The sequence below is a fragment of the Labeo rohita genome, chromosome 6 (assembly GCF_022985175.1).
Source record: "Labeo rohita strain BAU-BD-2019 chromosome 6, IGBB_LRoh.1.0, whole genome shotgun sequence".
Taxonomy (NCBI): domain Eukaryota; kingdom Metazoa; phylum Chordata; class Actinopteri; order Cypriniformes; family Cyprinidae; genus Labeo; species Labeo rohita.
The window spans coordinates 30,335,958-30,396,905 of record NC_066874.1 but is presented as its reverse complement, the minus strand read 5'-3'; the positions used below and the strand labels follow the sequence as shown (position 1 = coordinate 30,396,905).

The window sequence follows — 60,948 nt, the reverse complement described above, 5'->3', positions numbered from 1 at the left end:
ACTTCTATACATTTTTCAAGCAGATTTGCACCATCTTACATTATCATTTTTAAAAGTAAATAACAAGCCTACATTAGTGTACGCTTCTGGCTGCTATAAAAAGGTTAACTTTGAAAATAGTCACTAGAATGGGAAAGTATTAACTGTAGTGTTTAAAATGGACTAAATGAACTTGTTTGGAATGTTATCATCTTGCAGGTGGTAGATGGTTTGCATCATCAAACACTAAGTTTCCAGATTCTGCTTATTTCATATATTTTGTAATACTTCATGTCAGAAGTCACTACTTATTAATGGGAAATCAATTCCTGTTATGACACCAAGTGTTTATGATCTTTAAACCAAACAAAAGAAGCTATTTTTTTTAAACATATTAATGTCAGCATCAGCAGTTCAAACCACAGACATCAGAGAAGTGTTATACAGTACACATAATAAATTTGGGGTTGAAATTTAAAACGTTTATATAGTAAAAGTCTTTAGTTTTACACTTCCTAATGCAATCTGCTGATGTTAAACATGAAGTTAGACAGTATTGAGTGTACAGGCAAAGGCAACCCATTAATGTCATTTAGATTTTCAGCTTCTATTTAGAGCCTAAATTAGTTTCAATCATCTAAGCATTTTTTTTGAACATTATTAAAAATGAAAAACAGGGATATCTAAAGTCAAGGTCTGCAACAGGAATAAAATTATTTTCAACTTAAGATTTAGGGTTGTTTCTACACATTCTTAGCCACAATATTATCGTTATTATTATTATTATTATTATTAGGTTTGTTGTAACTTATAACTGATAAGGACCTACACATATCTTGAGTTCATTACACATTTCTATATGACAGAAGGTTGTTGTTGGTTTTTTTTTTTTTTTTTCAAAGAATATTTTAGATTTAGTCATTGGACATCTATTTATTTTTTCATTAAGTTTTGTTATTTAAAAGCACACTCCTTATTGTAGGATGCTTTTATTCAGTGTTTGTCACTCTGACCTCCCCATGAACCGCAGGGACACCTACTGGACTGGATGTATTTCTCAATACACTCACATTGAGCCCCATCTGCTGGACAGAAATCGACTACATCTGCTGTATGAGGAACTGCACACATAAAAGTTAACCGTTTTCTTTAAAATGTCAAAAACATTTAATAAGAAATATTATACAAACCTTTTAAATCCAATTTAATTAATATCTTATGCTGAGCGCATACCATTTTATTGAATGTTTTTAGTATTCAATATAGATTGCAACATCAATATTAAATATACAGAGTGTGTACAACATCTGGATCTAAACTTGACTTTTGGATAAAGTTGCTATTGATTTGTGTGAACAGTATGATTTCAAACAGCGCTGCTCAAAATGGCTCTTCTGACAGTTTAGGAGTTTACAGCACTCCCATTGGGCGGCACACGTTTCTAGCAAATAACTTTTTCTTATGGGATACAACGCTGTTTTCCTCCAGAGGGCGCTTGACGGCCCAGCAGGCAAAATCCTGCATTGGGTCACATGGAGGATTTTTGTATGTCGTCCTAAAGACATTTAAATAGGTAAGTATAATCAATTTATATTACTTGAAATCTGCCCCAGCAATCTCTCTCTACTCTCTATATATAAGCATAAATAATTTAACCAGCAAAAAAAACCCGACCTTGATTGGTACAGACGAACAGCGCTGAAAAAAGTATCACATATCACGTGACAAAGCCTGTCTACACACAGATTTGTCTTTTTACAGTAATTCAATATTGTTCGACATTGTATTAAAATACACATTTAAGAATAAAACAAGATTGTTATTTATATTTATAATAATTGTAGTCACAGTCAGCTACACATTATCTCAGTGTGTAGTTCCCGCCAGTCCAGAAGGAAGCGCTCTATTTCGTTTTCAAATGACGTATTATACGCGCGCCGTTCGGTGTTCACATACGTATTTTGTAAACAGTCGCTTCTCTGGATTAAAGAAATCATTTTTCTTAATGGACGAAGAATACTACGGCAATGCTGGAGAATGGGAGGCACAAGACGGCAACATGGTAGCTCACTGAAATCACACCACAGACACCAAGACCATGAAATTAATCTGATTTACTAGCTACAAATTTGAAATCAGAGGTTGCTTTGGTTTTCATATACACTTACCTACTGTCGTGGTGCCAAACTCGTAAACCGTATTATTTATATGGACCTCCAAGGTAGTTAAAATAATAACATGAAACATGCGCAAAATCCATGGACATGTCTAAAAAACTGAGCTAGTGCTGTTGTAGATGTCCATAACACACGGCGGTGTTCCAGATGATTAATTATCATAGTTTAATAACAAGAGTTAATGTGTGGGATGGAAATATTCACAGAAACGATCTTGCTCTGCCTTTGATTCGCCACTAAAAGATTGCTCCACCGTCTCCCTACTTTCTGTCGCTCCAGGAGGATGGATACGCGGATGCTGAAGCTGATGGAAAAGTTCAGGAGGAGTGTCTGCAGAAATTTTCCAGCAGAGACTATATCATGGAGCCCACCGTGTTTAACACCCTGAAAACGTAAGACACCCAAATGGATAGAGGGTGATTTCTATAGATAAAAAAGGGACGATGATTCCCAGCAACTGTCTCCGTGTCTCCACAGGTATTTCCAGGCAGGAGGTTCACCTGAGCATGTCATCCAGTTGCTCTCAGAGAACTACTCCGCTGTCGCACAGACGGTCAATCTACTGGCGGAATGGCTCATTCAGATGGGTCCGTGAATATGTTGCCCAAAAATCGTATATAAACGCGTTTATACTTGAATTTGTGCAAGTTTCATGACCTCATTCACACATTAGCAGAATACGGTGGGTTGTCCAACCGGTATTTGTGACCCTGGACCACAAAACCAGTCTTAAGTAGCTGGGGTTTATTTGTAGCAATAGCCAAAAATACACTGTATGGGTCAAAATTATTGATTTTTTTTAACGGCAAAAATCATTAGTAAATTAAGTAAAGATCATGTTCCATAAAGATATTTGGTAAAATTCCTACTGTAAATGTATGAAAACCTAAGTCATATACATTGTCAAGAACATTATTTAAAGAACTATTTAAATTATTTAAAGGCAGTTTTCTCAATATTTTGATTTTTTTTGCACCTCCAGATTCCTGATTTTTAAATAGTTGTATCTCGGCCAAATATTGTCCTATCCTAACAAACCATACATTTATGATTTATTCAGCTTTCATATGATGTATAAATCTCAATTTTGAAAAAATTACCCTTATGACTGGTTTTGTGATCCAGGGTCACATTTGAGTTCGTAATAATGCGGTTGTCACTTTCGTAACCGAAATGTGTGTGAACGTTACCGTAACTCCCACACACATTTCGGTTACAAAAGTGACAACCGCATTTGATAGCCGTACGTTATACGGACTCCCAGACGAATTGTCGTAAACAGGAACGTACCGGACAACTAAGTTAATATGAATAACTAGTTGTACTAGTTGTTTGTCATGCCACACAGTGCGAAAGAGCGGCGAGTGTGTCTTGTCGTGTGTTTCGTGTTTTCATGTGTGTGTTTGGTAACTTACAGGGATGTAGATATCAGCTGTGTGTCATCTGAAGAGTTGAAATCCAGTCACTTTTGTCCTCCGGAGCCGCTTTCGTCAGTTTTGTCGTCTTCACACGACTTACATAACGTTACTCAAATACAAAAAATGAAAGCTGCTGTAGATTATTTAACGGACGAACTCGCATTCTAATTGGACGCGTCAGTGTGACCATGGTTACAGATGTGCTACTGACCGTTAAGGCGCGAAAAAAAATAAATAAATAAAAACTAAAAGTGTGTATAAAACTGTATATATAAACGTGAACGGGACAGTTTTAGAGTCACACCTGTTTTAAAATTGGTGTCAGTTTGAAACACTGACTTTTGTGTGTTTCTCCTTTGCAGGTGTGGAGCCCGCTCAGGTGCAGGAGCGTGTGGAGAATCATTTAAAGAGTCTCTTGATTAAACACTTTGACCCTCAGAAAGCAGATTCTATTTTCACTGTTGAGGGAGAGGTGAGGGTTTTTTAATATAAAGATGAATTACATATACACTGGCGTTCAAAAGTTGTTTTTTTTAAAGATGTTTTAAATTGTTATGCTCTTCAAGGCTGTATCTATTTGATCAAAATACAGAAAATTTAAAAAAATATATTTTTGCAATTTAAAATAACAGTTTTCTATTTTAATATACTTTAAAATATAATTTATTTTTGTGATGCAAAGCTGAATTTTCAGCATCATTACTCCAGTCTTCAGTGTCACAGGATCCTTCAGAAATCATTCATACATGCTGATTTATAATCAGGGTTGGAAACAGCTGTGCTGCTTAATATTTTTTATGACCTGTGATACTTTCTTCAGGATTCTTTCGTAAATAAAATCTAAAAAGAACAGTGTCTATTTAAAATAGAATTTTTGTGTTGCAGTATACTCTACTATTCAAAAGTTTGAGTACATGTTTTCTGTCTTTTTTTTTTTTTTTAAGGAAATTAATACTTTTATTCAGCAAGGATGTGTTTAATGAATGAAAAGTGATAATAAAGACTTATGTTGTTAGAAAAGATTTCTATTTTGAGTGAATGCTGTTGTTTTTAACTTTTTATACATCAAAGAATCAAAGAAAAGTATCACAGCTTCCAATAAAAAATACTGTTTTTAACATTGATAATAAATCAACATATTAGAACAACTTCTGACGGATCATGTGACACTGAAGACTGGAGTAATGGCTGGTGAAAATTTAGCGCTGCCTAACAGAAGTAAATTATACTTTCAAGTGAATTAAAATAGGAAACCAATATTAGAAATTGCAATAATATTTCACAGTATGACTGTTTTTCCGTATAAATACAGACTCCACTAAAAAACATTACAAATCTTACTGATCCCAAACTTTTGAATGGCAGCATATATTTAGTTTTATTTCAATAAATTATAAAGTTTCTATAAAGTTAAGTATTTTGCTAGTATTATCTGCTATTTTTTCATAATGTGTTGGAATATTAATTTTTTCCTTTTTAAGATTTAGTTGCATTTTTTTATTTTTGTTTATAAAGATTCTATATGTGTTGCATTAATATTGAAGACTGTAGACTGTTATAGCCTGTTAGTTTTTGTCTAAAAATAGTCAGAAGTAGTCATTTTCACAATGTATATTTATCTGTTTTGTAAATGCATGTATAGTGAATGATTTGTCTGTGTGTTTACTTTTATAAAATACAGGTTTATACATTTTATAATTTTTTTGAATCTTTAACATTTTTAAACTGCCTTCATTTTTGCATCTCAGATTCCAAGATCAGTTAATTTTAGTTAATTGCATTACACTTAGATGTATGTTACAGAAGAAAAGATATTTTGCTACTTATGGTTCGACTTATCAGGCTAATGAGCTAAATGTTCATCTCTGTTCAGACACCAGCATGGCTGGAGCAGATGATAGCACACACAACATGGAGAGATCTGTTCTACAAACTGGCTGAGGCTCATCCAGACTGCCTGATGCTCAACTTCACTGTTAAGGTAAAAAAAAAAAAAAAAAAAAAAAGAACGAAATGGGCTGAATTGAATTAAAGATACTCATATTGCTGAAAAGAGTTTATGTAGTGCTAAAACATGTTTCTTGATAGCGTATGTTGTCTGTAGTTGATTTCAGATGCAGGATACCAAGGAGAGATCACAAGCGTGTCCACAGCCTGTCAACAGTTGGAGGTTTTCTCCAGAGTCCTGCGAACCTCTCTCGCCACGCTGCTGGATGGAGGAGAACAGAACCTGGAGAAAAATCTCCCAGAGTTTGCCGTGAGCATCGCAGATACTTTTTAAGGCCGCTGTATTTATGTCTATGGTTGCATTTTTGTCATCAGATCCTTGTGTGTGTTTTGAGCAGAAGATGGTGTGTCACGGTGAGCACACGTACTTGTTCGCCCAGGCCATGATGTCCATCCTCGCTCAGGAGGAGCAGGGCGGCTCAGCAATGCGGCGAATTGGACAGGAAGTACAGAAATACGCCCACGAGAGGTGCTTTTGTGTTACACTCTCAGTTGTTTGATCTGCCATATTGATCTGATGGTTAATAATAATCATGTTATTATTTGCGGCGTTTAGGGGACATGATGCCAGTCAGATCACATTAGCGCTGGGCACAGCTGCTGCATATCCGCGCGCATGCCAGGCTCTTGGTGCTATGCTGTCCAAAGGGGCTCTGAACCCAGCAGACATCACAGTCCTTTTTAAGATGTTCAGTAGCATGGATCCACCTCCTGTAGAGCTGGTCAGAATGTAAAATTTGTACATATTTGCATTTAGCCAACAATTTAAAGGGATAGTTCACCCAAAAATAAAAATTCTGTCATTGATTCCTCACCCTTATGTCCTTCCAAACCTGTAAGACCTTTGTTTATCTTCAGAACACAAATTAAGATACTTTTGATAAAATCCGAAATTAAAACAAAAACATTTTGTTCTTAAGATAAACAAAGGTCTTACAGGTTTGGAACGACATGAGGGTGAGGAATTAATGACAGAAATTTCATTTTTGGGTGAACTATCCCTTTAATCCAAAGCATAAGCAATTTGTCACAAAATTGTTTGCCGCCAATAATATTTGTAGTATACAACTGCATTTTTTTTTTTTTTTTTAGAAAAGCTACACTACCAAACGTTTTGAACAGTACGATTTTTAATGTTTTTTTTTTTTTTAAAGAAGTCTCTTTTGCTCACCAAGCCTGCATTTATTTGATCCAAAATACAGCAAAAACAGTAAAAAAAAAAAAAAAACTTCTTTTTCTATTTGAATATATTTTAAAATGTGATTTATTCCTATGATTTTGAAGCTGAATTTTTAGCATCAATTTAGCATCATAGAAAAAAATGTATTCAACTTATTTATATATTGATGATGATAATAATAATAATAATAATAATAATACATGTTTCTTGACTTGCAAATCAGCATATTTGAATGATTTCTGAAGGATCATGTGACAATGAAGACTCGAGTAATGATGCTAAAAATTTAGCTTTGATCACAGGAATAAATTACATTTTAGAGTATATTACAATAGAAAGCAGTTATTTTAAATATTAAAAATATTTCTCAATAGTACTGCTTTTGCTGTATTTTTTTAAAAATATTACTGTTCAAATACTTTTGACAGGTAGTGTATATAAGGAAAGAAGCCAATGCAAAGTGAGATGTAGAGAAGAAATACTATATTGTATATTTACATTTAAGTTATGAAAAAACTTGTGTTTCTAGCTTAAAAAAAATTAGTTCACCCAAAATGAATCTCTGCTGAAGATTTACTCACCTTCGGGCCTTCCAAGATATAGATGAGTTCATTTGGAACAGATTTGGAGAAATTTAGCGTTAAATCATTTGCTCACCTACGGATCCTGTGCAGTGAATGGGTGCCATCAGAATGAGAGTCCAGACAGCTAATAAAAACATCACAATAATCCACAAGTAATCCAAAACACTTTAGTCCATCATTTAATGTCTTGTGAAATGAAAATTTGCATGTTTGTAAGAAACTAAATTTCAACATTTCTCCAAATCTGTTCTAAAAAGAAACAAACTCATTTACATCTTGTATCATCTGAGAACAGTATTTTTTTTCCCATTTTTGGGTGAACTGTTCCTTTAACAAATGCCTATAGAAAACTATATTGACTAAACTGATGTTAACCAAACTGCTCTTCTCTCTGCGTAGATCCGAGTTCCTGCCTTTTTGGATCTGTTCATGCAGTCGCTATTTAAACCCGGAGCTAAAATCAACCAGGACCACAAGCACAAATACATCCACATCTTAGCGTATGCTGCTAGTGTTGTGGAAACATGGAAAAAGGTGTGTATTAAAACATGCATCTTTCATATACTGTATAGTAATATACATATTTCTCAGAAATCATTACATTAAATATTACTTGTTTCTAGAACAAGCGTGTGAATATAAATAAGGATGAGCTGAAGTCAACCTCAAAGGCCATTGAGACGGTTCATAATCTCTGCTGCAATGAAAACAAGGGAGCTACTGAACTAGTAGCAGAACTCAGCACATTATACCAGTGCATAAGGTAAGAATCAATTTGATCAATTTGATGCATCCTTGCTGAATATACAGGTATTCGTTTTTAAAAACCTTCCTGACCTTTTGAATGGTAGTATCTCGTAAGATTATACATTTCTGGATTTGTGTTGCAGGTTTCCAGTGGTAGCGATGGGAGTGCTGAAGTGGGTCGACTGGACGGTGTCTGAGCCTCGTTACTTCCAGCTACAGACGGACCACACTCCTGTCCATCTAGCGCTTCTGGATGAGGTAAACCTAACCTCCAAAAGAGTACGAAGTGGTCACTAGCCAAACCATTATACATAAAGATACTGGTTCACCATAATTTAAGACTATACATTTTTCTTTATTTCTCAGATCAGCACATGCCATCAGCTTCTCCATCCGCAGGTGTTACAGTTGCTTATCAAACTGTTCGAGACAGAGCACTCGCAGCTCGATGTCATGGAGCAGGTTTGTAAAACTGCGAAATCAGTGCGCTTTTAGCTGCGCCTCCAGGTTTCAGATTTATAGCTAAATTCTGACTATTACTTCTCTCTTCTTTTTTCAGCTGGAGCTCAAGAAGACCTTACTGGACCGTATGGTTCATCTACTGAGTCGAGGTTATGTTCTTCCAGTGGTCGGCTATATCCGCAAATGTCTTGAGAAGCTCAACACAGATATTTCACTCATCAGATACTTTGTTACAGAGGTAAGGCTCATGTCTTTGTTTCAACTGAGTGACAGTTCTTCACAGATGACGTCAGTATCATTATTGAGTCTGTGGTTGGTTTTCTCATCCCCGTTTTATTTCGGACAGGTTCTAGATGTGATAACACCTCCGTATACCTCAGACTTCGTCCAGCTGTTTTTGCCCATTTTAGAAAACGACAGCATAGCAGGAACAATCCGTACTGAGGGAGAACATGATCCTGTAGCCGAGTTCATTGGTGAGTCATTTTTAAAATTAAAACATGCTTGAAGAGATTTGAGTGAAACATACAGTTGAAGGCAGAAGTGTACATACACCTTGCAGAGTTTTCAAAATGTTGTTTTCGGGATCATACAAAATGCATGTTATTTTTTATTTAGTACTGACCTGAATAAGATATTTCACATAAAAGACGTTTACATATAGTCCACGAGAAAATACTACTTGAATTTATAAAAATGACCCTGTTCAAACATTTACATGCACTTGATTCTTAATACATTGGTGTTTACTGAATGATCCACATCTGTGTTTTTTGTGTTTAGTGATAGTTAGTCCCTTGTTTGTCCTGAACAGTTAAACTGCCCACTGTTATTCAGAAAAATCCTTCAGATCCCACAAATTCAATGTTTTTTGTATATTTGAATCCTTTCCCACATTGACTGTATGATTTTGAGATTCATCTTTTCACACTGAGGACAACTAAGGGACTCACATGCACCTATTACAGAAGGTTCAAATGCCAGGGGAGTAAAAACGTTTTAAATTTGAAGATCAGGGTAAATTATTATTAAATTGTTTTGTCTTCTGTGGAACATGTGAGTATCTTCTTTAGCTTCTGAAGGGCAGTACTAAATGAAAAAACATGATATTTAGACAAAATAAGAAAAATTTACATTCTTTTCAAAAGTTTTCACCCCCCGGCTCTTAATGCATTGTTTCCTTCTGGAGTATCAGTGAGTGTTTGAACCTTCTGTAATAGTTGCATATGAGTCCCTCAGTTGTCCTCAGTGTGAAAAGATGAATCTCAAAATCATACAGTCATTGTGGGAAAGGATCCCACTTATTTTGATAAAATAAACATTTTACAGATTCTGCAAGGTGTATGTAAACCTGTGACTTCAACTGTACATGTTTTTTCTCTATCATCTCTAAAGGGGGCATAATTTTATCTAGAGTAACCATGACTTATGGGGGCATACAAATCCAATTCAGAATGATGTAGATTTATACTTGTAGTACTTTGTTAATAATCTTGAATTTTACATTGCAGCTCACTGCAAATCCAACTTCATTATGATGAACTAACCTTCAAAATTAGTGGGACGTTTGATCAACTCGTAGGACCGGAGCACTCTACATGGACGGACAGCCAATTCCAGTGTACATAACTGTTGTGTCGACCTTTTCAAAGACAACACTGACATGAATGCTGAACTATGAAAGTGTGTTTTTGAGGTTGTATCTTGTAGAGCTTCTATTTTGCTTTGAAACTATTTGTGATGTTGGTTTTCCTTTTTGTACACTGTAGTCATTTTTATTAAACATGATTGTACTAAGTCTATAGTGTCATCATTCACAAAGTGACAATTTCTATAGTGTCATCAAGTTCACAATGTACACTATCAGTCAAAAGTTTTTGGACAGTCAGATTTTTAATGTGTTTTTCTGCTACAAAACCTATATTTATTTGACCCAAAGTACAGCAAAATTAGTAAAATATTTTTATATTTAAAATAACTGTTTTCTATTTGAATATATTTAAAAATGTAATTTTATTCCTGTGATTTCAAAGCCATTTTTAGCATCATTACTCCAGTCACATGATCCTTCAGAAATCATTCTAATATTCTGATTTGCTGCTCAAAAAACATTTATTATTATTATGTTGAAAACAGCTAAGTAGAAGTTTTTCAGTTTTTTTTGATGAATAGAAAGTTCAGAAGAACAGCATTAATCTAAAACAGAAATCTTTTGTAATATTATAAATGTCTTTATCATCACTTTTGATCAATTTAAAGCATTCCTGGTAAATAAAAGTATTCATTTCTAGAATTTAGAAAATGTGACACTGAAGACTGGAGTAATGATCCTGAAAATTTAGCTTTGATCACAAGAATAAATTACATTTTAAAATATATTCAAATAGAAAGCAGTTATTTTAAATAGTAAAAATATTTTACAATATTAGTGCTTTTGCTGTATTTTGGATAAAATAAATGCAGGCTTGCTGAGCGGACTTCTTTAAAAAAACATTAAAAATCTTGGTAGTGTAAGTGGTATGATATACTGTTGATGTGTTTCTTTCAAGGTGTTAGTCTTTAGTAAATGTAGATGGCAATTTAATTTAATGCAAATGAATATTTTGCATTGAGAGCTTTACATATTTCTTGAAATGATTTCCAAAAATGACTAAGGACAAATGCAACTTGAGGATTTCATCTGATGAGGTCTTTAAATCAAAGATCCACAGCTAGAACTGAATACAAAGACACATTTTAGGATGCTGGTAATTAACTTTGACATACTGTTCCACTCATTTTAAAATAAATTCGAGCATTTGACCAAAAATACCCACAATAAAATGCCACAAAGTAGGACTTGATAAGACTTTTATTGAAGAATGTGATTAAAAACAGTACATTGATTAGACCGATCCATGGCTGCACGTGTTGACATGGTTTGACAGATGCATTAAAAGCAAAAATCAAAAAGAAACAAATGATGTACTTTTGCTTTTAATACAATATTGCAAATCCCAAAACCTTTTCAGCACACAAGGTCATTAGATGACCATTTGGCCCGAGTTCGGTTTATTTGAAACATCCTAAAAAGGCTAAATGTCCTATGTATAAAAAACAATGGTGGACTACTTTTCCCTTTTCGTTCTTTAAGTAGTGTAGAAAATCATCAAAAAGGAGGCCTACAAATGCAGGATTACAATACAAATTACTGATGGAACATTCCTGAGATTAAAAACGATTAAAACCAAACCTCTGCAATTAATCTTAGGTAGCATCAAAAATCATTTTTGGCAAATCTAAGACTGCGTTTTCTCTGTAAAGAGCATCAGAGCCATCTAACGGTAGTTTTTGGGTAGGATGGGGTCTCCATACATGCAGTCATCTTCGATGGCGAGGTTGTACTGGTTCCCAGTGCCGCCCTTGTATGCGCTGGTGACTATTCTGAGCCAGCCTTTTTCTCCCTAAACAAAAGAGGAAAACATACATTCAACACCTTAATTTGTACTCTCGTCTAACTTTTCAGGTTTTTCATGCTTACCCATGGCTCTCCCCAAGAATTACGGACGACCCAGTACTCTACTCCACTCTCGTCAACGCCCCAACCGGCTACAGATACGATGTGGTTTATATAGGGATCCTGTACGTACTCAGTGTACAAACCACCTGTGTACGCATCCAGCTTGTCTGTTGCCATGATGCCACAGCTAAAGGCAAAAGTGTCAGAGTTAAAATCTTGGTTCAACTACAAGACCTGATCTTTCAAATCCATAACCAAGCAGTCTGTACACCTGATGGGTCCTCCACTGTAGATCTCTGCTTTCATTTTGTCCAGGCCGCTGACTGAGCCGTAGTCTCCGACCTTCCAGAGAGTGAAGTTCTTTACTACATTACACACGCCAAAGGTCGTGCAGGTTCCACACTGATTGAAGAAGTTACAGTCTGAAAAAAAACAGAAATACAAACTAATGCAATACAAGTTTCCAGCCACGCAAACTACCAGATGCTCCACCAAACAACTTTCTTACCCTGATCTTTGGCTTGATAGTTGTTGCAGGTTTCATCAGGAATTCCTTTATCGTGTGCATATGCCCAAACACCAGAATGATCTCCACCATGGCAGGAACCTGCGTCGCCACAGTCAATCACGTTCTGGACAGAGAGATAGGCTGATGGCCACGCTGCTTTCCTCTTTATGTTGATACGATCTAAAAGAAAAAAAATAAGTTGCACAGGCTGACGAGAAAAGAGGAACTTTAGCATTTATCATCTTTATCAACAAAATGTCAGTAAAAAGGACATGCTTTATCTTTAGAGAAGTGATTATCAAGGTTAAGCAGTCAAATAAAAAAATTATGTGAGTGGTTTTATTTTTGAATCATTTTTTATTTATGCAATTTTGACATTAAAAGAGTCAGAAATATAATTTTTTTTTTTAAAAAGAGAGAGGAAAAAAAGAGGTTCTTCACCTTCAGTAAACACTGATTATCAATGTCAAGTAGTCAAATAAAAAAAAGTTTGATTTTTCATTTATTTTAATTAGTTATTGCAATGTATTTATTTATTTATTTTTATTGCACTTTTGACATCAAAAGAGTGAAAAAATACATAACTTTTTTTTTAAAATTAAGTGTTAGTAAAAATAAAACAGATGCTTCACCTTCAGAAAATATTAAATATCAAGGTCAAGCAGTCAAATAAAAAATTATGAGAGTGTTTTTATTTTTTAATAATTATTTTTTATTTATGCAATTTTGACATCAAGAGTGTCAAAAATATTTAATGCTTATTAGGAAAACATCAAGAGTGTCAAAGTGTTTTTTTTTTCTTCACCTTCAGAAAATATTGAATATCAAGGTCAAGCAGTCAAAGCAAAAATTATGAGAGTGCATTTATTATTTTTTTATAATTATTTATTTATTTATGCAATTTTGACATCAAGAGTGTCAAAAATATTTAATGCTTATTAGGAAAGAAGAGGTGCTTCACCTTCAGAAAAAATTGATTGATTATCAAGTGGTTAAATAAAAAAAATATATGTTTTATTTAATTAATTTTATTTAGTAATTAAATTATTTATTGCAGTTTTGACATCAAAAGAGTGAAGATATATATAACATTTTTAAAGTGTTTTACTTAATTTTTTAACTTAAGTGGTTTTATTTTTAATTCATTTTATTTAGTTATTGCAATTTATTTATTTATTTTATTGCAATTTTAACATCAAAAGAGTGAAAAAATATAGAATTTTTTAAAATTAAATGTTAGTCAAGAGGCCAAATAAAAAAATAAAACCACTCATATAATTTAATTTAATTTATTTATTTATTTGTATTGCAATTTGACATCAAAAGAGTATATATATATATATATATTTTTTTTTTTTAATTAAGTATTAGTAAAATAAATAAATAAATAAAAAAATTAAAGTCAAATTAAATCAAGTCAAATTAAAAAATATTTGAGTGGCTTTATTCTTATTTAATTTTATTTAGCTATTACACTTTATTTATTTGTTTTTATTGCAATTTTAACATCAAAAGACTGAAAAAAAAAAATGTTTTTATTTTATTTAAAGTTTAAAGTGTTAGTAAAAAAAAGGTGCTTCACCTACTGATTATCAAGGTCAAATTAAAAATTATGCATGTTTCTTAATAGTTTTATTTATTGTGATATATTTTGCAAGACTGGTATAAAAAGAACCAAATAATTATAGATATTTTTACCACAAACTGAATATGATTCTAACAGATTCTCAAAATTATGACACTATCAAATAATTTTAATTGTTAGATACAGTCAACAACGCCCAAAGCAATTAGATGCATTTACTATTTATGGTACTCTAGTTAAAATTGCATGTTATAATACTGTAATAGATCATCAAAGATGCACTTTTATCACACTATTTGTGGAAAGTTTCAACAAAGCTTCAGTAAGAGGAAGTGGCAAGTTCACTGCTATGCTGAAATGGCTAATATCAAACATGTACAAACTTGCAAATCAGGAAAACACCTGCAGATCATATGATAGTCAGGTGGTACATAAAAGTCAAAAGGCATACTTGTCATGACTGCAAAAATGCACATAGCATTTTTAATGATTAAACAAGCTGTTAGTCACAAAAAGCTAAAACAGGGCTGGTGTCTTCAATGTGTCTTCAGTTACTCACTGTCATGTGAATGTCTATGACTATTTTTCCCAACAGAACACAAAAAGATATTTACCAGAATTGTATGGAAAAAACAGCCAGGACATTTTGCTTAATATTTTCTTTTGTGATTCACACACAGACCAAAAAAAAAAAAAAAAGAGAATCAGAAAAAAAAAAAAAAAAAAAAAAAAAACCCTACATTTTAACAATATTTTCCCTCACCTGCCAAAGCACTAGTACTTCCATGCGCCCAGCAGGAGCCGCAGTATTGTGGTATGTGTTGGTTGCGTGTGGTGCTGACGTAGTTGACGCCGTTGATGTTTCTCCAGTCCCACTCTTTGGGGAGCTCTTTTATATTCATAGCTTCATAAGGACGTGGTCCAGTCCTAGAGAACACAAGAAAAAGTTATTCAACCATCTGCGTATACCGCTTGGCCACAAATCTACTTCTCTCCTCACTGACCACAAAAACATGAAAAGGCATTCACAGCAAGCAGCAAGAGGCCATGAAGGAAACTCCAGCAAATAACCCATGCACAGGCCATCTGTTCTTCAGTTAACAACCAAAAACGGGAAATGGGAAACCTTGAGGGCATGACATATATATATTATAGTAAATAAAGCAGGTGTCAAACGGTCTCATGATGGCTACCTTTTCACCACTCTGCTGTATTTTTCCCTTAATAATTTCATGTGCCGAATTGCCATGACGTGAGTCGCCTGCAATACACTGGGCGACAATGGAGCCAAAAAATTAAAATGAGACGACCAAATAACTTGGAAAAATGACTCATGCATTTCAACAGAAATTGAAAGTCAATCTGAGTGCATTGCATTGTTGGATACAGTATGCTGTGCTCAATACTGTGCATTTTGGCAAATCAGTTCAAAACTGAAAATTCACATATTTTTACAACAAAAATACTAAAAGTAGTGTTATTCTGCACATAACCCAATATACACTACCAGTCAAAAGTATCTGAACAGTTAGATTTTTAATGTTTTTTCATTTTGTTTTGTTTTAAAGAAGTCTGTTCTGCTCACCAAGCCTGCGTTGATTTGAAGTACAGCAAAAACTGTAAAATTTTGAAATATTTTTGCTATTTGAAATAACTGTTTTCTATTTGAATATACTTTAAAATGTAATTAATTCCTGTAATTTTCAGTGTCACATGATCCTTCAGAAATCATTGTAATATGCTGATTTACACAAGAAACATTTTTTTTAATTATTATTATCAATATTAAAAATGGTTGAGTCCTTTTTTTAGGATATCTGAAATAAAAAGCTTTTGTAATTTAATGCACTATACCATTCAAAAGCTTGGAGTCAGTATAATTATTATTTTTTTTTTTTTTTATTTTGGGGGGTATAGAATTTAATACTTTACTAGCAAGGATGCTTTAAATTGATAAAATTTTTGTTTAGTTTTGTTTTAAAGAAGTCGGTTCTGCTCACCAAGCCTGCACTGATTTGAAGTACAGCAACAATTTTAAAATATTTTTGCTATTTAAAATAACTGTTTTCTATTTGAATATATTTTAAAATGTAACTAATTCCTGTAATTTTCAGTGTCACATGATCCTTCAGAAATCATTCTAATATGCTGATTTACACAAGAAACATTTTTTTTTAATTATTATTATCAATATTAAAAATGGTTGAGTTCTTTTTTTAGGATATCTGAAATAAAAAGCTTTTGTAATTTAATGCACTATACCATTCAAAAGCTTGGAGTCAGTATAATTATTATTTTTTATTTTATTTTATTTTGGGGGGTATAGAATTTAATACTTTACTAGCAAGGATGCTTTAAATTGATAAAAAAAATGACATGACATAATAATAATAATACATGTTTTTTGAGCAACAAATCAGAAATATTAGACTGATTTCTGAAGGATCGTGTGACTAAGTAATGATGCTGAAAATTTAGAAATTACATTTTAAAATATATTCTAATACGGTTATTTTAAATAGTTTTAATTTTTGCTGTACTTTAAATCAAATAAATGCATGCTTGGTGAGCAGAAGAGACTTCTTTACAAAACATTAAAAATCTTACTGTTCAAAAACTTTAAAGTAAACTTTAAACTTTTAAGCTCAGCTGTGTTAATATCTAACAGACGCCAGAACACAATATTACATGAGCTAACCATTAATAAGTGTCGATTAACAGGAAATATATTAGCATACAGAACAGTAGAGGAAACAACTTCAAAACATTATTTGCATATTTCTCAGCATGGTATTCACATTTATTTTTGCTTATAAACTTACAAACCTAGAAAAGAAAAGAAGGCTTACTTTTATCTCTTTTAGACAATTAAGTAGGTTAAGTAAGATTAAAACCTGCTAGTAAAAACCCAACGTGCCTAACGTTTCCTAGACAGTATTTTTAGCCTTAAAAGTGTGTATTACTCCTCTAACTTGGGAACAAACATCTGATACCCCAAACTGTCTAGTTAGACAGCTCACTTAGATTTGAGACACAGCCCTAGCGTCGCGTTTCAAGCATTACTCAGGAAAAAATATATAAATGTTTATGCACAATTTGAGTTATGAAGTTTAAAAAAAAGATAATTTGACGTACTTAACTCCTTGTAGGTTTCTCTTCGGCTGGGGTTTGTAGCAGGGCTCATTTTCATTAAAAAAACGTCCGGCGAAAACACCGGATAAAGTAAACAGATATAACACCAGCAGGCGAGCCATGTTGAATCTCGGGCGGTCATATGATCATCACACGAGTCTGCACTGCGGTTTTATTCTTTGTGTCTGCATGGAGGCGTGGAGGAAACATCGAAACTAACTCTCTTATTGGACATCTAAGAAAAATATGTTGTGTTTGGACGACGCTTTCTATCCTCAGAATACCCTATGACAGTGTATTATAGGTGAAACCGGGGCTAGTTGTCACACGGAAGTAGTCAAAAACTTACCTACGGAAAGTCCAACTGAATAAATTCTCGTTTTCATAATCATAATGTGTCAGTAAACAGCTCTGAGTAAACAGTAATTTCCCACTGTGACGATTTACCCCATAGAGTGTGACAGCATACTGTCATAAACAGTCAGTGTGTTACAGGGTCTAAAATAATGAGGGCTTGTGGGAAAAATGCCACGAAAATTAACCAAATGCCCCATAAATTCAAGACTAAGAGCCAAGAAAGTGTATTAACCAATATATTACGACTGTCGCGATTAAAATGAAATGTGAAAATGAATGAAAAGTGTAAATTTGCGCTGTTTTGTGCAGCGTTGAGCGTTATAACCAATCAAACGTGTTTGTGTTGAATTTTGGAATGCATTGGCCAATCAGAGGCGCTTAGATTAGCCAGTGCTGTAAACGCCGGAGCTGTTGGCTGCGTCCAAAAGCCTAGTCAGCTGACTTGCTGCCTCGCTGCCTTATCAGGCAGTGACTTCGAAGGCTGTGAAGGCAACTCAGAAAACAGTTTCGGACGGACTTCAGAGGCAGCAGAACGTGACGCCGTTGCTAGGTTACCTAACGGTTAAGTTGTAGATTTTGTAGAAAAACGATTTTATACAGCTATATATAAATGCTTTAATAATACATAAAGACCTCAATGTCATTACCCACCGAAGGTCTGTGCTTTTGTAATAATAAGCTTTTGTAATTTAATGCACTATACCATTCAAAAGCTTGGAGTCAGTATAATTATTATTTTTTATTTTATTTTATTTTGGGGGGTATAGAATTTAATACTTTACTAGCAAGGATGCTTTAAATTGATAAAAAAATGACATGACATAATAATAATACATGTTTTTTTGAGCAACAAATCAGAATATTAGACTGATTTCTGAAGGATCGTGTGACTAAGTAATGATGCTGAAAATTTAGAAATTACATTTTAAAATATATTCTAATACAGTTATTTTAAATAGTAAAAATATTTAAAAATGTTACTATTTTTGCTGTACTTTAAATCAAATAAATGCATGCTTGGTGAGCAGAAGAGACTTCTTTACAAAACATTAAAAATCTTACTGTTCAAAAACTTTAAAGTAAACTTTAAACTTTTAAGCTCAGCTGTGTTAATATCTAACAGACGCCAGAACACAATATTACATGAGCTAACCATAAATAAGTGTCGATTAACAGGAAATACGTTAGACTAAGAGCCAAGAAAATGTATTAAACAATATATTACGATTGTCGCGATTAAAATGAAATGTGAAAATGAATGAAAAGTGTAAATTTGCGCTGTTTTGTGCAGCGTTGAGTGTTATAACCAATCAAACGCGTTTGTGTTGAATTTTGGAATGCATTGGCCAATCAGAGGCGCTTAGATTAGCCAGCGCTGTAAACGCCGGAGCTGTTGGCTGCGTCCGAAAGCCTAGTCAGCTGACTTGCTGCCTCGCTGCCTTATCAGTCAGTGACTTTGAAGGCTGTGAAGGCAACTCAGAAAACAGTTTTGGATGGACTTCAGAGGCAGCAGAACGTGACGCCGTTGCTAGGTTACCTAACGGTTAAGTTGTAGATTTTGTAGAAAAACGATCTTATACAGCTATATATAAATGCTTTAATAATACATAAAGGCCTCAATGTCATTACCCACCGAAGGTCTGTGCGTCGGAGAAGACGACTGGCAGATACTTTTTGCTTAAAAAAATAAATGCACTGCTGCAAGTAATATTGCAGAACGGGTCATTGTTATTAGTGGCTGTTTTGTTATTATTGGTAGTATATTGTAAATATTATTCTTATTTACTACTCATTTGAACCCTTTTAACATTTTATTAAATACTATTATTACAAGCAATATTATTTATTATGCTTTTTACACTATTACGATTCATAAAGTATCTCATCCCACTAAACATTGGACGTCGGATAGACGTGCAGATCATGTCTATATTGGGTCCGTCGGTCAGGGTCACGTCACTACGACGTCACATTGCGCAGTGGGATGGTCAAGATCTCATCTATTATATAAAGTAACAAGTCTAATTTCACCAGAATATCCTTATTTATATAGCCTATATGACGCACACGCACAGGATTGTGGGAAATCGAAGGCAGCGAAGGATACATCTATGCTGCCTTCAAAATTCCATCAGAAGAAGGTACCTCCGGAGACAGGAAGTGAAGCAGAATTAGAATTCGGACGTGCCTTGATGCCTTCCTGCCTTGGAATGCTGCCTCCAAAGGCAGCATTTTAGAGCTTTCGGCGCAGCCGTAGTTGAGTGCGAACGCTCGCGAATTCCCTCATCATGTCAGTGCAGATACGATGTAAACAAAAGATTAATTTCGTAGTTTCAGTGATTATAACGTGAGTTTTTGCATAATTTGCATAATTTGACTAGGCTAACCTCGTGTACTGACATGTTTGTCTGTGAAGCCAGATTGTGAGATGCCCAAAATGTTTTCTATATTGATATTAATAATCATTATTACAATATAAAGAGTAATAATCTACATTTTTGTCATAATATTGCAGCCCTATGAACTCCTGTTTTTTAGATGTGTAAAGTTACTTAGATACAATTTTAAACAATCTATTGCTATTGACAGCAGTTTATAATATTGATTAATGTAATTGGGTAAATTTAAGTATTTGACATTAAAGACAACTTCGTATGGTGAATATAATAATAAGCTGATTATAAAAATTGCCCTTATGAATAAAAAAATCAATTCCAGTGGGCAAATATTGCCCCTTAATGGAAAAGTTAATTTATGACCCTGGTTTAAAATGAACTGGATCTATTTTGGGCAATACTGCAAAAATGCAGTCAGATGACTTCCAGCTCCACCTCTCTGGATTTCTAATGGGGTGGAGGGATTCTAGAATAAAAAGTACAATAAAGACTCACTATTAGGGCTGTACTTCTGCTTTCAATACTATTTACGGATCATAATGTTATATAATACATTTCCCATGATGGGCAAAGTCCATTCTAAATTTTTACGAGGAGACATTTGAGTACAGGTAAGCATATTCTCTGCTATTCTTTTACGTAATTTTATGTATGGATATACACATATACAAATTTATCGGCTGTTACACCAGCTGAAGCACTGTTGTTTTCAGTGAAACAAATGCTGTGTTTTGAGAAGTGGTTCGCTGTCAGCTGAACAAGCTGTTTTAGGGGTTGCATAAGCAGTACTGCACAAAAAAGTAGGCTATGATATATCAGTATGGTAGTTATCAGTATCATGGATATTTTTAAAAAAATGTGGTATTGCCATTTGATACCATAACCGTTTTGTGGTATCACCACAATAATTTTCTGTAAGAGAAACAGGCTAAATAAATAAAAAGTAACAATAGTGGCTCAATGTGCATGATACACTTTATGATATTCATGTTTTCATTAGCTAAATTTAAAATATATTTTTCTAAATGCAGAGTTTTGAGTCAGTTGTTATCAGTGTGTTTGCAGGCATGTTTGTGTCTCCAGTAGCAGTGATAAAGAGCCTGATGTACCTCTTAAATAAACACCATTTAAAGGAAACAGTTTACAATTTAACTTCCTGTATGTTTACTGTATGTTCATATGTCCACAAGTGCTCCAGTTTAACAGCTGCTATCCATGTGATGAGACATGGCAGAACAAAGTCCGGCCAAAAAAGTAAGGAATCAGGTCAAGGGATTCCTTTGCGACGTGAGCCCCATAAAAGACACATATTTTGATGCCGTTCTTCAACATGAAGGTGAATATAGCAAAGTTGTGGTCTTCAGACCACAAGATCACATGCACTTCCACAAGGCTGTAAAGGCCCGGTAAGTCTTCTTTCACAAAAACAAAGACATTTTATTTTTCTAAAGTTTCCAAACCTGTTCATCTCTGTTGCTAGATTTATTGTAAATGTGTGTCTAAACCATTAAATCTTTTGTGCAGGAGCCTAGTTACACTAGAGGATGTGGTTTTACAGCCGTCTAAGGAGCCCAGCAGAAGAATGAACGTCTTCTACACTCACAGCTCCAAAATGTCTTGTGTTCGTGACCTCGGAGAAGCGTTTAACAACAGCTTGTCTGCTGGACCACAAACTGTGCAACTGTCTGAACTCCTTAACATGGATACAAGGCCAAAGAGAGTAGGTAGTTTATAATAAATACTGGTATCACAAACTGCTATGGTTGCAGATTTACAATTTAAACACATTCTTGGAGAACGAAACCTACTACGGGGGAGATGCTTTAAATTGATCAAAAGTTTTCTATTTCAAATATATGCTGTTCTGACATTTCTATTAATCAAAGAAACCTGAAAAATTCTACTCAGCTGTTTTCAACATAATAATAATAATAATAATAATAATAAATGTTTTTTGAGCAGCAAATCAGAATATTAGAATGATTTCTGAACATTTGAAAATATATTCAAATAGAAAACAGTTATTTTAAATAGTAAAAATATTTCTACATTTTACTATTCTTGCTTTACTCTAATCAAATAAATGCAGGCTTGGTGAGCAGAAGAGACTTCTTCAGAAAACATAAAAAAAATCTTACTGTTCAAAAACGTTTGCCTGGTAGTGTAAATAAAATAAAATAAAATAAAATAAAATAAAATAAAATAAAATAAAATAAAATAAAATAAAATAAAATAAAATAAAATAAAATAAAATAAAATAAAATAAAATAAAATAAACAGGGTCCACTAGTCCACAATTATTGTTTTTTTTTTTTTTTACAATTTTATGTATTTTTTATTATTTATTATTATATTATTATATACTTATTTTATAATTTATTTATACTCTACCCTGTATTACAATTTCTCGACAGTTATACCAACTATAATTTTTTTTTTTACTTAATAACTAAAATACATACATAAAATTAGAAATAAGAACAACAATACAGAGGTGTATTCAAACTGGGTTTTTTTTATTTATTTTTAATAACTTTTATAAATAACTAAGCTGAGTGTTAAGTCACTGAGCCATATGCATCTGTTTGTTTTCTGCATACTGCACAGGTGAGCATTAATGCAAAGATTATCCAAGAGGTATGCAAGGGAGACGGCTTTGTATGGGATGGACGGTATCTTCCAAAAACAATATATACTGTAGCAGATACTACGGACTGCATGAGTCTGACGGTCTGGCGTGAGCACAGCATTACTGTGGGTGAATGGTACAACATCACAAATGTCTCTTTGAGAGACTTTGGGGGCAAAACATCCTTATCAACTACCAAAGACACACAGATCATCAGCATCCCATCTCAAGGTACAGTGGCTGCTGTTCAAGTGCCAACAGAAACTATTAAATGTGACATCATTGGTACAAACATTAAAAATCTCTTCATTTGTCCATATAAGCACAAACTGAAGAACGTGACACTGTCAAACCCAACTATATATTGTGTCTCATGCAACACACATTATAAAAGCACCGCCATCATAATGAAGGTAAGTGGTCACCTGGATCTTAAAACAGAAACAGGAAATGTTGTGAAGGCGAAGATCGAAGACGAGGTCATAAGGTCAGTGCTCACAGTCAATCCCAGTACATCACGACAAGACATGATTAAGAGCTTTATTGCTCTGCCACCCATGCAGTTTACAGTTCGCGAGAACGTCATTGTCAAGATAGAAGATGTTCCTTGGAAGACTGAAATCAAAGATGAACACAAGATTAATATTAAAGTGGAACCCGTGGAAGAATCTGCAAAGTTTTACTCACCCCCGGATCATGGCTTTCTGTTCAGTTCGCAAATCAGAAAAAGAAAATCTACTGACTGACTCTGAACTTCCCATTACTGTACATTTCAGCATAAGGACAGTCTAACACAGACAATGTCTGAATAAACGTTATATAATGGCGTTAATTTAAAAAAAGAAAGCAAAAAACTCACACATTTAAATATAACCACTGTTACGTAAAAATAAGACTGTGTTTTTAGTGAGTAATCTGCTTGGTGAAATTGAAAGTATATCTCCGTGTCTGTGACCAATATTTACCGAGCTCTGATGACTGAGGGGTTCGTACTTATGTCATGATTTGGTCAGTTACCCGGATGCGCGGCCATATTGGCGATACTCGGATGTAAACAACAACATTAACTGCATGGTTAATGTACTACTGAACAATTCTACTTCTAATTTATGCTGTCTAAAACACTGAAAAAAACGTGTGGAAGCTGCTAAATCATATAGGGAAGACTTTGTACGCAGGAAAGTGTGCAATATCTTGACAAACTAAACTTAATAGGTAGTAAAGATACATACGAGCAGTATTAATAAAGATTATTTCACCTACCTGACCGGAAATGATAAGAACAAACACAAACGTTGGCAAGATTCTTGCCCTGGAAATCCTGGTTCAGGTTTTTTTGCACTATTTTCCTTGATTTGTTTTAACTTTTGGCAGTCTGTAGTACTCCAAATGTTTTTCCCCATCCAACCGATTTGTACAGCCTAAAAGATGACAATAATTGACCATTTTAAGCAGCAATAATCAGCAAAATATGCAAGTTTTGCTTGATTCAGTGCCATTGTTTACATTCCGTGCCACCAATATGGCTGATTGATGACGCATCTTGAATACACTCTTTTAAAAAGAATAGCTGAACATAAGCTGACAAATAAAATATATTGTTTAAACTGTTACTGCCTTGAGCTCTTATTTTGGTATAAATGTAAGATGCTTAAAAGCACAAACTTGATAAGATTCATAATTGGCTTTAATAAACAGATTATGGACATTGTTAATGTAAAAATATAAATATATATACAGATATATAGATGTATATGTATGTATATATACATACATATAAACATTAAGGCTTCATCTATCTATGAAGCCTTAATGTTTATTGAGAAAAATAAATGGATTAAATATATTATTTTCAAATAATTTCTAATTACACAAAAGTCAGCTACTGTTATTACATGCCATAAGAACGGCTTTAAATGTTAATTTTAACCTAAGTATGTAAGTGAATTGGTGGTGAGAAATTGATTGTGATATTTTTTGTCTTGCCATAAAAATTATCACAGTGATGTCACAATCTGTAGATTTCATGGCAATCCTAATTTGAGTAATTGCAGACATGTAGCAGAGAAAATGTATGTGGACAGACTTTTTCTTCAACCGTTTACTCGGAAAAGATTTTTGTCATTCACATTCCGTATTCTTCATTTGCCACACTTACAAAATTGGCATCAAAAGTGAATATCGTCAGCACACATTTAGTGTCAAAAACATCACTTACACTAACATTGTGATCGTGTCGTCATTTACGTTTGGAATGAAAATCAAATGATTGCATTTTAAACACTTTCTGATTGAAAAAGGAAAAATGTTGAAGACCTTAGCACAGTATTTGCTGATAGTTATTACTCCTGCAACATTCCCTATGGCAACTGTGAGGAGATTCACATGTACATTACGAAACACTGAGACAACATTGAACTTTTATTTAAATTCATAACTGTGTATAATGTCAGCTTTACTGAGAGAGGGTATCAGTACAGGACGGGATAGAGCAAAATGCGTGTGTGTCTAATGGATGCAAGTTTTGTGAAAGAACATGTACAAGGCGTGACTTATATTTAATTGTTTTAAAGATTAAGAACAGTTTGAAATCATCTTAGACGAGCCTCCTCCTCTTGCAGTCCCTCTCCATCTGGTCTTCAGAGGCGTTTTTGGCTGTGGCGGCACCCAGCGGGGACACTGAGTTGAGCAAGGAGTCCTCAGACGCCTGGCCGAACAGAGCCATGAGCATGGCCACTCCGAAACCGGTGGCTCGCTCCCCCTGTTCACAATCCACACTGATGAATTATTAACAGTTCTTGGAGAAATATAGATCATTTCAGTTCATGCTCAGACTATACTCACAGCATGGACTGGTGAGGCGATGTCCACATGTACCCAAATGCCTGGCCAATCAAAACCCAGATGAGAGCCAATGAAGAGGCCAGCACAGGAGCTCTGCGCATTCTCACGGTCCTGCAGACACACAAAATATGAACCAACGTTAAATCAAATGAAATTAAAATTACTATTTTGATTGAAGTTGATTTAAGCTGAATTTTGTCTTAGGTTGTGAAGAACTGAAAATTCAGACAGCAATAAAATAAAATAAAATAAAACAAAATAAGTATGAAAAGTAAAATAAGTAAAACTAAATAAAATTAAATAGTAAAATATAAAGTAAAAAAAGTAAAAAAATAAAAAGTAAAATAAGTAAAACTAAAAATAAAAGGGTAAAATAAAATGAAAAGTAAAATAAAGAAAAATAAAACAAAAAAAAAAAAAAAAAAAAAAAAAGTAAAAAGTAAAATTAAAACTAAATAAAAAAAGGAATCAAAATAACCAGGAAATAAAATAAAACAAGTAAAGCTGGAAAAAAAATTAAAATAAAAAAAAAAAATATTAAAAAAAAAAAAAAGTTAAATAAAAATAAGTAAAAAAAAAAAAACAAAAAAACGAAAAGTTCAATTAAAACTAAATAAAATAAAAAGTAAAAAAGAACAACAAAATTAAGTAAAAAGAAAAAAAAAAAAAAAAATAAAATAAAAGTTCAATAAAACAAATAAAATAAAAAGTAAAAAAAAGAACAATAAAAAGTACACCAAAAACTAAAAACAAATTAAACAAAAGGTAAAAAGTAAATTAACTGAAAATAAAGTATAATGAAGCGATAAGTAAAAAGATAAAAAGTTAAAATAAACCTAAATTAAAATAAAACAAAAATGTAAAAAGTAAAAGTAAAACAATTAAACCTAAAAATAAAAGGTAAAAAAATAAAATAAATAAATAAATCAGAAAATAAAATAAAACTGTAAGCAAAGATTAAATAAAAAAAATATTAAGATTAATCAAATAAAAAGTAGAATAAAACAAAGTAAAAAAGTAGAAACAAATCTTTAAAAAAAAAAAAAAAAAAAAAAAAAAGAAAAGAAAAAGAAAAAAAAAAAAAAAAAAAAAAAACACAAAGCAAAATTAAAAAAAATTAAAAAAAAGATGTAAAAATGTCAAATAAAATAAAAAGCAAAAATAAGCAAAACAAAGGGAAAAAAAATCCCAAATGTTTTAATGGTAAACAATTATTATGCACTGTATTATGCACAATTACAGGAACTTCCATCACTGAGGTGCACATGAAAAAGAAGGGAAAAGAAGGGGAGAAAAAAAAAAAGAAAAAAAAAAAAAAAGAAAACAAAAAAAAGTACACTCTTCATCCCTTTTCACTCCACACCCATCTCTTCATTTCCTTACCGCCACAGAGTTCTTCATGTCTGCCACAGCTGAGGTGAATTCACTAAAGTGAAGCTCGGGGCAGTAAACCAGAGGATGTGCCAGATCTCCGCTGCTGCGGCCCGCTCTCACACAAGCGGCTTCCCACTGCTCATTGTTGGTCATCACAGCAGCGTGATACTTCCCTGTGGAGATTCCCTGTAGCGAAAAAGCAGGATTAAAGCAAACAGTAAACAAGAGATGGGATATTAGAGTAGTATGGGACTGCATATAAAAATATTATCATAATTTAAAATAACGTTATTCATTCCTGTGATTCAAAGCTGAATTTTCAGCATCATTACTCCAGTCTTCAGTGTCACATGATTCCTCAGAAATCATTCTAATACGCTGATTTGCTGCTCAAGAAACATTTATGATGATTATGGTTGAAAAGAGTTGTGCATGTTTGATCAAAGGGATTTTTTTTTGGTCTGCACCAGTGACTAAAATGCATGACAAAAAACAAAGAAGTGATTCAGCGGCCACTCTTCAAAAAAAAAAAAAAAAAAAAAAGCTTCCATCACATGATTATGAACTGTATTTTGCAAACATCCAAAGTGCAACAGCTATAAAGCAGTTTTTATACGTGCTAGCTGATTAACAGAAGTGGTTTAACTTCTGGAAAGTTCTTCCTGATATCATGTGACACCCTGATTTCTCTTTTTACACTTAGCTTGAAAAAAAAATCTGGCCCTATAATCCTGTCTCAAACACTTCATATCAATATACAGGATCTTGTTCTCAATGAAAACCTGTGAAGACTTGTATTCAGAGAAGATAAATGACTGCACTGAAACTGAATATAGAATTATTAGTGCATTCAGAAGATCCTCATGCATCAACACAAACGCACCTGAGCACCAGTCAGCGTGGCCATGTCCAGTATGATGTCCGCAGAGAGATCTTTGCTTGCATATACAACACCATCAGAGAGCACCAGCCTCCCTTCAGCATCCGTGTTGTTGATCTCCACTGTTCTGAGAAACAAAGAAACACACTTCTGTTACAGGCAAACTGCATTGTTGGATAGAATGGAAGATGTTTTCATTGGGTGCCACAACTTACTTTCCGGAGTACAGAGTGTGTATATCATCCGGTCGAGTGGCTATAGGTCCCACTGAGTTCTCAGCCAGGCAGAAAACGGCATGAAGATTGTCCTTAAAGCCCTGAGACAAACAACAGAAGACAACATCAGAGCTTCAAACATGTGGGTCATTCTAGAATTGTGGGTACATCTCATCTCCGTCAAGTATATTTTTAATATCAATAGAAACATCAATAGAAAGCCCCAATGCTTAATTTTCTAGTACACAATTATATTTTTCCCAAACACACTAGGGTCGTAAAAATTCCGTCATAATCTTTTATTACCCGTTATTGTATTTTTCATATTTTAATTAGAACAACACATTTATTTGCTTTTATTTTTATTCATTTTAATTTTTAATCATGAACCTACAGGATGACAGCACAGCGTTTAAAAACAACAAAATACGCTAGGGCTGGGTAAAAAACCCCCCAAAAAAACAAAAAAAAAAAACAAAAAAAAAAACATTTCTTGATTTTAATGGATTCTCATTTTAACGAACCTATATCAATTCTTAAATCCCAATCGATCTTTTGGTCTATACTGTTTTCAGTTGATGAATGAACAGTACATACTGTCTTCCTTCCAATAAACTGCAACAGGCTAGGCTTTGTGTTACTTTTGATATGAAAAAGTCTCAGATTTTAAATTCTGTCCATTTCATTGGGGAATTCAAGCAATAAATACCGTTTTGGCGCTCTTTAATGTGGCGTGATAGATTGTTGTAGCTTCTGTGTACTCGTCTGTGCGTAATCAAACGCATAGGAAAACATTTGTGACGGTTTCATTTTTGTTCTGTGTCCCGTGCTCTACTGCCACAGTGGATCAGTGTTGCCAACTTCTTTCAAGGGAAAGTAGTTAAACCCCACTTGAAAAGTCGTCAAATGTCGCTAGATGATGTCATGCGCTAATTAACACATTCATGACGTCAGCGCGTAGTACTGTCTTGCCTCTCTGGGCTCACATACTGCATTTTAATGCAGCCAAATTCTCAAAAAAATGGTTTTCATTTATATATTTCATAGATATATTGATACATTTTACTGTTTCTGTTGACAGACAGAATACGGAATGACGGAATGAATATGAAATACTGACTGAAACGTGGCCTAATAAGACTACATTACCAGCTCACAAAGACGAAGATATTAATCTACACTAAAATCCATAATCACGACATTCTCTAATGAAATCAAATCCACATTTACACTTGCATGTAAAATAGTTCGAAGTAACAGAATTTCTTTTTTTTTTTTTTTTTTAACTGAAAGCACTTCTCTTGTAGGAAAGCACAATCTCACGCTCATGTGGCAGTACCGGACAGCCTAGGCAACTAAACAAGGTTTGTCCAAGAAGTCGCTAGATTTGTCGCTAGGTGCTTTTTTGGAAAAAGCCGCTAAGGGGGTCTGAAAAGTCGCTAAATCTAGCGGCAAAGTCGCTAAGTTGGCAAAACTGCACTGGAGCGCACTCGCCACCAACTGGTTTTTAGGAGCATTTTGTAATTGACGTGATCTTATTATAATATTACCACCCGTGAATCTGCACATTTCCACCTACGGCGGCACCATTATGCATTTGATTACACAGAGACGAGTACACAGAAGCTACAACGATCTATCACGCCACATTATTTATTACTTGAATTCCCTAATGAAATGGACAGAATTTGAAATGTGAGACTTTGTTTCATATCAAAAGTGTCAATTCATCAAACAACCCTAAAAAATATATATATCATGGTTTTTATGAAATATAAACCAGCACAGCAGTTTTAAAAATGATTATAATAAGCAAATCAGCATATTAGAATGATTTCTAGAGGATTATGTGACACTGAAGACTGAAGTAATGATGTTGAATATTCAGTTTTGCATTACAGGAATGAGTTACAGAAGAGAGTTCTTTTAAATTGTTTTCAACTGTATTTTTAATCTGTACTTGGTGTATTGATGTCACACACTAAAATGTATGCAGTCATGAAATGAGACACTCTCCCATAAACAAAATATTAGATGTTGACTGTGGACGCATATTAATACCAGGTGTAAAGTGCAAGCCATCTTGGCTGCCCACTTGCGATCAGACCACCCGAGACCGGGGTTAGGACCTTTAATGTAGATAAGTTTAGCAACCAGTGATCCGCTAGCTACTAAAATAATCATTACCTGTTTAACTGTAGCTTTAAAAGCTCCTAAAACGGCTGCGGCTCCTCCACAGTCTCTCTTCATTCCTGGCATTGTGGTCTATGAAGGGAAGAAGAATAAATTGTACAAACAAAGACATAGTCTGGTGTTTAACAATGCAGTGTGTCATTTCTGTGCTTCTAGTTGCACCAAAAAGCATTGCAAAATGTATCTTTGGTCTTACAAACACTACTCTGATGCCATTTTTTGTGGAAATAAACCAAAAACTGGAATGTGTTTCATATTAATACCAGAAAAAATAACAAACTTCACCTTTAGGGAAAAATATACTATTATCGAGTGCTCTGCCCTTTTAGTGCACTAGGCTGACAGTAAGTGCAGTATTTACTTTGCCCTTGATGCTGAGACCGCCGGTGTCGTAGACAATGCCTTTGCCCACCCAGGCGATGGTCTGTGTGGCTCCTGAGGGAGTGTGGCTAAGCACAGCCAATGCAGGAGGATGCTGGGCAGCTTTACCAACTCCATAGATGCCTAAAGAGACAGTGATTTTGCACACATGAACACATGCACGGGGTAACGGTTGCTGTAAATCAAAATGCGTTTTCAAGCTTAAAATGACAAGCACGGTTTTTCTTTACATGCCAGAAAAGCTTCATCTGGAAGAAGCATTAAGTCAGCAGTTCTAAAATAACGCATCCATTCACTCATCTTGTGATGAGAATGCAAGCTCATCTTTTTCCATCACAGATCAGTGTGGCAATCTGCTGACTTTTTAGAGAAGAAACTCAAGATTACCTCCAAAGTTCTTCTGTTTCAGTTCTTCTCCTCGAATTATAGTTGGAGTGATGCCCAATTCATTCCCAACTGCCTTGATTTCCTGTGGAAGATTGCATAATTTATCATAAGCACAGTAGGAATTTCAGCATGCATCTCACAGCAGTGGTGTTTGAGTTAAAACTACTAAAAATTGTTTTTGTTAATTGAAATAACTATAAATACTAGATGAAAAACTTGAATGAAAATGAAAAAGGAAAACATTTCTCCACTGACAGATTTTTTTTCTTGTTTTAAGCATAAAAACTGAAATTTGTTCACGTTTTCAAGACTAAATTTTACATTTGCATCTCAAGTAGGGATGTTTAGATATTTATATTGAAATATAGTGAGGAAGACTCAACATATATGCCATAATGTCAAGAATTTAAAGGAGAAGCTCACGTCCAGAACAGAAATTTACAGCTAATGTACTCAGCCCCTTGTCATCCAAGATGTTCATGTCTTTCTTTCTTCAGTTGTAAAGAAATTATGCTTTTTGAGGAAAACATTTCAGGATTTTTCTCCATATAATGGACTGATATGGTGCCCCGAGTTTGAACTTCCAAAATGCAGTTTAAATGCAGCTTCAAACAATCACAAATGCGGTTGTAAATAATCCCAGCCGAGGAAGAAGGGGCACCATATCAGTCCATTATATGGAGAAAAATGCTGTTTTCCTCAAAAAACAATTTCTTTACGACTGAAGACAGACAGACATGAACATCTTGGATGACAAAGGAGCGAGTACATTATTTGTAAATTTTTCTTCTGGAAGTGGATTTCTCCTTTAAGACGTTCTGCTTTCACTTCCGCTCTAGCTTTAATTTCTCCTTACACACACACTCAGTTGGACTGAACCACATCTGTCAGATTGGTTTTAGCATGTTAAGAGTACAAAACCAGTCAATCAACTCATCTAAGTACAAGTACTGGTGTTCCTCAGGGATCTATTTTGGGCCCATTGTTTGCTGCTTTACATATAAATGATCTTCATTTTGCATGTCATGGCACTATTAGACAAATGTTTGTCTATCTGCAATCCATTCACATGGTAATAGTTTCACACAAGCTTTATATTTAATGTATTGGCATGACTAAATAAGAACTGCATGTAACTAAATGTGTGACCCTGGAGCACAAAACCAGTCATAAGCTTTATAAATCATCTGAAAGCTGAATAAACAAGCTTTCCATTGATGTATGGTTTGTTATGATAGGACAATATTTGGCCGAGATACAACTATTTGAATATCTGGAATCTGAGGGTGCAAAGACAAACCTAAATATTGAGAAAATCACCTTTAAAGTTTCCAAATGAAGCTCTTACTAAAGCATATTACTAATCAAAACTCAAGTTATGATATATTTACAGTAAGAATTTTACAAAATATCTTCATGAAACATGATCTTTATTTAATCTCCTAACGATTTTTGGCATAAAAGAAAAATCTACAATTTTGACCCATACAATGTATTTTTTGGCTATTGCTACAAATATACCCCAGCCACTTAAGACTGGTTTTGTGGTCCCATATGTCTAAAACAGTATATGTGATGCAACCTGGGAAACCTGTTGGATATCACGCTGGGACGTTTTCAGGTGATTTGAAAACTAGGTTGAATGTCAATTTTTTTTGGGGTCAAAATTAGGTTTTCATTAAATTATTATTCTATAACATCTCTGAAAATATCTTGCCAAAATTCACTTGTTTAGTGCAGAAAAATAGTGACTTATTGCAGCAAGTAGAAATTACCGCTCTTTATCTTATGTTAAGAACATGCTGCCAAGATGCTTTCTATTAACACCACAAAAACAGTTATCCTATCAAAATAAACCATGTAACATATTTTATAAAAGTGTATCAATGCACATTCCCCGCCAGTCCTGTGTAAATTATGGCATGCAAAGTATTGTTTATTTATTTTTTAATATCATGAAATGGCAGCACGCAAGACAACAACACAGTCTAAAGTAGCTGCTCCGCATTGTGGAAATCATAGGGCCCTACATATACGTCATTAAGGGTACATATATGTTATTAAGGCAATCAGTAAAGACCCATGATGTTTTTGTGTCAAAGACTGCAGGTAGTTTCTCAACATAAATAGTTTGGAACACCAATTGATTTTAAACTCACATTTAAAGCTCAGGCTAAACAGGTTTGTAAGCATGTTAAGTTCATCTCTATCATTTTAGGTTTACTAGAGATTAGAAGCAGCTAAGATGTCTATGCATTATATGGTTGTTTCTCATATGACATACAGTTTAACAACCAGGGCCCAGTTGCATAAAAGGCTTAGACTAGTCAGTCATCTAATTTTTGTCTTTTAAACTGGTCATAATTTTGTACAATTGGGTTACATAAAAACATAAATTAGTCTTAGTCGAATCCACAAAACGGACATGTTTATGCAACTAGCCTCTGTTCTTTAATGAGATCAGTGACTCTAAAACCATTGCCAATATACACCTCAAGTTCTTGATAAAAAACTGGCACACTTTCATCATTGTTCAATATTAAAAAAAGTTGGGAAAATATGATTAAGTATGCAAATGTGTGCCTGATGTAAAAGATCAGTTATGGTTTAACTTACACTAAAATGAAAACTGAATACTGAATACTATAATAATGCATAAATAATATTAAAATAAAAGTATTTCACAGAAACAAGCAGAAATGCTTGCCTCCAGGAAGTCGTCAGTATTCATTTCGCTGCATGGAGTGTCCACAATTCGAGCAGCCAGACGAACTCCATCGGCCGCACTGGCAAGACACTGAAAACAAACACTTGCACATTTAAATGGATGTAATATAATGATGCATAATAATAAAATTCCTAGTAACTAACTTAAATTGAGACTCAATGAAGTAGCTGTAAACACTTTATCACTTTACCTCCAGTGTGGAAACCTCCAGTGGGCCGTTGTCCTGACCCACAGTCAAAAACTCCACAGTGACGTGCTTCTTCTCCGTCCTGCGAGAAGATGCTGAACGGCGGGTGAAGAGCGGGAAAGCTCGGGCAATGGCACACGCTGACGCAAACACATCAGAGCGCTCACACACCATCTAAAAAAAAAAGAGATTAATTAAATTTAATTTATAGATTAAAAAAAATAAATGTAATCAAAATTATATATTAAAACATTTATTTTAAATATATATTTTTATGTATATTTTATCAAAAATGCAGTAAAAACAGTAATATTGTGAAATATTATTACAATTTAAAATCTGTTTTCTATTTTAATATCTTTTAAAATGTAGTTTTTTCATTTGTGGGTGATGCGGAGTTCAGCAGCCAGTCTTAAGTGTCAAATGACCCTACAAAAATCATTTAAATATGTAATTTCATATGAAATATTTACAAATATGTCTTTTAACCCTCTACGGTACGCATTATGATGTCAATGAGGAAAAATTATTTGTGTGTTTTTCCTGCTTAAAATTGGACACTATAACAATATCAATAAACATTTTAATAATTTTTTTATTTATTTATTTTTTAAAAGTTTGTTGCCTCAAGGCAACATTGTACCACAACGGACAAAATTAAACATTTGATATTTTCATGCAGAAAAAAATAATCAATTTATTTAAAACACCAGTTTCTTTAATCAAACATTTGAACAAATAAATTTCACACACTTTTGATGTTTTGCACATCTTATATTTAACAAAAAGTAAGATTTCATACCCACATGTTGCTTTCAGGCAACACTGTACCATTGTGGATCACAAGTATAACCAAACTATCATATCTGTTCTCATACCAAAACATTATAATTAGTGTTGTTTCAAAGTAAAAAAAAAATTAAATTATCATAACCTTATGCTAATATATAACACACACAAGCACATGCATGTAAAATCTCCTTCCTCACTAATGACTCCTCACTGCTTGTGAAAGCTGTGGAAGCACTTCCTCTCAACAGAATATGTGGAGATATTGTATATGAATTACAATTCTTATAAATGCATTACAATACCATGCAAAAATGCAAACCATTTAGACAATTCAGATTTTTTTCTTACAAATATCATATGCATGTATGCTATGCTATATGCCTGGTATGGCCATATGTGATTCCATTACGGTACAATGTTGCCTTGAGGCAACATGCAGTTTTTTGTAATTTCCTATGATATATTTGATGATATATTATGAAAAGTTTTTGAAAATACTTCTTTACTAATCAGTGAAGGTGATTCAGATTTTTTTGTTGCCAATTATATGAATGAAAATTGATGAAAACTGCACCTTTCTCTGGACAAAATATGGAGTCATGTGACATGTCCTGAAAGAGGGAGCAAAATAGAGCCCTATGGGTCATGTGACCACTTTTTTTGCAATTTCATTTGTTAGTAATTAGGTGTGTTCGACTTAACACAGCGCTGCGCAGCTCGATCAAATTCTGACTTGAAGAAGTGCATGCCGGTTAGACATTTTGTCCGACTTGAGGCGGCGCCGAAGCCTCGTGACTGTCACGCGTGGCATCAAAGTACCGCGATAGCGAATCGAGAGCAGCCGACTAACTCAGCCGGCGCAGTTTCTTCAGAGCGGCTGCAGGAGCTCTCTTGACCACATGGCTGTTTCACGATTGGCAGATTTACCGCATGACAACGATCACGTGTGTTTTGGGTTTATTCTAACATCCTCAAGTCCGATAATGCTGACAAATCTGTGTTTTTAGAACAGTAAAAGTGTTTTTACTGTAGTCGCAATGTTATATTGAGTTCGATTTATCATAAAACACTGGTAAAGGCATATATAACCCCACTTTATTAGTATTTAAAATTTAAATAGTATATGTTTATGTTGATCAATTCTTGTTCAGATGGCGTTGTAATAAGCAGTATATGAAACGTGTTTCTGTTGCTCATGAAAATGCTTTTGAAAAGTCTGCGTATTTGATAAATACTGCATTTAATTCACTTCATCTGTGATAGAGCATGCAAACACCGCGAGAGCTTCACTAACGAGAGCAGAAAGTGTCCGACTTGACGCCTCCGTTTTCAACTCCGCCCCCCGACTGCTTTCGGCTACTCTCGTCGTCTGTAGCCGTAGATGAAGTCGAACACACCTTTTGACTTCTTCTTTACTAAGATAGCATTGATTCATTAAATGGGTGGCTCATTTTATTTAAAAAAACAAAAATAGGCTGTGTTGCCTCCATAGAGGGTTAACCAAAAAAGGCTCATGGTGAATATTGTTTCAAAAAATTATAAAATTAACAAATGGTTTTTTGAACAAAAGTGTCATCATATTTATACGAGACAGAAGGGCGTTCACAGATTGTATGCATCATATGGAAGTGATGAGCAATAGAAAAAGGAAATAAAGACTAACCAACTGCTGAAATATTTTCAGGTCTTTTTGGACAAAATTAAAGATGCATATTATAATAACGGTGCGAAACCAAACTGACCACAATGCAGCGGTTGTTGCCTGCCGGCAGGCAGGTTCGAACGAGACGGGTGAGGAAGTGTGCAGATGATGGGCTGTTGTGACGACTGACTCGTGAAGGAAGGGCCGCCACAGCTGCCAGACTCAAATACAGCGGGCAACTATCCGTAGGGTTGGGATTCAGAGAAGCCAATGCCGCCTGCCATATCTGAAAGCACAAACAAGCACACATAAAATTTGCAGTGAAAAATGTAGCATCATGCTCTATTATTTACTAGTGTAACGTTTCCTGAAACCCAATCTACAGTATTGAGAAAAATTTCATCATGCAGATCAAACAAGGTCTATAATAGCAGGAAAGCTACACATCCAGTTCATCAAGTCTACCAGGAAAATTTGCGCTGATGATTTAACAGCAGATTTAACTAAGTGTTTCCTCTAAACTAATCAACATGTGGCTGACAAAGCACTGCAATGATGTACTTCTTCAAAATACGTTAATGAATATCACCTTATAAATAAGGTAACGTTACTGCAATGGTAAAATGCCTAAAATACCATGATATTGCTATGGTAACGTTACTTTTTGTTAGGACTACAAAAAGTGTAATTTTATAGAAATATGTAACAGTCTGTGTAGAATAACACTAATTCATGTCGTCAAATTGATTTTATTATCAGCGAGCGCAGATTAGCGGTCTGTTACACAACACTAGTCAGAAGAGGCAGATTTCTCTCTAACTTTAGCCGGTTAGCTAACGTCCATATGTGTTTACACGCTGAGGGGTTTTTATTTAACATTACGTACCTCTTTGGTGACCACCGGCTGCAGTTTTCCTTTCACATGGGTCCAGTTGATCTGTTGCAAATTGGCGAGCTGGCCGACGATAAGGACCGGGCGGCTCTGCGGCTCCGAGTCCCCGGCTGAAGCCTTGAACTCGAGCAGTACGTTCGCCATCTTCCGCCCGAATGAGAGTCTCTTCAGAACGAAGATGCACTTTGACCTTCCGCTTTTCCTCCTGCCCGTCTCGCGAGCCCTTGTGCTGACCGCGTCATTTAATTATTTTTTTTAAATCAAGACTTTTCGGGTTTTTGACCGAGAGAATGCTTATAAAACGGCAAGACGTATTACTGCACTTACATTACAGAAGTATCTTAGAGCATGACGTTTTATCACATAGCAAGAGGCATAAACATCTTTGCAACTACCACACGTAGTTTAACCCTGTAAAACCTGACCGATGAAATAATACGAAAAATCTTGCAAAAAAAAAAAAACTACAAACTTTGTATGTATGCAAATTGTATAATACCCACTCTCAGAAAAAAAAGGTACAATTCTGTGACCCTAAGGTACAAAAATGACCTTACCTACCCCTAAACAGTACATATTAGTACCTTAACCCTTTAAGTGTCACCCCCAATTTTTTTAAATAGGTATGAAGGTGCACTATCCGAACTTAAATAGTTGTAATTCATGAACACTTTGGAATACAGATCTAAGGTTGGTCTCTATTCAAAGAAGACAGTCAGCAGATTATGCCAGAGGTGGAATTTTTTCCAAAAAATAAAATATTAATAAGTTATAGAAGTTTAAATTTACTAAAAAGAAGATGCACTGTACCATTTTTATTAAATTTTATATAAAATACATATTTTACATAACAGGTTTTACCCTAAATTTGATATCAAATTAAAGCCTTATGTCTAAATAAGTTATGTTCCAAATTTGAAGTTGATATGAAAAAAATTGAGGTTCCTGTAAAAGTTTGTTTGGGGCGTTATACCACAAACAGCCACCGGGTGCCATACAAACTATAGAATTTTTTAAAATGCATTTTTCTGTCACAAACGTCTAAATTTCTCTGTCAGTTTTACTTCTATCACAAAATAACCATCCTGAGACTCAGACCTTTCCAATGACATGTTTTTTGTCAAGATTATAAAAAGTTTGGATTCTAAAAGACCATAATGCATTTTGTAATATGACACTTGACACCACTGCTAAGGGGGAGGAGACCGCCAAAAGATTTTACAGTACCATTTCCATGGTAACGCAATGTCTGATTTTAAAATGGTTTTCATAGAATGATTCTTGGGCTTCTAAGCTTTCAAATGATATATAATTTATGATGATTACTAAAACATTTGATAGAGAAAAAGGACAACGAAAAAAAAGAGCGCCAAGCGTCCCACAGGTGACAGGTGACAGTTAAAGGGTTAAAGGTACATTTTAGTACTTTGGAAGTACTAAATTGTATTTTCAGAAAGTTTTAACCCCAAAACATCAGGTGCTAGTGGTAGTGGGTGGGAGCTCACTAACACCCCTAACCCCTAACCCCTAACCCCAAAACATCAGGTGCTAGTGGTAGTGGGTGGGAGCTCACATCATGCTCACATAAGATTTTGTTAGACAAAAGTGGTTGAACCTGGATCCTTTCAGGTGGGTCTGGGGGCATTAAACCGGGGGGTTAAAGACCTTGTCACACTATTAACAATAGTAAATAGTAATCACTGCAAATAGCACACATATCAAAGTATTATAACAAAATTATAACATTACAAAAATATGTTAGACAAATAAAATAATACATTTGAAAATGTATTTATAACTGTAACAAATATATAGTTGCATACAAAAATGAGGCCCTATTTTTTTTTTTTTTTTTTTTTTTTTTTTTTCAAATTCTGTTTTCTGTTTTCATTTTTCTGGTCTTCTTTTTAATGGTTAAATTTGATGTTATTAATCATGTGTAATTAATTAAAACCATGAATCTTATACAATTTACCGTCAATTTATCAAAAGTTAAGAAAATTTACATGTTTGAGACCCTATGAAATGTTTTATTTTTTCTCACTTTACATTTTATTGTTACCAAATATGTTTTAGCATGTCTGTTTATTTGAATGCATGAAAACAGCTTTTATTTATTTTTACAATAGCCTTATGGAATCTGTGTTGTGCATTTTTCTGGTTATCAGATGAAGGTATAAAATATTGATTTAACTGATCTTTTAATGAAAATTATATTTTATTTTTGTCAAATAAAGGGGATTGGAAAATGTAAAACATGGAAGAAATATTGTGTGAAAAAAAAATGTATACATTTTTATTAATTAATAGTAGTAGTACTAGGCACATACATTATACTGAATGATCAATGAAGTTAAACCTTTTATTTTGACGGGTTGCCGACCTGCCGTGAATACCATTAAATTTCTGTGTATATATTTGACGCTTGTTTTACTCAAATGAAACAGTGAAAGGCTTATGAAGTGACTTTTATGCCCTCATTTTGTGAAACGGCAGATGCTAAAATCACTTAATTAATTCAAACTTTGACAAATTCCGTGGAAATAATAGAGCCATACAAAAAAACTTTCGGGGCTCGAGCCCCTAATGATTACCCCTAGCAACGCCCCTGGGACCTACTAAGATTTTATCAAAATTTTTCAGAGATAAATCAATAACAATAACAATTTTAACAACATGTCAAGTGTAATTTATGAGATTTGTTGTATTTTGAATCCACTCTTTCGTTGTAAAATGGATTAAGTTGATCATACTGATTTCCAGTGTTGGGAAGGTTACTTTGGAAATGTAATAGGTTACAGATTACTTGATTACAAGTTAATTGATTTAAAATGTAATAAGTAGTGTAACTTTTCAATTACTTTATTAAAGTAACATTACTTTTAATTACTTTTTGATTACTTTTCTAAATTTCTGATATTTTCAGCTGTTAATGATTTTGAAACATTTAAACCAGGCAGAGTTCACCTTACAGTAGTTTTCAACACTGATTACTGTCAGACTTTCAAAATCTTTTATCACTTGAAATAAGATTATAATAAGTAAGGGATAATATACATTCAGACTTTGCAATAACAACTGGCTGAATGGACATTACCTCACACAGCTGCTTGATAGATTACTTAGATGTTTCGTGTCAAAATTATTAGACACGAAACACTGGTCTGAGCTGAAATATTTCAACGCAAAGCTCCAAGGAAGAAATCAGTTGCTAGCAAACGGCAAGTTCAAACTAGACATTTTAGGGGTACAGTGCAGTCATACCAGTTTTCTTACACAACATTTCACCACATAAATAATTAAGTAGTAGTACTAGTTTGTTAGTTATCTTATAATCGATTACAGTATACAAAAAAAAAATAATAATAAAAATGTCAGCAGCTGCGTTTGCATGAAACAATAGAGCAAGTAATATTTTATTAGCTAACCAAAAGCTTCCACCAAGAAAAATTATCAAGCATATAGCACTAACTTAAGTTGCCCTGAATGAGCCCGAGCTGTGTAATAATTTAATTTAAAGCACAGCCACCACAAATTCAGACTTTTTTTTTTTTACTTATTTTTTGGGGCTTTTTATGCCTTTTATTGTGATAGGACGGTAGAGAGATGACAGGAAAGAGCTGGGAGGAGAGAGGGGAGTGGGATCGGCAAAGGACCTCGAGATGGGAATCAAACTCGGGTCACCGTGAGCACACTTGCTCTATATGTCATAACAAAATCATAACATAAATAACATCATAACAAGAAATAGTTTAATAGCTATGATACTGGGTTTGAAATCAAATGTTTGCATAGTTATGACCCAAAAACCCAAATAGGAAATAAAACATCGAATCGAATAAGCATGTGTCCTATACTGTGTCCTAAACTCCTGAAACATTGGTGTCTCATTTTAGAGCAGTCAATGCAATTTATGAAAGAAGTCAATTAAATCTGTAAGTGGGGGTGGGTGTGTGAAAAAATTCAGATGTAATCCCCTTTGTAATCACTGGCATTTTTCAAAAGTAACTGTAATTTAATCACACATTTTTTCTCAGTAACTGTAACTAATTACAATTACATTTATTTTGTAATTAAATTACGTAATTCCGTTACATGTAATTAGTTACTCCCCAACACTGCTGATTTCAAAGTTAAGGATTCATTCGGTTGAATGTACACTGAACCAAAAACGATCAAAACATCTTAGCTGATAATTCAGCATACTTTATTTTTACCAAAAAAAAAAAAAAAAAAAAATTTATATATATATATATATATATATATATATATATATTGTTTTGTTAATATTGTTAATATATTGTTTATGTTTTATATGTTTTGGGGGCAACTACATAACATTACAGAATTTTAAGACTACTAAAACTACTAAAAATTTGCATAAGTGTACTAATATTTTGTTTATTTCTCACAAATAAAGTACTATGTGTTCCCTTTTGTCACAACCGAAGCAATGATGACATGTTTCGGTCGCGACTGTTATAGCAGTGACGATTTTTGTTTGAGCCCAGCTCAAAGATGCTAATTAGCACATGATTAGCTAGCACAGTTCTGAACAGAATGTTGTCACTACCAGAACTTAATTAAATGTTTCATGTAGTGACTATTTTAGATACTTCTGATCCTAGCTCAAAGATGCTAATCAGCACATGGTTAGCTAACACTGATGTGAACAGATAACAACACATAAAAACTACATTTTATGGAATGACACCCCAGAAAACAATGATGTCACTACCAAAACATCACCAAATGTTTCAGTCGTGAATGTTATGGTAGTGACAATTTTATGGGATGACACCCAAAAAAACCAAGATACCAAAACGCCACCAAATGTTGTGGTCATGACTGTTTTGGAAGTGACCATTTTAGATACTTTTGAACCTAGCTCAAAGATGCTAATCAGCACATGGTTACTAGCAGTTCTGAACAGTTGTACACATACGAAACCTATATTTTATGGAATAACACCCAAAAAACCATGACGTCACTACCAAAAAGTCACCAAGTTTTTTTGGTCGTGATTGTTACGGTAGTGGCAATTTTATGGGATAACACCCAAAAAAAACCCCAAAGATGTCACTACCAAAACCTTCACCAAATGTTTTGTTGTGACTGTTTCAGAAGTGAATTTTAGATACTTTTGAACCTAGCTCAAAAATGCTAATCAGCATATGGATACCTAGCCCAGTTCTGAACAGTTTGTACACATAAAAATGTAATGAAATAACTGTCAAAAATGTGCTTATTTGCAGAAAAAGAGTCCGGTAGTGATGTTCCTTTTCAGACTTTTGAACTCATTTACCTCAAATGATGGGGCCTATCTACTCACCTTGGAGAGGAAATATTTCCTGATCATAAATGTAGGGGTATAGTTAAAATCAGTCTTAGCTAATGCACTAAAACATAGTGTTTTAGTAGTGACATGAAAATGTGGGACACTTTTTTTTTTTTTTTTTTTTACATAAAGTTTTTTAATTTACAAAGAAAATATTAAATAAACCACTTTTTTTTTTTAAATCAAAAATATATTTTTAAAAACATGGAATAAAATGCATAAATTATTTCAGCATCATTTTCATAAATTTAGGTTTTAGGGTTCAGGACAGCAATCTCCCAATTGCAAGTACCAGTTAAATGATGATTTTATACATATTAAGCTTACTGACATTTAAAATATTGTTGTGTGCTTCAGTACATCATAAAATCATCTTAGTAAACATCTAAGATTTGAATACTTAAATGCTAATTAATACTTAAAAGTGTTTTTTGGTTGTGGGACAGCAGTTTTCACAAATGTAAAATGGCCCATATAGTATACATGCGCATATGTCTGTTTTTGTGTCGTATTTAATATATCAGGCTTATATAGTATGATGAAAGAGGCCCAAACTAAGCAAAATTATGCAGCTGGGAGCAGGCGATGTTTGTAAAGTAAATCAATGAATGCTAAAATACTAAAACATTCATGGTTCAATGCATTTATAAAATACCACACAACCTGCGCATTTATATATATATATTTGTTTTAATTTCATTAAAAACCAGTTCAGCGTTTACAGAAGGTTCAGATAGCATACAGTAGTACCGTAATGGCAGAAAAAAAATATTATATTCACACTGGGTTTCACGCCAAAACCATGGAGTAAATCACATCAAATGGATTTTAGCCTTGAATGTGCGATTATATTTCTTCAAACCTTCTAAAATAAAATAAGAATAAACAGTCTCTGTATTTATAAAAGAATATGGTCAACTTCATGATTTTACCCCATCATACAGTAGTGATGCAATTACCCTTCACAAAAGCCAACAGGAATTGATTTTTGAAAGGACAGGAAAAAGGTAAATCATCATTACAATATACAAAGAAAAAAAATGGACTTTGGACTACCAACGGACAACAATAGAACTCCATAAACTCTGTACATGTATTTGCATCTAAAATAAATAATTTCATCTTGTACAGGGAACAGTAGTTGTACAGTCTGACACTGAAGGTCAAAGTTCAATTTAAGTTCAAAGGTCAGACTGAATGACACGGTAGTGACAACAACAGCCAATGAAACATGGACAAGGAAAGCTTTAAAAACATCCAAGTTCAGCGCACAAATGTTCACTCTTTAAGGCAAGAAACAGAGTGAAGCAAATAAAACCTTGATGAATCACTCTTGCTTTTCACTGAAATGATACTGATATTATGACAACAACACTGCCATTAAAACGTAGACAAACACATGATGTGCAGAGGATCTAACTCTCAGTTATGGATGCTTGTAAAGGACAATGTAACATTCAGTTCATTCAACACCTGTCATAATCCCAATACACATTTTACCACATAATAAAAAAAAAAAACGATTAAAAACTGAACATGGTAAATGCTTTGAGTACACGTTCCTCATTCCTCAGTCAGTAAATTCCTCCATGGTTGCCTGGAGTGTCAGAGCTTCTCTTCTCACACACACACTGGAAAATTTTCAGATTAAATTACAGGAAAACAGAGTTTATCATGTCATCTTGGGCTCAAACACACACATCCGAGCCTACAAGCGAGGTCTAATTCAAAGGCAGCTTATGACAGGTTTTCACTGTTCAGTGCTCAATTCTGATGTTGAATGAAACCAACATGTTCAGGTGACATTTAACCCCATTCAAACACATATATATTCAGAATTATATATATTATATCATCTCATTTACTTTAACATTCTAATTTATTTTCCATTATTCTCAATGGTGATTCCTATTAGATTTGTATCACAGTTGTTATACAGTAAAAAATACTGTAATTCTGCAACTGTATTTTTAAATTTAGATTTAAAATAATTTAGTTCTGCATTAAAGTAATAATAGTTGAGAGGGAGATGTGCAATATTAATAGACAAAACAATGTTTTCATGACCATTTCAGCAATATTGTTGTTTGAAATATAACCTGAAAATGGTTTTGAAGAGATTCACCCAAACATGATCATTTTCCAATTACTCTTCAAATTAGATGACAAGAGCAGTTGAGATGAACATGCTGCCATATCACATCCATGCTCCTACCTGCTGTGCTTGTGTGAAAAAAATGAAGAAAAATGGCTCTCTGAAAGGAAATCGAGAACTAACACTGCCTTTCACTACAGAGTTAAACACATGAATGTCTCCACACACTGCACTCGGTGGCCAGCAGGGGGCGTCCTTATCTGCTTCACTGGTAATTTAAAACATAAGCACCTTCCAAATTTGACAAACAATGGTGTTGAAAGTCAGCATGCATACCCACTCACACACACATCAGTTTCTCTCATACATACATGTAGATCCCTCTCAGAGGCCATGGAATGATTCACCTAAACTTTGTCCCAAACAGAATAAGTATTAGAACAACAACTATGACGAAGAGAATTAAAATGACCAGCATCTTGCGGTTTTTCTTCTGGTATTGTTCAGCCTGAGAAAGGAAAGAGTACAGTTGAGTGTGCTTTCTATTTCTACTATGTAATATTACTTTTTGTAAGTGTCATGTGAATATTACATATTAATATTAGATATTACACAACAAATGACCGAAATTGTATGTGTAAGCAGACACAACCTTTGACATGTTTCACACATAATCAGGCTTGATAAGAGCCTCACCTTCTGCAGCTGCTGCAGTCCCTCCTCTGTTTTAACACAAGCTTGCTCCACATTGAAGTCGATTCTGTCGAGGACTGTGCCCTGAATTTAATTGACATTGTTAATGTCAATGCATATTTAATAAAAAAAAAATATTTTGCATATTTATGGAATGATCATTTTATTTATTTTGTGTTTGAACCACATTTAAAATTATGTTTTTATTTATTAATTCATACATAGTTCATATTAAATCAGTTTCAAATACATTAGGGAATTAAATATATAAAAACAAACTAACAGTCAAACGTTTTTGAACAGCAAGATTTTTACTGTTTTTTTAAAGAAGTCTTTTCTGCTTACCAAGCCTGCATTTATTTGATCCAAAGTACAGCAAAAACAGCAACATTTTGAAATATATTTACTATTTGAAAATATTTTTAAAAATGTAATTTATTCCTGTGATCAAAGCTACATTTTTAGCATCATTACTCCTGTCTTCAGTGCCACATGATCCTTCAGAAATCATTCTAATTTGCTGTCCCTGTTTTTTTTTCCTTCAGGATTATTTGAAGAATAGAAAGATTCAAAGATCTTAATTAGAATTTTTTGTTTTGGTACAGAAATGATAGAAATTAATACTTTTATTTAGCAAGGATGGTTTAAATTGATCAAAAGTGATAAAATCAGTTATAATGTTGCAAAAGATTTCTATTTCAGATAAATGCTGTTCTTCTGAACTTTCTATTCAAAGAAACCTGAAACTACTTTTCAGCTGTTTTCAACATAATAATAATAATAATAATGATGTTTTTAAGCAGCAAATTCAGAATATTAGAATGATTTCTGAAGACTGGAATAATGATGATGTTAAAAATTCAGCTTTGAAATCACAGGAATAATTTGCATTTTAAAAATATGTATAATATTAAAATATAAACAGTTATTTGAAATTGAATTTTACTGTTTTTGCTGTACTTTGGATCAAATAAATGCAGGTTTGGTGAGCAGAAGAGACTTCTTTAAAATAGACATTCAAACTTTTGACTGCTAGTGTATATGAAAACACATCTTTGTTTATTTTTTTTCCATTAACAAGCACACTGACCTGTTCAACAACCATTCCAGCAAGATCTCTAAATATCTCATTAAGGTCAGAGATGGACTGAACAATCTGTCGAATTTCTCTCTCTCGCTCTTCTACCAGCACTGTGTTCTGCTGAACCAGCACTAGTTGGTCATCTGTAAATCCCTGAAAGAGTGAAAAAGACATTTCCAAAGTCAGATGTCAGCCATGTACTGAAAATAAAACACTATTACATAACAAAAGTTGCAATTAAATGTACATTAAATCAGCTAAATTAGAAATAATTAATTGTAAAATTTAACAATATGAAAAAATTTTCAAAGTTGATTAAAAAAAAAAAAAAAAATCTATAAAATTAACATGTACATTTGACCAACTTCTTGATTCTATAATCCTATTATATATTTTTCACAAATAAAGAAATAGTTAAAAACATTAATAAAAACACTCTAACCAACAGTGGACCCAGTAAATTTATCAGCACTGCTTACTGGCCAAGGAAAAACTTATTAACCAATGCCACTAATTTTAAAAAAAGTATGTTTAATCTATTATCTGCTTCCAATAATAATGCTAAAAATGTAAAAGCAATAGTGACTGGTTTAATCAACAATATGGAAAAAAACATGTGAATATTAGTATTTGTAAAATAGTCTCACTCTGTCATATAGCGCAACGTCTTCATCGTCCTCCACAAGAGGACCCGAGTCAAAAAAGTGCTTGGATCTTTCTTCACGGTTTTTCATACCTATAAATGAAAGTAAGATGCATCATAACAATTTGTCATAAAATAAACACAATGAGGTAAAAGCTAATGTTCCTTTATTGATTAACATATATCTTTTGTTTGTATTTGCATACACTTACGTTTCAGGTAGCTTGACTGTGTGTGTCTGAAGTTGAGTGACAGCTCTTGAAGGCTCTGGGCCAGTGAGGAGACCACATTAGTCAAGAGCCTGTTTTCTTGCTCTGTACAATGACGACTCTGAGTCTGCAAGCCCGTCACGGCCCGCTGGCACCTGTGAAACATCTACAGACACATATCAGACTCAATACAGATGAAAAATCTGTTTTATGATGTGTGCAGTGATTAATTGCTCTAGTTCTTCTGTGTGTCCACTTCAACCTCTTTAGTTATAACAGATGGCACTGTAATAAAACACGATTTCTCTGTGTGTGTGTATTATACCTGTGTAATTTCCTGTGTAGTGATCTCGATGGCATGCTCCTCCTCACTGCTGTCATCCAGCGTGGGCCGGTTCATGTGTTTGTCGTGCAGACTGGCCAGTTCCTTCATCTTCTGACGTATACGTGTGATTTCATACTGAATCTATGAGAACAAGGAATTCACTGTTCACTCTGTTGACTATGGATAGAGGTCTTATTTGGGTGAAAGTATGCATGCGAAAGTCAAATATCTAGCCACCTTTTTTCCTGCAAGAAAATTTGAAAATTTGTAAATTTTATGGGTGTGACATCCAGTCTCAAGCGTGTCCAGCTATTTTTAGCTGTACAAAACAGCTTGTTTTGCTGCTTGATACTGCAAATGTTTTAATGTTTTTGGAAAAAGACTCTTATGCTTACCAAAGCTGCATTTATTTGCTTAAAAATATAGTAAAATCTGTAATATATTACAATTTAAAATAACCGTTTTCTATTTGAATATATTTTAAATTGTAATTTATTTCTGTGATGCAAAGCTGAATTTTCAGCATCATTACTCCAGTCTTCAGTGTCACATGATCCTTCAGAAATCATTCTAATATGCTGATTTACTGCTGAAGAAACATGTTTTACTACACATTTTTTCAAGATTCTTTGATTAATTATTATTTCTATTATTTTAAATATTGTACATGTATTACTGTGCATGTTTTTTGCTCATTTTGTTCAAACGAAAGGATGAGTCTACATATCTCTGGTAATTTATATCATGCCACTGATGCAGGTAGTACAGCTTAACTTGTTTTGAAACTGAAACATTCCTTTAACGTCACTGATCACTTAAAGGGGTCATTGGATGCAAACTGCACTTTTACATGTTGTTTGAACATTAATGTGTGTTGGCAGTGTATGTACAAATCTACCCCTATTATGACAAAAATCCATGCAGTGGTTTTAAATTAATCTGTGGTGTCACACCGACAGAGTCCGTTCCTACAATAGTTGATTGACATGAGTGTGTTACCTCAGACCCCTACTGTAATGCAAGTTAGATGTAAGAATATCTCAGATTGAGCGATTGAGGTGTTGTGTTGCTGGATGTAATAATGAACATAGTGGTCGTCATTTACTCCCGACATCTGAGACACTGAAAATGCAGTGGATTACATTTGTTTGTGAAGGGAATGCGCCTCCCGGTCTACATAAATGTGTCTATGTTCGGCGAATCATTCGTGATCCAGCTTCACCTACAGCAGAAGTGAGTATAAGGGGTTTTTTTTTATATGAATCTCTGCAATCACCTTTCCTAATAACGTGCTAGTTAGCAAGTTTTGCGGCTAAACGCGCTAAATGTGGCTAAAGTAAACAATCTCGCAGAGCAGCTTGTCACTCCACAGAGAGAAGAGAGGGGTAGGGCAAGCAGAGCTCATTTGCATTTAAAGGAACAGTCCCTCAGAATAGGATGATTTTTGCAGAGCTCATTTTGACAAGGTAAAAACTGTGTTGTTTTACACAACCATTGAAAATTTTTAATCAAAGTATATTATAGACTTTTCATTAAGACCCTAAACAATCATATCAACTTGTGGAAAATGGGCATCCGATGACCCCTTTAAAACAATCTTCTAATTACCTCATCCACTCCCTCCACCCATTTAGGCGGGAGTCTCTTCGTGACACCAATAGCAGCTTCTGGATCCAAACTGATGCCTGACACCAGAGCCATACGGTCATCGGCCAACTAATAGAGAAAAATGACAGCAAACATCACATTTCACATTTTTTGATAAAATCTGTGAAATTAATTTAAATACAGTAAGTCATCTCTGTGGCTATATAAATAAAGGTGACAAGATATTTAATGAAAGCTGAGGAGTAAATAGTGTAAAAAAAGTGTTAAAATTTTAAACAAACTGATCCTTTACTAAGCCCCACCTTAAAAATGGCACCAACCAATCCTAATTTATTCTTCGACTGTACCACTTTTTTTTTTATCATACAAGCTCTTTCTCTTTTCTAATGCAAGTCTTTTTTATGGTTTTTAAAGCAATTTTATAGAAAAATACAATAAAATGTTGGTCCCTTAAAAGTGTACAACGAGGAAAGGATACACACTGTCAAAACTTTAAAAAAAATGCAAGCTGTGGCTAAAACTATGCTTTGCATTTGTTCATAAATGAACACACAGAAGTAAGTTTTTAATGTTGGTAAAAGGTCAGTTCACTTAATGGAAACTCTGGCATTAATTGCTCACTCTCATGTCGTTCCAAGCCCGTAAGACCTTCGTTCATCTTCAGAACACAAATGAAGATATTTTGATGAAATCCAAGAGCTTTCTGACCCTGCATAGACAGCAATGCAACTACCACGTTCAAGGCCCAGAAAAGTAGTAATGACATTGTTAAAATAGTCCATGTGACATCAGTGGTTTAACCTTAATTTTATAAAGCTACGAGAATACTTTTTGTGCCCCTTCATTAAAAATGTGGATTTCATCAAAAATCATCTTAATTTATGTTCTGAAGATGAACAAAGGTCTTATAGGTTTGGAACGTTAGGGTGAGTAATTAATGACAGAATTTTTATTTTTGGGTGAACTATCCCTTTAACACTAATTCCATTGACATTCTATAAAGCTCATCTGAGCTAGCAACAGTAACCAAGGGGGCAGAGCTTAGCAAAGGAATGCTAAAACATCAAGGTTACCTCATCAAACTCCTAATGTGATTGGAAGAGCCCAGCGATGTCCCATCCAATGAGAGGAGAGATAGAAGAGAAGGTGAGGGACATGAGGAGTGAGAGCAGAGAAGCCCAAGACAAAAAGCAGTGATCAGCATCAAAAAGACTGACAGCAGGACTTGGACAGAACTGGACAAATCAGGAACAAAAACCAGTAAATGCAAATTGTTCTAAATTGCAGATTATATGCTAATGTAGAAGACAGAAATACATAGATACAAAAAAATACATGTGTGCATGTGGCATCATGTTGCTATAATGTAAGATTTGTCCATTCCAGCCCAATAACTCTAACATCTCAATCCTACTGCATAATTGTACTACTGATTCATAAATTCACTGAATAAGATATTAGGTTTGGAAAAACAAAGTACTTTTCAATGTTACTGAATTTATAAAATGCAATAAAAAATTAAGCTGAAATATAAATCCTATTTTTAACCCAAAACACCCCACACTGACATGATTACTGTAGATTTGAGCAATGCACAGCAGAAGATTCTGTCAGGATTTTGCAAGGCAGAGCAAGAAGTGCTTAGCTAGACCACAAGACATGCAAACAGGGAAAGAAAAGAAAAAAAATAAATAATCAACATGCAAGCAGATGGTAAGGAATGAAGCCACTACACCAGACAAAACACAAGCAGGCATGATATATGACTGATATAGGATCAGAATGACGCCCGTGCTAGTAACTTTCAGTTAGTTCTTACAGCTCCAAATAATGCGCTGACAAACATACAAAATCGTCTGTCAGGACCCAATCAATACTCCATAAAGATACAGGACTATTTAAAAGCATGCCGGATAGCAGACCGCCCACCAGCATCAAAGAGAAAGAAAAATGTGATGGATAGCTTATCGGTAGGAAAGATCTATGGAAGACTGGGAGACAAAACATACTGCCTTTCTCTGGAGTTTCATTTTAGAATGGGAAAAACATTACAGCATCAAAGAGTCTCAGAAATATATTTAGAAAGGTAGCTAGCATAACTAGAGTTATGTTTGTAAATGCATAAAAATAAGGTATAACAGCTTAGAGACATTTAATGGAAAGTGATACATAAAGGTATAAACTGTGATTTTAAAAAGATTTAGTTATTTTAAAATTCCATTCTATTTTGCAATTGGGCGAACAAACTATTCAACATTGATAAATATTTAATTAAAATAATTTTTGTATGACCACATTTCTAGAAAAAAAGCTAACCTACACTATCAATCAAAAGTCTGGGGTCAGAACCATTTCTGAAAAAAAAATTAATGATTTTATTAAGCAAGCATATATTAAACATCAAAAGTAAAAGTAAAAACTAAATATTTTTATTTCAAAGAAATGTTTTTTTAACTCTCTTTTCAAAGGATCCTGAAAATCTATGTTTCCACAACAACAACAATTAAATTAAATAATATTAAGAAAAGTTTCTTGAGTGGCAAATCAGCAAATTAATTATGCTGGATCATAGAGTAATGAAATGTTATTGTAAATTAAAATATTATTTTGCAACTTTGCTGATTTACTGTATTTGTGACCCTGGACCACAAAACCAGTCTTAAGTCGCTGGGGTTTATTTGTAGCAATAGCCAAAAATACATTGTATGGGTCAAAGTTATTGTTTTTTTTATGGCAAAAATCATTAGGAAATTAAGATTATGTTCCATAAAGATATTTGGTAAAATTCCTACTGTAAATGTATGAAAACCTAAGTTTTGATTAGTAATATACATTGTCAAGAACATTATTTAAAGAACTTTAAAGGCAGTTTATTTATCTCAATATTTTGATTTTTTTGCACCTCCAGATTCCCGATTTTTAAATAGTTGTATCTCAGCCAAATAGTGTCCGATGGAAAGCTTATTTATTCAGCTTTCACATGATGTATAAATCTCAATTTTGAAAAAATGACCCTTATGACTGGTTTTGTGATCCAGGGTCACATTTTTAATCAAATAAATGCAATGAACAGTAAAATATATTGAATTTGACATTACTTTCTTATTCGGTTTTCTAAAAAGTAGTTATTAACCTTGTGATTTATCGCTAATAATCATTTTTATAGTGGAAATAAATCACAATTACAAAAACGTGCGAATGTTTCTCTTCAGGAAACAACTGCTAATATTTACATCACTTGTATTGGCCACAATGACAATACAAAAGCCAATAAACTTCTTTTATAATATAATGCTTAATTTTGTTCCACACACAGTATAAATGGATCCTCATACACTAAAACACACAACTGCCTTCATAATTCAGAAAGAGGACCATCATATTTTAGGGTCCCTGGAAAAATCGATAAGCTAAACGTCGACAAAACTAGCACGACCATCACCTTTTAGTAAATTTCATTCCCGTGTGTTGAGGTAAATCAAAAGAATGCGACTGTATGAGAAGAAGTGTTTGATGAACAGCTAGCCAGTTTGCACAGACCTGCCAGCTCCTCACACGGCAAACAAAACAACTGACGTTTGTTGGACAACCGACTGGACCGGTTGACATCAACAAACACCGCTAGCTAGGGTTGTTGTCTAGCTAGCTGAGAATCACACACACGCGAAAACAATCAATTCAGACAATGAACGTTAGACTCACCGCAGCATTGCTACGTGTATTCAGAGTACGACGGGGGTCGTATGTACTCACTTGCTCAGCCAAAATCTGCCGGTTTTGGATTGCATTGTTCCGCATTAATAAGAAGGCATCGGTCAGTCGCCGAGTTGCCATGGCTACACAATACAAGGCGACAGTAAAATGAAATAACCGCGAGCTGCCTCGATGGCTGTCTTGAGATTAGTTACTCAGCTCGTCGCCAAGGCAGCTGGCTACTTAACTAGCGAGCTAGCCTGCAAAACGGCAGGCAGGCTCGCCCACCAACTCAGCACCTCCGGTTTCGAGAGGGTTCGGCTCTCTTTTAGACCGAGACAGTCCTGAGTCTGTATCCTGGAAAGTACCGTAACATTACAAGACCGATAGCCCAAGTTTTCAGCTCGGTTTTAGGACGCTAATGGATCATCTCTGCGACTTCCGTGACGTGGAATACGTAAACGTGACCTCACAATGAAACTTCCGCTTTGGGCAATGAATATGCAAAAATCAGAGACATTATTTATTATTTCGACACTTATTTTTTTACATTATGGTTTTACTCAGTAAGTGTCATATTATATTATTTTTCTTATTTTACATCTCACTTTATTTAAAAAAATAATACATTTTATGTACTATGTCTGATTTGTATGTTGTATTTCATCAATAATAAAACAATCAACGATGTTATTTAGTAATTTTTATTTTAAACCTTATTATTTTATTACAAAAACTAGCAAATTTAAACAATGTTTTTTGTTCATTTGCAAAAGTTTGCTTTGTTTATTTAGTAGCTTAAATATATTAATAATATAAAATTAATAAATTATTTTATATATTAACATTTTATTTGTTAAAGGGTTTGATTTTAAACTGGAAGTGCTGCCATCTTTTATTTCATTAAAATAGTGCTGTCAAACAATTAAGCACAATTAATTGCATCCAATAATAATATATGTATGTGTACTGTGTATATTTATTCTGTTTGTGTAAATACACACACATACCTGTACACTACCTGTCAAAAGTTTTTGAACAGTAATATTTTTATGTTTTCAAAAGAATTACCTTCTGCTTACCAAGGATGCTTTAAACTGATCAAAAGTGATGCTAAATACATTTATAATGTTACAAAAGATTTCTGTTTCAGATAGATGTTGTTCTTCTGAACTACTCATCAAAGAAACCTGAAAAAAGCTTCTACTCAGCTGTTTTCAACATAATAATAATAATAAATGTTTTTGAGCAGCAAATCAGAATGATTTTTGAAGGATCATGTGACACTGAAGACTGGAGTAATGACGCTATAAATTCAGCTTTGTAATCACAGAAATAAATTACATTTTAAAATATATTCAAATAGAAAGCAGTTAATTTAAACAGTAAAAATATTTCTAAATTTTACTGTTTTTGCTGTTCTTTGGATCAGATAAATGCAGGCTTGGTAAGGAGAAGAGACTTCTTTAAAAAAACAAAAACTTACTGTTCAAAAACTTTTGACTGGTAGTGCACATGTGTGTGTGTGTATATATACATACACATAATGAATATGCATAAACACTATAATATAATAATGAAAATAAGATGTCTTAAACTATACATTTTTGGTACTATGAATGGCTTTGGTTTATATGTTGTTCTTCCTCAATACAATAATGAATATAAAGGAAAAATAGGAATAGGGTAGATTTGTAAACATTAAACTTATGGTTAAACTTAAACTTAAAACCATATTTATTAGTCAAAAGCCTTATAAATAAATATACATTGACTTGTAAACCGTAAACCACTTTGTTCTTAAAATATGAGTGCAAAAATAATTTTGTCTAAAACCTATGTTTTTCTACTGGCAGTAATTAAAGAAAAATAGCATGCAAAAATACAGCGAGGTCACGCTTGGGTCATAGTCTTGGATCTGTCTGAGATAAAAACAAAAACAGCAGCAACAACAACTGAAGAATAGAATTTTAAACTAGTAGCTCAGAAGCGCCATTTACCATTTCCAAAACCTGCATTTCCAAAACTGGCGTGTTACCACACGGCGGCAGTGTTTCCTACCTGAATGATCACCCAATGTCCATGTTGAAAGGGAAAACGTTTTACTCCAGATGTAGAAAACGTATGGATGTCGATTAGCTGGGGACCTGTTGAAGGGATAACTATGATAAAATAGCTTGCTCCAGTGGCTGGGTGGGAAGTGACAGACTTTGAGCATTTCTGCACCGCTTTTCCTCTTCCCATGTGGGGCATCAGAGGAACTTAGTCATTTATCTCACTTAACCTGACAGTGTCAAAACCCCATCTGTGAAAACTGTAAACATGGTTAGTTGTCACCAGTTCTATATGTATCTATCTATCTATCTATGTAGCATTTGTGGTCACAGCATTTCCATACTTCCATTTGGGTTTGGTCATAGTTTTGACTTCACTATTATTCTAAAACGTGGAAAACAGTCATAATAAAAACTCAGTAGGTGTGTCCAAAGATTTGACTGACAGATACAGAAAGAAAGAGAGACTTTCCAGTTTTACTTTCCATGTGCTAACCAGTGTGACGTGCCAAATCCGCTGGGTTTACGTAAGACAAACCCACCCCTGTTGACCTGCTGTCTATATAACTTAGAAGCATGCATCTTAGGCCGACCCTTCAAAGATGTTCTGAAGTACTGTTGAATTTATGGTTGCATACTGCCAACTTATAACAACCTTAAAAAGCGCATGCTGCATAAAGAACCGTGACTCGCTGCCAAACGAGCAGCAGCAGCAGCCAGCCCCACAGGAACATCATTTGAAGCCTCCTGTGATATGTGTGAGTGAACGGTTGGACGTTAAACTACAATAATAGATCCAAGATTACAGAATATTCTGGAATGGAGTATACATAATAAAATATTGAATAAAATATAAAGGCCTAATAAAACAAAGTTGAGGTTGCAGAATGAGGAAAGACAGATATAACTGGAAGGTTTATATAACAGGAACATGAACAGACAACTACAGAATGTGTATTGCATATATTGCATATAAAAGTTCCTAAGTGGAGAGCACAGTAATGTTAGAAGAGGTTAACTGGTGCTATAAAGCAGACAAAACCCAGCAGTGTTTTTACCTCATCTGGACAGTAACAAAAATGCAGGTTGTGATCAAGAGTAACTAGCAGGTACTTCACAAAAGGAGCAGCTGTGTAACCAAATCCCCTTCCTAAACTGTTCAGGACCCTCAATATGGATTTCTATCATATTATACAATACATCACAGAATTTTTGGGGTTGTTAAGTTTTTATTAATGTTTTTGAAAGTGTCTTTGTTTACCAAGGCTGCATTTACACTGCAAGTCAAAAGTTTTTGAACAGCAAGATTTGTAATGTTTTTTCAAAGAAATCTCTTCTGCTCATCAAGACTGCATTTATTTGATCCAAAATACAGCAAAAGCAGTAATATTGTGAAATATTTTTACTATTTAAAATAACAACTTTCTATTTTAATTTATTTAAAAATGTAATTTATTAATGTTATTTTATTTTAATAATAATAATCCTTCAGAAATTTTAATATGCTGATTTGCTGTTCAAGAAACATTTTTTATTATTATCAATATTTAAAACAGTTGAGTACATTTTTTCAGGATTCTTTGATGAATAGAAAGATCCAAAGATCAGCATTTACCTAAAATAAAAAGCTTTTGTAGCATTATACCCTATACCATTCAAAAGCTTGGAGTCAGTATAATTTATTTATTTATTTATTTTTGGATAGAAATTAATACTTTTTTTTATTTAGCAAGGATGCTCTAAATTGATCAAAAGTGATAATAAAGACATTTATAATGTTACAAAAGATTTCTTTTTTAGATAAATGCTGTTCCTCTGAACTTTCTATTCATCAAAGAAACCTGAAAAAATTCTACTCAGCTGTTTTCAACATAATAATCATAATAAATGTTTTTTGAGCCGCAAATCAGAATATTAGAATGATTTCTGAAGGATCATGTGACTGGAGAAATGATGCTACAAATGCAGCTTTGAAATCACAGGAATAAATTACATTTTAAAATATATTCAAATAGAAAACAGTTATTTTAAATAGTAAAAATATCTCTCAAATATTAGTGTTGTACTTTGGATCAAATAAATGTAGGCTTGGTGAGCAGAAGAGACTTTTTTAAAAAACATTAAAAATCTTACTGTTCAAAAACATTTGACTGGTAGTGTATATAATTAACTGTGATTAAATTAACTAATCAGCATACTAATTAAATCAAAAATTGAAATGGATTGCCATCCTTAGGTAAAATCAGAAACTTTTTCCTCTAGGATTTTCTTTGTCATTCTTTGACTTCTCACACACTTGTCTCTCTTCTCTCCTCCACTTTTTCCATCACTCAGCTACATTCTCTCTCTTTTCCCTCACAGTTCAGTGTGAGATTCTCCTCTCTGCTTCATCTTAACCCTCACGCGTACCCAAAACCCGATGGCCGTCCTCTCACACACGCATTCACACAGACCCCGGCAGTCACATTCATCATGCTCTTTCGGCCCATTCATCACATCCCCCTGAGCCCCCACAGTCCTCTTAGACACAGGCATGGGGTTAGCAAACATCTCCTGGAATTTAGGGCTGTGGTTGGGTTTTTAATGTTTTACAGCGAGTCTCTCACAAGTTCACAATTCCCCACAGCGCGGAGGAACTCACGGGGAATGGAAGGAGAACGCATGTGTACGTAATAGGAATGATGTGTGCTCAAGTGCAGAAAATCCCACAGACTGTTTACGGGGTTTTCATACTTCATGGCTCTGAGTGATGACATTTATTTGCCCTTGACTAAAGAGGAATCTCTTTGATTGTGTTCAACCTGAGCACCTGATAAGAGTGACAGCACCTGGTGTTGTGCTCTGTTTGCTAATATGCCCCTCATAGATAATAGGACTTTTAGCAAAAGATTTTTCACAATCTAAAGAAGGCCAAAGTAGATACAATCCATAAAATGTGTCCATGCATCTTTTGCATGTCGTTCGAAAACCTGCTCATTATATAATGCACCAGATTTAAACACTTTACAATAAGGGTTTAAATAGTTAACATTATTTTTTAATTTACTATAAATATACATTACTAATATAATAATAATAATAATAATAATAATATTTATAGAGCTTTAAATATCAAAAATGTATTAGCAGGCTATATGTAGACAGATTTTAATCATTGATTTTAATGTTTAGAACCCTATGGCTAAGTGTTTCTGAATAAGTAAATGAAAATTATTTCTTGTGACTTATTATTAAATTTCCAAATGTAAATATATATAATTTCTGTTATATATGTATATACTTTATTAATACTTATTAATACACTACCAGTCAAAAGTTTTTGAACAGTAAGATTTTTAATGTTTTTTTAAAGAAGCCTTTTCTGCTTACCAAGCCATTTAATAAGTAAAATTTTGAAATATTTTTACTGTTCAAAATAACGGTTTTCTATTTGAATATACTTTAAAATGTAATTTATTCCTGTGATTTCAAATCGGAATTTTTAGCATCATTACTCCAGTCACATGATCCTTCAGAAATCATATTCTGATTTATTATTATTGTGATGATGATGTTAAAAACAGCTGAGTAGACTTTTTTCAGGTTTCTTTGATGAATAGATCAAAAGATAAATCTTTTGTAACATTATAAATGTCTTTATCTTCACTTTTGATTAACTGAAAACATCCTTGCTAAATAAAAGTATTAATTTCTATAATTTCATTCCCAAAAAAGGTTTTTATTTTAGAGAAATGCTGATTTTTAGATCTTTCTATACATCAAAGAATCCTGAAAAAATGTGTTGAACTGTTTTGAATATTGACAATAATAATAATAATGATGTTTCTTAAACAGCAAATCAGCATATTAGAATAATTTCTGAAGGACCATGTAGCTTTGATCACAGGAATAAAATACATTTTAAAATATATTCAAATAAAAAGCTCTACTTTGGATCAAATAAACACAGACTTGGTGAGCAGAAGAAAAACGTTAAAAATCTTACTGTTCAAAAATCTTTGACTGGTAGTGTATGTTTATGTATGCATGTAATGCAAAATAAAAAATATTAAATAGGCTAGTAGCATTCTTCAATTTGATAATATTTAATGACGCGGAGAATCAAGTATTCCAGTGCGCTGTGTAATGCAATAGAATACGATCTCCTTTCTGTCTTTTGCATGCATAAATAGCCACAACATTTGCTTCTACTTTATAATGACTCATCAACACAACTGAGATATGTTAATGCGACCAGGAAAGTGTTGTGCCGACGGTGCTAACGGTGCGCCACCCGCCGCGGCCTCTAGCAGCACCTGTCACGCAGCAGCGGCCCGGAGCGGAGCGCGGAGCTCCGTAGACATGTGGTCCTCAAACATTCCTTCCACAGCGCTCATAAATCACCATTACCCGGACACTCAGCTCCGCCAGCTGGATCTCCCCGCTCAAACGTAACGCTTTTTCACGACACTTTTACAGGAGAAACTTTATACGATAGTTATTTTTGATGGGTGTTTGTGTTATCTATAATGCATTTGGTACATTTGAGCTGTGCTGCCTTTCTTAAAGTGAACTCACGTATTTGTTTTGTAAACGTTTAGACAGTGGCTATTTAGACACTTTGATATGAGAAGGGTTAAAGGTGATTGATGACCGAAACGAATCGTGTTTCCAGAGCCAGACGAAACTCAACACACCTGTCACAGTCCATGAATCACCTTTAAACAGTCATCATGTTTTCTCATTGTACAAATTATAATAGTATACAAACGTTTGGGGTCAGTAAGAATTTTTAAAGGAAATCAATACTTTATACTTAAGAATGGAGTAATGATACTAAAATTCAGCTTTGCATCACAGGAATAAACTACATTGTAAATTTAAATTTTACTGTATTTTTGATCAAATAAATGCATTGGTGAGCATTTAAAGAGACGTCTTTGAAAACATTACTTACCCCAAACATTTGAATGGCAATTTAATGCAATTACAATTTTCGTGAGAAACACAAAAACCATGAGAATTTCTGTCATTTAGACGTCACTAATGATAAATTACTCTTAACTGTAATGTAGAGAAATGCATTTTCTGTTAAGCTGCTTTCCAGCGATGTGTATCGTGAAAAGTGCTATACAAATAAACGTGAATTGAATTGAATTTGGGCCATTTTTAATGAACATAGCATGTTAGACGCTAAACAACGCCTTTTCAATAATATTTAGTTTACTTCAATAGCCTTAATCAGGAGGTTAAACACCAGTCCACCAATTCTTTGAGGGTCTCTTATTTTTCCATCTCGATTCTTTAAACAGCTCAGCAATAACCTTCTCAGTGTCTTTTGTTTTCTTTGCTTGTCATAGGCTATTAGCTTTGATAAAACATCCATTACTCTTTTATGAGCTACTCTAGATGTTTGGGAACCTCAAACTCTGACATGCACTGTGTCCCATAAGCTCTCACCATGCTACATGGGCCGGTGGGATCAAATATCAATGTGAAATTCCTCATCGCTTAGCTACCTGGCCTGTCTATTATTGGCCCACATGCCACAGAGGGGGCGCAGTAGTGGCATGATTATATAGGTGTTACAGACTGGATGGAATCTGAAGGGCAGAGGTTCAGACTGTAAAGAATGTGAGGTTTTGTGTGTGTGAAAGGCAGAGGGGAAAAGGAGGGAGAGAAAGGACACAGAAGTTCAGAAATGGATGCAAAGCCACAACAGTGGTACTCAACTGATAATTTGAAAACATTCCAGGATTTTTCTCCATATAATGGACTTCAGTGGGAACCACCGGGCTGAAGGTCCAAATTCCAGATTCAGTACAGCTTCAAAGGGCTCTACACGATCCCAGCGGAGAAATAAGGGTTTTATCTATAGCAAAACAATACTATAGCAAAAACACATATACTTTTTATCTACAAATGCATTACATAGTCACGTTGGAAAGATCACTCGTGACGGAGGCGGAAGTTCTGACCAAGTGTTTACAAAGCAAAACATGCAAAGAAAGTCAAACGCCCTTTACAAAAATGGTTAAACAATGATGTTGGCAAT

At 33.9% G+C, this 60,948-nt stretch overlaps 5 protein-coding genes across 8 annotated transcripts; 2 read left to right on the top strand and 3 right to left on the bottom strand.

Annotated features, from left to right (window-relative positions):
- The first annotated feature begins 1,892 nt into the window (after positions 1–1,892).
- On the top strand, positions 1,893–10,216 carry nelfcd (negative elongation factor complex member C/D). Its single transcript, XM_051111385.1, has 15 exons — positions 1,893–2,041; positions 2,436–2,548; positions 2,634–2,743; positions 3,937–4,046; positions 5,448–5,555; positions 5,679–5,831; positions 5,920–6,050; positions 6,138–6,303; positions 7,745–7,879; positions 7,969–8,108; positions 8,236–8,350; positions 8,459–8,554; positions 8,652–8,792; positions 8,901–9,030; positions 10,066–10,216. Exons 1-15 carry the CDS (start codon positions 1,898–1,900, stop codon positions 10,098–10,100), a joined length of 1,827 nt encoding a protein of 608 aa, XP_050967342.1. The 5' UTR covers positions 1,893–1,897; the 3' UTR covers positions 10,101–10,216.
- Positions 10,217–11,387: 1,171 nt separating this feature from the next.
- ctsz (cathepsin Z) lies at positions 11,388–17,566 on the bottom strand. Its single transcript, XM_051113337.1, has 6 exons — positions 17,282–17,566; positions 14,910–15,073; positions 12,562–12,741; positions 12,325–12,475; positions 12,075–12,240; positions 11,388–11,997 (listed from the first exon to the last, which is right to left on the bottom strand). The coding sequence occupies exons 1-6, from the start codon at positions 17,398–17,400 to the stop codon at positions 11,872–11,874; spliced, it is 906 nt and encodes a 301-aa protein (XP_050969294.1). The 5' UTR covers positions 17,401–17,566; the 3' UTR covers positions 11,388–11,871.
- Positions 17,567–20,504: 2,938 nt separating this feature from the next.
- On the top strand, positions 20,505–24,273 carry si:dkey-249d8.1 (uncharacterized). Of its 2 annotated transcripts, XM_051112531.1 has the most exons (5): positions 20,505–20,642; positions 21,222–21,437; positions 21,556–21,751; positions 22,639–22,891; positions 22,984–24,273. In XM_051112531.1, the coding sequence occupies exons 2-5, from the start codon at positions 21,259–21,261 to the stop codon at positions 23,049–23,051; spliced, it is 696 nt and encodes a 231-aa protein (XP_050968488.1). In that variant the 5' UTR covers positions 20,505–20,642; positions 21,222–21,258; the 3' UTR covers positions 23,052–24,273. The 2 variants fall into 2 exon arrangements, with proteins under 2 accessions (XP_050968488.1, XP_050968487.1); XM_051112530.1 differs by having other exon boundaries at positions 22,639–24,273.
- Positions 24,274–25,063: 790 nt separating this feature from the next.
- On the bottom strand, positions 25,064–37,355 carry npepl1 (aminopeptidase like 1). The gene is made up of 12 exons (XM_051112529.1): positions 37,170–37,355; positions 36,384–36,569; positions 33,853–34,023; positions 33,642–33,731; positions 30,935–31,016; positions 30,528–30,670; positions 30,161–30,238; positions 27,974–28,074; positions 27,762–27,885; positions 26,888–27,064; positions 25,505–25,615; positions 25,064–25,421 (listed from the first exon to the last, which is right to left on the bottom strand). The coding sequence occupies exons 1-12, from the start codon at positions 37,317–37,319 to the stop codon at positions 25,257–25,259; spliced, it is 1,578 nt and encodes a 525-aa protein (XP_050968486.1). The 5' UTR covers positions 37,320–37,355; the 3' UTR covers positions 25,064–25,256.
- A 5,828-nt stretch (positions 37,356–43,183) lies between these two features.
- Positions 43,184–53,331, bottom strand: stx16 (syntaxin 16). 3 transcript variants are annotated; one of them, XM_051112955.1, is made up of 8 exons: positions 52,870–53,331; positions 49,168–49,275; positions 47,560–47,700; positions 47,238–47,400; positions 47,030–47,118; positions 46,392–46,535; positions 45,305–45,385; positions 43,184–45,116 (listed from the first exon to the last, which is right to left on the bottom strand). In XM_051112955.1, the coding sequence occupies exons 1-8, from the start codon at positions 52,999–53,001 to the stop codon at positions 45,012–45,014; spliced, it is 963 nt and encodes a 320-aa protein (XP_050968912.1). In that variant the 5' UTR covers positions 53,002–53,331; the 3' UTR covers positions 43,184–45,011. The 3 variants fall into 3 exon arrangements, with proteins under 3 accessions (XP_050968912.1, XP_050968913.1, XP_050968914.1); XM_051112956.1 differs by having other exon boundaries at positions 52,921–53,331; XM_051112957.1 differs by lacking the exon at positions 52,870–53,331 and adding an exon at positions 50,241–52,854.
- Between the last annotated feature and the right edge of the window lie 7,617 nt (positions 53,332–60,948).

Excerpts from the sequence above, each read along its gene's own strand:
- nelfcd (XM_051111385.1), top strand. The coding sequence starts at position 1,898 with ATGACGTATTATACGCGCGCCGTTCGGTGTTCACATACGTATTTTGTA. Across the intron at positions 2,549-2,633 it reads GTGTTTAACACCCTGAAAAC|GTATTTCCAGGCAGGAGGTT; the intron begins GTAAGACACCCA and ends GTGTCTCCACAG. Across the intron at positions 9,031-10,065 it reads TCCTGTAGCCGAGTTCATTG|CTCACTGCAAATCCAACTTC; the intron begins GTGAGTCATTTT and ends TTTACATTGCAG.
- ctsz (XM_051113337.1), bottom strand. The coding sequence starts at position 17,400 with ATGGCTCGCCTGCTGGTGTTATATCTGTTTACTTTATCCGGTGTTTTC. Across the intron at positions 15,074-17,281 it reads AGAAACCTACAAGGAGTTAA|GACTGGACCACGTCCTTATG; the intron begins GTACGTCAAATT and ends TGTGTTCTCTAG. Across the intron at positions 12,742-14,909 it reads AAGTACTAGTGCTTTGGCAG|ATCGTATCAACATAAAGAGG; the intron begins GTGAGGGAAAAT and ends TTTTTCTTTTAG.
- si:dkey-249d8.1 (XM_051112530.1), top strand. The coding sequence starts at position 21,259 with ATGGCAGAACAAAGTCCGGCCAAAAAAGTAAGGAATCAGGTCAAGGGA. Across the intron at positions 21,438-21,555 it reads CACAAGGCTGTAAAGGCCCG|GAGCCTAGTTACACTAGAGG; the intron begins GTAAGTCTTCTT and ends TCTTTTGTGCAG. Across the intron at positions 21,752-22,638 it reads TGGATACAAGGCCAAAGAGA|GTGAGCATTAATGCAAAGAT; the intron begins GTAGGTAGTTTA and ends CATACTGCACAG.
- npepl1 (XM_051112529.1), bottom strand. The coding sequence starts at position 37,319 with ATGGCGAACGTACTGCTCGAGTTCAAGGCTTCAGCCGGGGACTCGGAG. Across the intron at positions 36,570-37,169 it reads AGCCGGTGGTCACCAAAGAG|ATATGGCAGGCGGCATTGGC; the intron begins GTACGTAATGTT and ends TTGTGCTTTCAG. Across the intron at positions 34,024-36,383 it reads GCAACAACCGCTGCATTGTG|ATGGTGTGTGAGCGCTCTGA; the intron begins GTCAGTTTGGTT and ends TTTTTTTTTTAG.
- stx16 (XM_051112955.1), bottom strand. The coding sequence starts at position 53,001 with ATGGCAACTCGGCGACTGACCGATGCCTTCTTATTAATGCGGAACAAT. Across the intron at positions 49,276-52,869 it reads ATACACGTAGCAATGCTGCG|TTGGCCGATGACCGTATGGC; the intron begins GTGAGTCTAACG and ends TTTCTCTATTAG. Across the intron at positions 45,117-45,304 it reads GACTGCAGCAGCTGCAGAAG|GCTGAACAATACCAGAAGAA; the intron begins GTGAGGCTCTTA and ends TTCCTTTCTCAG.